This window comes from Manihot esculenta, chromosome 10 (genome assembly GCF_001659605.2).
Source record: "Manihot esculenta cultivar AM560-2 chromosome 10, M.esculenta_v8, whole genome shotgun sequence".
In the NCBI taxonomy this organism is placed as follows: Eukaryota; Viridiplantae; Streptophyta; class Magnoliopsida; order Malpighiales; family Euphorbiaceae; genus Manihot; species Manihot esculenta.
In genome coordinates this window covers 16,067,328-16,139,416 of record NC_035170.2, presented here as the reverse complement: position 1 = coordinate 16,139,416, position 72,089 = coordinate 16,067,328, and the positions used below count along the sequence as shown (strand labels likewise).

The following is a 72,089-nucleotide window of genomic DNA, read 5'->3' as shown; positions in this document are numbered from 1 at the left end:
TGATTTCAATATTGCTTTGTTCTTTAGATCTACGTTGATTCTTGATTGCAAAGTAATAATATGTTAGTTTGGATGATTTAAGTCCGTAATTGCTTGGATTATTCAAACATAAGAACACTTGGTGTAAAAAACTAAGGAAATTGTATAATCTAACGACATCTCATGCGTTTGAGTAGTTAGGATTGGATCTCTCTCTTTCTTCATGCAATTAACAATTATTTGATGCCTAAGGCCCAAGGACATTCCTTGGCAATTTGTTAATTAGTAATTAATTAGAGGACGTTGCCTAATTGATTTAATCATAAGGAGAGACATGGTGGTGAGAAGCGTCTTCCATCTCCATAACTAATCTATTGAATCAATCAAAAGAAACTAAGTGTCAATGATCAATCCCAACAACTGAAGTGGATCCAATTCTTCAACTAGAGCTTTCTTATTATTTATTTCTCTTTATTTTTATTATTTGCTTTATTTTTATTACTTTCAGTTTTAGATTAATTAAATCAATCTCAAACCCCCCCATTTTACTTTTACTGCAATTTATTTTTATTCCGCTTTCAGTTTATCTCGTTTTCAGTTTTATCTCGTTTCAGTTTATTTCGTTTTCAGTTTATTTTGCTTTCCGTTTATTTCTCTTTCAGTTTTATTTTTATTTCAGTTTTATCTCGTTTCAGTTTATTCCGCTTTCAGTTTTATCTCGTTTCAGTTTATTTTGCTTTCAGTTTATTTCTCTTTCATATTTATTTTTGTTTCAGTTTATTTTTGTTTCAGTTAATTTTATTGGTCTTGATATGGAAAATAGGTAAGTCCTCAATTCCCTGTGGATTCGATCATTTCACCACTATCTGCAGTTGTAAATTGTTGATAATCAGAGAGGTTATTTTTGACCGGCTTCGACAACCACGAGTCAAAAATTGGCGCCGTTGCCGGGGAGTTGATTTAACTTATTTGTTTTTCTTTCAGGACCAAATTCCATAAAAAAAAAAGAGCACTCTGTGCATAACTATCTTCTGAAACATCTCAATTGCACATCTGAATCATGGATGAGGTAAGTAGATCTGATTTTTCTTTACTGACATCTTTTATGAAAGAATTTGCCATAGGACTAGTTCAACAGGTTCAAGCATCTCAGCCACCAAGGCCATATGGGACCGATGCATATGTAGGATACCCAACTAATCAATGTCCTATGCTTTATGGGAATAGTCAGCCTAGACATACATTTGGAGGATTCAATGACCAACCAGTTCATGCATATAGAGGATTCTATGAACAACCTAGACATGATCCATACTCTCACACATATAATTCAGGTTGGAGAGACTGTAAGAACTTCGACTATGCTAGGGGTAACAATTACCAGAACTATTAGAGAGACGATCCCTACTCTGACACATACCATCCAGGTTGGGGAGACTATCCAGACTTCAATTATGCAGAGGCTAACCACTACGAAAACTATCAAGCCCAAGCAACACCTCAAAGTTCCAATCTTGATAAGATAATGAAGACTTTGCAAAATATCCAACAGCAAATGGAACAATTGACCACCTCAATGAGTACAACCATGATAAGAAGAGAGGACGAGTTTCAAGATGATGAGGAAGATGATAAAAGTTCGCAAGTTCAAGAACAAGCTGCTAAAGAGAAACAACCAGAAAACTGTTTGTCCAAACAAACTGGTCAAACAGAACCTGTTGTTGATTTAGATGTCATTGATTATTTCAGCAAAGATGTTTTTTATATGAATCAAGATGATATTCTGAACAATAATCTTTGCAGGGAAGAGAGCCAGAAAGAGCCAGAACTGAAAGAAACTGACTGTTGCATCCAACAGGTGGACTGCAAACATGCGCAGAACAAAGGAGAGCCAATCGCACCTCTTCAGATCAGCCTTGCGCAGACTGAAACCACCACCTTTCGGCCGCCGAACCTGCCGCCGAAAGTGCCCTGTTCAGCCTTCCTTTGCATGATTTCTATGATTATTTTATGATGTTTTAGGGGTTTTTGGGGAGTAGTTTAGAGTTATGTTAGTGTATGTTTGGTCCCTCAGTCCACCTATGTAGGTTCGGACCCGAGGAATCGAGGACCCCAGCAGTGAGATAGCTACTTCAGAGTCTCTTTAGAGTCAGCCTGAGGTGAGTAGAATGGAACTTTATGTTTTAAAGTAAATAAATTTTGAGCATGTTCATGCATCACGAATGCCATGATATATTAGGTTACTTGCATTAGAATCCACAAATATGTTGCATTGCATACTTTGATGTTGATGTGGATGGATGTTGGATGACCCATTAGCCCTAGATATGATATGATGACGATGATACGGTGTGGAAGTCCGGTTGACCCATTCTACGTCCCAGCACTTTGGAATGTAGAGGGCTATTGGTGACAAGTCCATCCTTGATGTGAATTGTTTGTGATGTGGTGCATTTCATAAAAGCATATGTTTTAAATATAATGTTTTACTATTCTGCTCACTGGGCTCTAGTAGCTCACCCCTTTCCCTTAACCCCCAGGTTTGCAGGTTCGGGATAGATCAGAAGGTCAGCAAGAGTAAAAGTATTGTGTATGAAATAGTTAGATGTGGACATGAGCAAATAACGAAAGATATTGTAATGGAATGTAATGTAAAGTAATGTGTAAGGATGTTATGAGGTTTAGTATTGTGCTTGGCCCTAATGTGATGTAAATCCCCTTTTGTACATGATCATTATGATAAATGTTTTAATGTTAAGAAATGTTAGACCAAGCTTGATGTATGGTATGATGTCCCACTAGAGCATTTGATGAGGGCTCTTGTGTAGGATTTATGTTATGTTTATGATGTATGCATGTCAAGCTTGGTGAATGAAAATGTTTGAAGAATTTTATGTATATGTTGATCATGTATGGGATTATCAGGTATGACAGATTATATGTTAGGCTTGCTACGGGTCCCGGCGACCTTAAGTCGATCTGGATCCTAGCGCCAGTAGCGGTCCGATTTCGGGTCGTTACAGACAATTCAGGCTGAGAAATGGTGAGATAAATAAGGCGACCCACCAAGCGCCTATAGGAAGTAGGAGCAGTGAATTCAGCACCCTTCGCAAGAGCCAGCTGATGGTTTTGTTCAAGAGGAGTGGCAGCGGGTTTGGAGCCCAGTAATCCATGTCAAAAACTACATCCAAGGCATACTTACACTGACAGAAAAAAAAAGACCTTCTACAGTGCGGGCTACCTCGATCCCTAAGAAATATTTCAGTTTGCCCAAGTCTTTCATGTGAAATCAGCTGTTAAGTTCTCCTTGAATTTCTGAATAGCGAAAAGATCATTGCCAGTGACAACTAGATCTTCAATATAAACAAGGACAATCAAATGAATCGATTCGACGTGAAGAATGATTGCTAAAAACCATAGGCTCGTAAAGAAGCAGCCAGCTTGACAAACCAATATTGAGGCGCTTGACACAAACCATAGAGTGACTCACGGAGGCGACAAATGAAGCCAGAGGAGGAAGAGCCAAAGCTAGGTGGCATCTTTATGTAGACTTCTTCCTGCAAATCACTGTGTAAGAATGCATTTGGACGTCCATTTGATGTAATTCCTAATTCTTGGCAACTGCAACTGCAAGAAGAGTACAACAGTACCCACTTTTGCTATGGGAGCAAAGATGTCCTAATAATCAATCCCTTCAACTTGTCTATTGTCCAGGATAACTAGTCATGCCTTGTATAGTTCAATACTCCCATCAATGTTATACTTGATTTTGTACAATTATTTTCTCCCAATGGCTCGCTTCCTAGGTGGCAAGGTTTTGACTGTCCATATACCATTGTCCTCTAAAGCCTGAATTTCCGCACGCATAGCCTCTCTCCACCGGCATCTTGAAAAGCTTCAGTGTAAGAGGTGGGTTCATGGCCTATAGTAATCACTCTAAAAAAATACCTATATTGTGCAGAAAATTTATCATAACTTATATAATGTGCTATAGGGTAAGGGATACCTGAAGAGGAAGCTAATAAAAAGGATGAGCACGCCGAGGGGCATACACTGATTGCATGAGTCATATAGTCTTTTAAATGAATCAAAACTTGTTTAGTTCATTGACCCCTTCCTAACAACTCAGAAGCTACATCACTTCTTCCAATCGTTTGATCACATTCCTGCCTATAATCTACATCACTCCTTCCAACCGCTTTATCGCATCCCTTGTCCGACTACTCGGAGTTATATTACTCCGTCTGACCTCTTCATGGCATACTATTCTTGACTGCTCGGAAGTGACAGTACATCTACCGACCTCTTTTCATTGGCCCTTTCCTAACAACCCGGAAGCTACATCACTCTTTTCTACTACTTTATCGCATCCCTACTTGGAAGCTACATCACTCCTTTTGAACACTTTATCGCATCCCTTGTCCGACTGCTCAGGAGCTATATTACTCCATCTGACCTCTTTATGGCATCCTGGTCCTGGTTGCTCGGAAGAGACAACACTTCTTCTGACCTCGTTATTGTATCTGAGAAGGTCGCTTACCGCATGAAGATCGGTAGATGAATTGCCTAGGTGACCTGGCAATTCCTCTCCTGCGGCACTCTGTAAGTCATCAACTGCATCTCCTAAGTCCACACCTCGGGCATCTACAATCACATTACCAGTGCTCTTAGCAAACGAAAAATTAGTTTCAGCAAACACAATATCTCATAAGACAAAGTATTCTTGAGTGTCTAAGTTATACAGCTTCCAACCTTTCCGACCAAAAGGATACCCAACAAAAAGACACCGATGACTTCTACTGGAAAATTTATCTTTATACCTTTGCAGGTTATGTGCATAACACAAGCAGTCAAAAACTCGAAAGTGAGTGTAAGAATGAGCTTGCTTGAAGAGAATTTCATATGGAGTTTTGTCATATAATAACTCAAATGGAGTTCTGTTAATTAAATATCTGGTTGTTAATACACATTCACCCCAAAATTCAAGGGGCAAATTTACTTGAAAATGCAAGACCCTTGCGACATTCAGAAAATGACGATGTTTTTGTTCCATTCTACCATTTTGTTGAGGCATTCCGACACAAGAGGTTTGATGCAATATTCTGAGGTCATCAAACCATTCCTTTAAACATATAAATTCGCTTCCACTGTCACTCCTAACGACTTTCACACTTTTATCAAATTGATGCTTGAACATGGCCATAAATTTCTTAAGAATACCTGCCACATCACTTTTGCGATTAAGGAAATAAATCTAGACAGAACACAAACAATCATCAACTATGGTCAAGAAATAACAAGCTCCACAAGAAGCAGGAATAGTATAGGGTCCCCACAAGTTACAGTGTATCAAATCAAAATATTATATCGCTTTATTATCACTAGAAATGAAAGCTTTTCTTTTTTGTTTTGCTCGAAGAAAAACTACACAAGTTTTATTAGATTCTCTATCCATTTTAGCAATTTCTATAATCAAGCCTGTCACCTTAAACAATGAATGTCCCAGTCTGTCATGCCAAAGCTCAAAAGTTCCTCCACTACTCAGCTTGCAAGCATGAACTAAAGTGACTCCTTTGAGGAAGTAAAGCCCTTGTCGTTGCTCAGCCACTCCAATCAGAATCTTTGAATTTGGATCCTGAATAGCACATATTTTGTTAGTGAGTTGAATAACCAAATTTGAATCATTAAGCAGCTAAGAGACAGAAATCAAGTTGCATTTCATATTGGGAACAAAAAGAACTCATCATACTTTTAAATTCCTACCAAGCAACACGGTTCCTTCTTTGACTGCCATGATCTTCTCCCCATTAGGCAATCCTACCGAGCATGGTGTGATGTCATGTAAGTCGCTTAGACACGCCTTAGTTCCTGTCATATGATGTGAAGCTTCTGTGTCAATAATCAAGGAAAATTTCTTTAGTTACCTGTTATCCTCTCATTAGTATTCTGGTTAGAGTTTATTATGCCTAGCAGAGCAGCCCATTGCTCATCATTGAGACCTTTCAGCCCCTTTCGATCTGCATCTGTTATTGCTTCTCATTCAGTATCAACTACAGCTACTTGTGTCGTGTGTGCTCGTACAGAACCTCTTTTGTTATGTCCTCCTCTAGTCCCACGCTTTTGAGTGCTACCTCGCACACTTAAGTTTCCATGAGGCCAAGCACCCCACCATTCTGGATAGCCTATTAATTGGAAACAACTTTCAGTTTCGTGACCCTTTCGATTGCAATGAGAGCAAATAAAAGTTTTATCTTTGTTCCCCCTGAATTCTAACCACTAGTCTGAATCGCGAAACTCATGGGGTTGCCCCATTCATCTTTACTTCTCGTCACGATTCTCACTCACTAGTGCTGAACTACCATAGCATAAGCACAGATAAATGGTCAATGCTCAAGATATAGGATTGAATGATACCATAACCTTCTTCATCCAAGCCCATTAGAAATTGATGAACTCTTTCTTCCTCACGTTTTTATTCCAATTCATCGGTCATATTGCATTTGCAACCTACACATGCACACACTGGTAGTTGATCATAGTTATTAATCTCATCCCATGATAGAACATATTTTAGTCCATTTTATCTTGATATTATTGATTATTATTTACATGATTTCTGCTTAATTTAGTGCTCTTGACATTATTTTGCAGAAAATGGTGAAAAATGACATTTTGGAGAAAATACCCTTAAAACTGCCTTAAATGGAGCAAAGGAGAGCAAGTCTGCCAAGTTGGAATCAAGTGAAGCTAAACAAGGAAAGTGGCAAAGAAGGAAAGAACATTCAGCCAAAGCAATTTGAAATTCAAATTTCAAATCTCCAAGTAGCATTTTCCTTATTCAAGAAGCCAAGTCTCAAGTTGCCATAAATGAAGAGCCAAATAAGGAAAGTATTTTGAATTTCAAAACCTCTAGATTCATATTCAAATTTTGAATTTCAAAATCCAGTTTATCAAGGAAGCCAAATCCAAAGATCACATGCTTGCCACCTCATGCCTTGCACATTCAAAATCCAAATTGCAAAAGGAGGCTCCACCTTCCTTATTAGTGCATGAGCAGCAAGGAGAGTGTGAAGGCAAGTCTTGGACAACTTGGGCAGCATCTTGAAGACACTTGGGCAGCAAGCAAAGACCAAAAGACCCACTCTTGCACAAGCCACACATGCCACACGCCAACTCCTTCACACATGTGCATGGGCGGCAAGGTAAAGTGCAAACAAAGACCAAGGGCATTTTGAGCAGCCTCTTAAAGACTCATGGACAGCCAACAAACCCTAGGCCAGCATCTTAAAACATATTTAAAGACTTCAAAGAGGCCATCCACGGAAGGAAGGACACCATCCCCATCCATCTCTCCCATTCGGCCAAGGCTAGGAGCAAGCTTCTCCATCATTTGGTTCCTCTTCTCTTGTTCTTCCCTTTTATTTTCTGTTTTGTTTCAGCCATGAGTGGCTGAAAGCTTTAATTCTAGTTGAAGATTGGTTGAAACTAAGGCTATTTTATGGATTGTGAGATCTGAACATAAACTATTTGTCTTTGATTTGTTCAATATTCATACAATTTGGTGCTTGAATCTATTATTACTTTGTTGTTTTGATCAAATTGGCCACTTGATTCTTGATTGCAAGGTAATTGATTGTTAGTTTGGATAATTTTTAGTCCGTAATTGCTGGAATTATTCAAACATAAGAACACTTGGTGTAATAACTAAGGAATTGTGTGATCTAGCAACATCTCATGCGTTTGAGTAGCTAGGGTTGGATCTCTCTATTTCTTCATGCAATTGACAATTATTTTGATGCCTAAGGCCCAAGGACGTTCCTTGACAATTTGTTAATTAGTAATTAATTAGAGGACGTTCCCTAATTGATTTAATCATAAGGAGAGACATGGTGGTGAGAAGCGTTTTCCATCTCCATAACTAATTTATTGAATCAATCAAGAGAACATAAGTTTTAATGATCAATTCAAACAATCAAAGTGGATCCATCTCTTCAACTAGACCTTTCTCATATTAGATCTCTCTTTTATTTTAATTACTTGCTCATTTAATTGCTTTCAGTAGTTTGCTAATCAAATCAATCTCAAAACCCCCCTTTTTACTTTTATTGCACTTTACTTTTGTTCCGCTTTCAGTTACTTGCTTTCAGTTTTTCATTCAGTTAATTCTCTTAGTCTTGTTGAGAAAAATAGATAAGTTTTCAATTCTCTGTGGATTCGATCTTTTACCACTATCTGCAGTAGTAATATTGTTGATAACCGAAAAGGTTATTTTTGACCGGCTTCGACAACCGCGAGTCATCCCACAAGGTTTTGAGTTTACCGAAATAGTTTATAATGGTTTGACCATTTTGCCTACAGTTAACTAGGTTTGATCTCAACTCCTGCATTTGTGGTCTATTTCTAATTGAGAACCTTTGCTTAATATCTCTCCGTAGATTATTCACCCTCCCGGCATGGGAGATAGTCGATCGAAGCATTAGTTCAATGGTATTGAATACCCAAGAAACCAACATAGTTTAACTGTCTACCAATCTTTAAGTTCCAGTGCATCATCCTCTAGTTGTTTGACGAATCCATTGACAAAGCCGTATTTCATTTTAGGTCTCAGCGCAGTTTGCATGGCTCTTGTCCATTCTTCGTAGTTCTCTCCTTTTAACTGCATTTGGATAATCAAATTACTTGGGTTGTCATTAGAGTTTAGTGTATGAGGATTGAAAGGGTTTTTCTTGGATTCTGAGTTCTCCCAGTGTTCTATTCCAGCCTCCATGGCTCTGATACCAAGTACAAACGAAGACACACACAATTTGAGAAAGAAAGTTATATTCTTCCATTGACAAGATTTCACAATATATACATCAGGTTCACCCCTCTTTAGGAAAACTTATGAATACAAAGTGTAACGACCCGAAAATCGGACTGCTACCGGTGCTAGGATCCGGATATGCTTAAGGCCACCAAGACCCGTAGCAAGCCTGACATACAACCTGAAAACCTGTTTAATCCCATACATGATCACAACATACATAAAAATTTAAAACTTTTCTTTCACTCATAAGCCAAGCTCAACCTGTGCATGCACTGAACATACTCATAATCATAATCATGACCCCTCTGTGGGATCTCATCAATGCCCCAAAGGGCGATACATCATAAGATGAGTTGGCTTACATAAACATCATACAAAGATTTAAGATCATGTATTAAAAGGGATACCTCATACATAAAGTCAAGCACAATCTCTAATCCTCAATATCATTACATGACTGAAACTGTACTTTTACATAACATTAATACATTTATCATGTCCACACTATCTATTACATATACCAGACTTCATTACTCTTGTAAACCTCCTGGTCTACCCTGTACCTGCAATCCTGGGGAAATTGGGAGAGGGGTGAGCTACTAGTGTAATACCCGGCTAGACTCCGGAATCGAAATTCCTACCGTCCGGTGGAATTTCGGATGTCGGAGACCTCTAGAAGGGTAAAACCATGTTTTCATGAAATATTTTAATGTTTTTGATGATTTTAAGTAAAGAGGAAATGAGTTTTTGAATAAAAACACCCTTGGAGGAAAACTTAGGTTCGGCCGCCGAAACTCAAAGTTCGGCCGCCGAACATGCATGCACTTCGGGAGTGCTTTAGGCCCCCGAAGGCATAAGTGAGGAAAGTCCAGGTTCGGCCGCCAAACATGGCATGCATGCGGAGGCACTTTCGGCCCCCGAACGTGGCCTGGCCAGCCACTATAAAAGGGTCCCTTAGCCGAAAACGGGCGAGCTTTTTTCCCATTTTCGGCCAAGGTGAGTCCTTCCGCCATTCCTCACCATCCTTGAGTTCTTCCCTTCAAATCTTTCAAGTTTGTAACAGCCCGGCCATCCTCCGTGACCGGCACTGTCTTAACATCCCCTCACCCTCACGGGATCCGGGCAGGATTTGTCCCTCGGGAGAGCACCTACGGCCCATCTTACCCCAAGTGGATTTGGCCCAAATTTCCCTTTGGAAATTAGGTCGCCTCCCCCACTGCTCGAACCCTTGACCTCCCACTTTAAGGGAATAGTCTGGTGAGAGTGAGTACCAATTGTTACTCACTCTCACTAGACTATTCCCTTAAAGTGGGAGGTCAAGGGTTCGAGCAGTGGGGGAGGCGACCTAATTTCCAAAGGGAAATTTGGGCCAAATCCACTTGCGGTAAGATGGGCCGTAGGTGCTCTCCCGAGGGACAAATCCTGCCCGGATCCCGTGAGGGTGAGGGGATGTTAAGACAGTGCCGGTCACGGAGGATGGCCGGGCTGTTACAAAGTTTTTCACTAGTTTTCATCTTGTTTTGAAGATTTTCGAGTTTTTAGCAAGTTTTGGAGCTTTGAGGTTCAAGAACTCAAAATCTCCCACCTTCGAGTTTAGGACGTCTCTCTCTCGATCTTCAAGAGGTAAGAGCTGATCTTAAGCTCATTTTATGTTTAAAGTAAGTTTTATGCAAGATCTATGGGGTAGAATGCATGTTTAGCTCATAGTTAGGTTTTTAAGTTAATGTTATGTTTTGAACAATGTATGTTGGTTTGTGTTGTTGTTGTGTGTTGTAGTTGGGGTTTAAGTTAGTTTGAAGCCCTAGGAGCCAATGTATGTATATTTGCATGATTTGAATGAGTTATATGCATGTTGGAAGAGTTGGGAGGCAAATGTGCATAGAGAAGCCAAGTTTGCAGAAACCAGGTTCGGCAGCCGAAGGCACTTTCGGCCGCCGAACATGGCTGGGGAGGTAGGCCTTTCGGCTGCCGAAGTTGCCCCCGAAAAGAGACTTTCGTCTCTGTCTGGGACTTTCGGCCGCCGAAGGTGCCGCCGAACCTGCCCTATTCTGCCTTCCTTTGCATGTTTTTGCATGATTGTTTTGAGGTATTTTAGGGGGTTTTTGGGGGACATTTTAGAGTTATGTTCGTGTATGTTTGGTCCCTCATTTGAGTCCACCTGTGTAGGTTCGGACCCGAGGAACCGAGGACCTCAGCAGTGAGTTAGTCACTTCAGAGTTAGTAGAGCTTCAGCCAGAGGTGAGTGGAATAACTCTTATGCTTTTAAATAAATAAATCAGATTTAGCATGATTCACGCATCATGAATGCCATGAGATAATAGGGTGTTGCATTAGACTCACGAATATGTTGCATTGCATATTATGTTTGATGATGTGGATGGATGTTGAATGATCCATTAGTCCCCCTATGCTATGATGATGATGATATGGTACGGAAGACCAGTGAGGCCCATTCTACGCCCCTGGCACTATGTAAGAGAAAGACCAGTGAGGCCCATTCTACGCCCCTGGCACAGTTGGACTATGTTATGTTATGTTATGTAAGAGAAAGACCAGTGAGGCCCATTCTACACCCCTGGCACAGTTGGACCATGTTATGTTATGTAATGTAAGAGAAAGACCAGTGAGGCCCATTCTACGCCCCTGGCACAGTTGGTCCATGTAGGGGACTATTGGTGACAAATTCATCCTTGATGTGATTAGCTGTGATGTGATGCATTCCATGTTATCATATATTTTAAATGTTTTACTATTCTGCTCACTGGGCTCTTGTAGCTCACCCCTCTCCCTTAACCCCAGGCTTGCAGGTACAGGGTAGTCCAGGAGGTCAGCAAGAGTAACGAAGTCCTTGTTTTGTAATAGATAGAAAGTGGACATGACAAATTATGTAATGATTTAATGTTATGTTTAGCCATGTTATGTAATGATGATATTAAGGTTTAGAAGTGTGCTTGACCACAGTCTGTTGTAATCCCTTTTTGTTATATACATGATCTTGATGTCTATTGATGTTTATGTTTGACAAACTCAACATATGATGTCTCGCCCATTGGGGCAAATGATGAGATCCCACAGAGGGATTAATGTTTAAGTTATGCTATGTATAGTGCATGCACAGGTTGTGTAACGACCCGGAAACCGGTACCCCTTTGTAACGGCCCGAACCATCACTGGCACTAGGATCCAGATCGGCTTAAGGCCGCCGGGACCCGTAGCAAGCCGACTATACTCTCTGTGTACCTGATAAATCCCATACATGATACAAAGATACTCAACAATCCTGTAAAACTCTGTAGGCTTAACTACTGCTACTCAGATATATCAATCTGAAATGGCCCTCAGGGCCTATACCAGGGACTACTATCTGCTGTGGATCAAGGGATTGAAACCCTTTTACTCTGTAACACAATCCACTGGTATCACATCAAAGCCATACATTAAGCCTAACTCACACATTTCTCATCAAGAAATGTAAAACAGGATTCATGTACAAGGGATTAATCATACATCACACTATAGCAATGATACTAGGAAAAGCACAAGTCTATCCAGTATACGACAGTACATATCTATACATTACATTACATTACAACTACTCTTTTAATTACATCATGTCCACTACGCTATTACAACATACATTCAAGCACAACTTTCCTCTGTACTCTTGCTGACTTTGACTTCCCATAGCTATCTCAGAACCTGCAAAACTGGGGTTAAGGGAGTGGGATGAGCTCTATAGCCCAGTGAGGAGGAACAGTAAAACAGTTCATTAATTACATGTTATCATGAAATGCGTCACATCACAAACAAATCATCAAACGGATGAACTTGTCACCTATAGCCCCCTACTATAAACAAATACCCTACTTGCTAGGGAGGCAGAGCCATCACCTAGACTTCTATACCCAACTGTGCTAGGGAGGTAGAACCATCACCCAGTCTTCTCTGTACTGTATCATATCACAACAAATCCAATAATGCTAGGGAGGCGGAGCCATCACCCAGTCTTCTCTTATGCTGTATGTCTATCTGTAACTGAGTACCAGGAGCGACCTGGACTATCCAGGAGCGACCTGGAATGGCTATCTCATGCCATATCTCTGTAGTAGTATCTTATCTCATGTCAAGGGCTAAGGATCATCCAACGTTCATCCACACCACAACAACAACTTATGCAATGCATCAAATTCGTGGATTCTAATGCAATACAACCTATTACATAACATGGCATTTTATGATGCATGGATCATGCTAGAATCGTGTCATTTCTCAAAATAAAATATTCAGTTTAGTTCCACTCACCTCTAGCCAATGCTGGCTAACTCTGGGCCAATTCTAACTCTGGAGCCTCCTCGGTTCCTCGGTCCAATCCTACACAGATGGACATAAATGAGGTACCAAACATACTCTAACATAACTAGGAACATCTCTCCAAAAACCCTCTAAAACATCACAAAACATGCATGCAAAACAAGCAAAGGAAGGCTGGACAGGGCACCTTCGGCAGCACCTTCGGCGGCCGAATGTCTCCTCCAGAGACGAAAGTCAGGCATGTTCGGCGGCCTAACTTGGACTTTCGGGGGCCGAACCTGAGTTTAGCCAGAACTCAGTTTCGTGCACAAGGACGCCTGCCAGTCCCTCCATCACCTGTTCAGACCTCAACACATGCATTTAACCCTTCTAAAACATGCATAAACACTTCAACAAGCCTAAGGGAGCTTCAAATAACTTTAAACTCCAACAAACAAGCTCACAAGACACACATCAAACATAAAGAATTCATAAACCCTATGATGCACATCTCATGCAAACTCATGCCTAGCTCCCTTTTCCTTTTACAAAACTCATAAAAACATCATAAGAACCATGGATCAACACTTACCTCTTGAAGAACAAAGGCTGAGATGATCCAAACTCAAAGATATGGAGAAACCAAGCTTCAAAAGTTTCAAACTCCAAAACCTTGTTTAAAGCTCACAACTCTTCAAAACAAGGGTAAAACTCATTCAAACCGTGAAAGATTTGAAGAAAAACCATGAAAATACTTTAAGGAGATCAAGACCTCACCTAGGTCAGAAGGAGAGAAGAAACCTCCTCCTTTTTCTGCCACTCGGTGCACTTATAGATGAGCAACCGCCTCAGGTTCGGCTGCCGAATCGCATGCAAAACTATGCAACTTTCGGGGGCCGAACATTGGGCACTTTAGGCGGCCGAACTTAACCTTAGGGGGCCGAACATGGCAAAATGCCTTCTTGGCCATATCTCTTCAAAACTCAATCCTTTTCTACGCTAAACCTTTAAAACACTTGCACTTATTTTAGAAAACTTTCTCTTACCCTTCCAGAGACCTCTGACATCCTCGAACTCCTCCGGACGGTAGGAATTCCGATGTCTGAATCTAGCCGGGTATTACATTCTTCCCTCCTTTAAAAACATTCGTCCTCGAATGTTAAAACAACAACAAGAAACATACAGGGAAACAAGAAGAAAGCCTACCATCGGTCTCTACGACGAGACACAGATACCCCTGGAGTAAAACTCCCGGGTTGGCTATACTGTCTGACTTTGCTGACCCTTCACTGCTTAAGCTATGTCTACACTGAGTGTTTACCACTCTTGCTTGTACACAAACGACCTGACTCTTTCATATGACTACTAACTTTTCTTTTCTTTGCCTTTTCTCAGCTTATTCGCACTCCTCTGGTTATACTAACCTGTACTTCTGACTACGGATCTTCCTTTCTCTTTGATGCTTCTCGGCTTTATAACTCTACGGAAATGCTAGATGACTTGGCTATCACGTTCTCTCTCTCTACTTACTTTCGATGTTATATTGTGACACATCACAATGAAACAGACATGCCCTGAAATTGCACTCAGCTTACAGAACTTGACCTCTATGCCATGTTCTCTGAAAATCTACAACATTTCGTAGATAACGGGTATGCTTCTCTGTTTCTCTAAACTATTCTACGATTTTGCTGCGCACTCTGATCCTTGCCCGTCTTTATTCTTCTTTACTATACTGGCTTCTTCTCTTTTGATCCCTTCTAACATGGCTAGACTATCTCTAGCTCTCTCGCTATCTGTTTCTATAGGAGAAACTGATAAGCGACATCTGACTGAGGGCAGCTAAGTCTTACCCAGTAAATCTTGTCTTGTATACTCAGAGTCGCTGAGCAGTTTTACCCCTTCCCTCTGGTTTAGACTCTTCACTAGCATAAAGATCTCACCTCTACGCAACTGCTAAAATGACTTTTCTCTAACTGACTTTGGCCATATAGTTCCCAACTCTTAGATCTATTATGGAAAACAACCAGCTTCTACTAGCTGGTCCTATAGATCATCCATTCTGCATGGGAACACCTGTCCTTGGTAGTGATTTTGTGCAACTAGTCACAGTTGTGACAAAATCTCAAGGTTTCATCCTTCGTTTCTCACAACGATACTGGAACACTCCAGGGTGTAGTACTAAGTCGGATAGAAGCCTTTACTACCAAGTGCACATTGTTCTACTATCGCTCTTCAGTCTGTAACTGCTTTTCTAGCTCTTATAGGTTTCAACTCTTACATGCTACAGGTATCATTCCAAAGGAAAAGGTGAAGATACATCTAGTCTCAACTCCACTGGGTTTACTAATGGTAAACCTGCTAACTCGTCTGGAATAACATCTAACACTCTTTCTCTTTTCCTATCTATGAATACTGAGGCTGGTTCCCTGACCTGGCTATGCGCTCAAACAAGAGCAAGAAAACTCCTGACTAACTTCCCTAACGAATTCACGAGCCTGTAGGGTTGATATCAAACTGCTGGGTATGCTAAACTGTCCCCCTCTAAGGACTAACTCTGACCCATCCGAGCCTCTGAACTCTGACCTGTCCTACCTTGTCTTTGCAGACGTAGGTAGTACCTCGAGTAGCTAGCCAATCCGCCCTAGGTTGACATCATCAGTCACCCCTAGAACCATAAGGTCAGCTGGACGGCATCTACTACTCTCACCAAACTCTGAACTGAACCGACAGACTGACTCTGCCATAGATGGATCACACTCTTGGGCCCTCTGACCCAAAGAGAACACTCTAAGCTAGAAGTTATCAACCCCTCCTCTATTTATGGCTCTCACAACAACAGGGAAAGAAACATCAGGGTCCACTATAACCTACACATCTGAACACCCTCAAGTGAACGTATTTGACGTCACCGTGTTCAATGTGTTAACCGCCTACTAAGTCAGGATGAAGATCCAAGCTAAAGCTAACGAATCTTCCTTCGGGAACCGACCAAAGAAAAGGAGAACTCTCTTCTCCTGCGTCAACCACTGTCCTGAAACATGGCTAGAGCAACAGGCTGAGTTACACTACTCGAAGTCATCTGCTGGGACTGTGCCAATCTGGGCCGCAGTAGGACGCTCACAAAATATGAGTCCTTTCTGCTCGCATCTATACATGCCGTAGTCCCATACCATCAGACTACTTTTGTGTAACCTCCACGCCTCACGGATCCAGAACTATCTGAACTAAAGCTCACTCGCCATCTAATCCCAGACTAAACTGAAATCTCTTTCTAACCTTTCTTACTTTACATTTAGTCTATTCTGTTCTTTCTCTGCTCTATCTTCTCTCATTTACTCTTTTCTTTCCTTACTTTTCTCTTACTTACTTTTATTCTTTTTCTTACTCTTCACTTTCTTCCGCTATTCTCTGCCTTCTTTCTTTACTTAAGGTCTACACTCAGAGATGAGAGATCACTCTCTCTCTACCTGGACTTCAAAGCCATACGGCTATAGCTCTCGAGCTTTTTCCTGGCTCACTAACATGTAGCGACTCACTCGTCTCTAAACCTTTATCTCTGACCTTTTGGCTCTGAACATCTAACTCTAGTACACTTTACTATTTTCACATCAACTGATATTCTATACACATTAGAACACTCAAAAGTGAGTTTACCTGGCACCACTGTGTTCCGTGTGTCTGTCTCTGGCTGATCCTGGGTGAAAATCCGAGCCGGAACTAACGGATGTCCACTGAAGGAACCTCCTGAAGAAGGGACTACCCCTCTTTCTCTAGCTCTGCCCTGTACCGAGGCTGGAGCTTCTGGTGGCATTATAATGTCTGCGGATGTCTGTGGGAACTGTGCTGACATGACCGTAATGGGACACTCTCGTGCCATGTGCCCCTCCTGTCCGCACCTGAAACATGCTGTTGTCCCAGCTCGACATACACCTTTGTGCCTCCTACCGCACTTCACACATCTAGAACTATCCCAACCAGAACTCGAACCCTCGCGACAACCTATGCCAAACTTTACCCTATTCCAAAACTCTCTTTTCTTTGACCCTTTCAGGCCTCTCACTTTCTTTTTATTCTTTGCAGCAGCTTCACCCAAAGGAAAACGATCACTAGTCTCTGGGTCATTTTCTATACTCATGTTTTCTGTCTGCCCTAGCTGCTCACAGTCACTCTCTTTATGCTCCCTTGAGCTATCTGAACAAGCCCATCCTGCAAACTCTATAGCAAACTGTTCCCAGGATAAGCTTTCTACCCTCGGGTCCACATACTGGTTGAACCATTCCCTTGCCTTCTCACATTTCAATGTAACCCCTGCCATCTGTATGGCTCTACTCTTATTAGCTCCCAACTCATCGGTTATCAGCTTAACCATTCTAAGATACTCAACAGGGTCATCACCAGTCTCAAATTTGGGAACATCCAACTTCAAATAAGCTGTCATCTGCACCATACTTTCCCCAGGTGAACTAGGCTTGGGTGTTTGGACAATTGGGGCTACTGGTTCTCCTGGTGGTGGAGGAGGTGCAACATTCCCTGAGGTAGGGTTTGCTAAACTTGGATAACCAAAGAAGGGTGGAAACATGGTATACTGTGGATGTGGCGGTGGATATGGCGGATAAAAGGAAGGATAAGGCATAAAGGTGGGATATGGGTTATATCTAGGAAACTCTGATGTACCTCTTATCGGGTACTCTGCCCCCCACTGGTAGGGTGGATACTGAGGTGGAACAAATCTCGAGGCCTGAGTGCCTCCTTGGGACTCACCCAAATCTCCCCCCAACCTACTCCTGCCAAAGCTACCATCTCTACTCTGCTCATTCTCCTCTATTTCTCTCATAAACCCTGACATACCACTCTGGACAACTCCCCTTCTACTCTCATCAACAGACCTTCTAGGGTCCCTTGATGTACCTTCTCTGCTTATACTATCTGATGTTGCCCTTTGCAGAACGGGGAGATGAGCATCCATGTCCTCATCCTCCGGCGGAGCTCCTGTCAATCTAGCAGATTGACGAGTTCCTCTCATCCTGCCTCTGAAAAGCACAACATCACACACAAAATCATCAAATGATCCATGTGAAAACACATGAATCCTCAGCTCATATTAAATATATCAATAATGCACATGCAACTCATCATGGCATTTCACATCAGCATGCAAAACAGGACTCCACATCCTATCCTAGTGGACATGATTTTACCTATTGTGCTTCCCCTCCTATACAAGACAACACCTCTTTCCGATGTGGGATATCTCTAATCCTTGAGCAAAGATGCTCAACACACCGTACTCTTGAGGCCCTATGCTCTGATACCAATCTGTAACGACCCGGAAACCGGTACCCCTTTGTAACGGCCCGAACCATCACTGGCACTAGGATCCAGATCGGCTTAAGGCCGCCGGGACCCGTAGCAAGCCGACTATACTCTCTGTGTACCTGATAAATCCCATACATGATACAAAGATACTCAACAATCCTGTAAAACTCTGTAGGCTTAACTACTGCTACTCAGATATATCAATCTGAAATGGCCCTCAGGGCCTATACCAGGGACTACTATCTGCTGTGGATCAAGGGATTGAAACCCTTTTACTCTGTAACACAATCCACTGGTATCACATCAAAGCCATACATTAAGCCTAACTCACACATTTCTCATCAAGAAATGTAAAACAGGATTCATGTACAAGGGATTAATCATACATCACACTATAGCAATGATACTAGGAAAAGCACAAGTCTATCCAGTATACGACAGTACATATCTATACATTACATTACATTACAACTACTCTTTTAATTACATCATGTCCACTACGCTATTACAACATACATTCAAGCACAACTTTCCTCTGTACTCTTGCTGACTTTGACTTCCCATAGCTATCTCAGAACCTGCAAAACTGGGGTTAAGGGAGTGGGATGAGCTCTATAGCCCAGTGAGGAGGAACAGTAAAACAGTTCATTAATTACATGTTATCATGAAATGCGTCACATCACAAACAAATCATCAAACGGATGAACTTGTCACCTATAGCCCCCTACTATAAACAAATACCCTACTTGCTAGGGAGGCAGAGCCATCACCTAGACTTCTATACCCAACTGTGCTAGGGAGGTAGAACCATCACCCAGTCTTCTCTGTACTGTATCATATCACAACAAATCCAATAATGCTAGGGAGGCGGAGCCATCACCCAGTCTTCTCTTATGCTGTATGTCTATCTGTAACTGAGTACCAGGAGCGACCTGGACTATCCAGGAGCGACCTGGAATGGCTATCTCATGCCATATCTCTGTAGTAGTATCTTATCTCATGTCAAGGGCTAAGGATCATCCAACGTTCATCCACACCACAACAACAACTTATGCAATGCATCAAATTCGTGGATTCTAATGCAATACAACCTATTACATAACATGGCATTTTATGATGCATGGATCATGCTAGAATCGTGTCATTTCTCAAAATAAAATATTCAGTTTAGTTCCACTCACCTCTAGCCAATGCTGGCTAACTCTGGGCCAATTCTAACTCTGGAGCCTCCTCGGTTCCTTGGTCCAATCCTACACAGATGGACATAAATGAGGTACCAAACATACTCTAACATAACTAGGAACATCTCTCCAAAAACCCTCTAAAACATCACAAAACATGCATGCAAAACAAGCAAAGGAAGGCTGGACAGGGCACCTTCGGCAGCACCTTCGGCGGCCGAATGTCTCCTCCAGAGACGAAAGTCAGGCATGTTCGGCGGCCTAACTTGGACTTTCGGGGGCCGAACCTGAGTTTAGCCAGAACTCAGTTTCGTGCACAAGGACGCCTGCCAGTCCCTCCATCACCTGTTCAGACCTCAACACATGCATTTAACCCTTCTAAAACATGCATAAACACTTCAACAAGCCTAAGGGAGCTTCAAATAACTTTAAACTCCAACAAACAAGCTCACAAGACACACATCAAACATAAAGAATTCATAAACCCTATGATGCACATCTCATGCAAACTCATGCCTAGCTCCCTTTTCCTTTTACAAAACTCATAAAAACATCATAAGAACCATGGATCAACACTTACCTCTTGAAGAACAAAGGCTGAGATGATCCAAACTCAAAGATATGGAGAAACCAAGCTTCAAAAGTTTCAAACTCCAAAACCTTGTTTAAAGCTCACAACTCTTCAAAACAAGGGTAAAACTCATTCAAACCGTGAAAGATTTGAAGAAAAACCATGAAAATACTTTAAGGAGATCAAGACCTCACGTAGGTCAGAAGGAGAGAAGAAACCTCCTCCTTTTTCTGCCACTCGGTGCACTTATAGATGAGCAACCGCCTCAGGTTCGGCTGCCGAATCGCATGCAAAACTATGCAACTTTCGGGGGCCGAACATAACCTTCGGGGGCCGAACATTGGGCACTTTAGGCGGCCGAACTTAACCTTGGGGGGCCGAACATGGCAAAATGCCTCCTTGGCCATATCTCTTCAAAACTCAATCCTTTTCTACGCTAAACCTTTAAAACACTTGCACTTATTTTAGAAAACTTTCTCTTACCCTTCCAGAGACCTCTGACATCCTCGAACTCCTCCGGACGGTAGGAATTCCGATGTCTGAATCTAGCCGGGTATTACAGGTTGAGTTTGGTGTATGAAGAAAGAAAGGTTTTAATTTTTATGTATGATTGTAGATCATGTATGGGATTGAACAGGTTTACAGGTTTCATGTCAGGCTTGCTACAGGTCCCGGCGGCCTTATGTCGACCCAGATCCTAGCGCCGGTAGCGGTCCAATTTTCGGGTCATTACAGAATGGTATCAGAGCCCTAGGTTCATATGGTCGGACCTAGAGTGTCGGGCTCATAGATGTTATAGAAGGTCAAGCACAATAGGAAGATCATGTCCACTAGGATAGGATGTGGAGTCCTGTCTTACATGATGATGTGAAATGCTATGATATGAATGATATGCTATGATGTGTGATGCGGGTTCATGTGTGCCCACATGAACCATATGATGCTAATGTTTATGTGATGTGCACTGTTTTTCAGAAAACAGGATGAGAGGAACTCGTCGATCAGCAAGATTGACTGGAGTGCCACCTGAGGATGAGGGCACGAGCGCCCGTCCTCCAGCATTGCCTAGGGCAATGTCTAGTAGGTCTAACAGAGAAAGAGCAGTAAGAGACCCTAGAAGGTCTTTGGATCTGGGTAGAACCAGATCAGTCAGAGGAACAGTTCAGGGTGGAATGTCAGAAAGTATGGGGGATGATATGGATGTAGAGCAGAGAAGGGATGGCAGTTTGGGAGTTAGCATGTCAGAAGAGGGAATGGGAGAGTCCCAAGGAGGCACTCAGGCCTCGGGATTTGTTCAGCCACCCCACTACCCTCACTTCTCACAAAATCCCGGGTATTTGATGGGAGGTACGTCGGATTACCCTAGCTTCACCCCTTATCCCACACAGATGCCATACCCACCTTACTACCCACCATACTCACAGTACCCAATGTATCCACCCCCACCTTACTATCCAAATCCAGAAAACCCTATCACAAAAAATGTTGCCCCACCTCCACCACCTACAGAACCAGCAGCCCCAGTTACTCAACCTCCCAGATCTAGCTCAGCCAGTGGGAGCAAGGTCAAAATGACCGACTACATGAAGTTGGGTGCTCCTCAGTATGAAAAAGGAGATGACCCCTTTGTGTACCTTGAGAGGGTGAAAGTGATCACAGATGAGATTGGGGCAGATGATAGTAGAGCCATTCAGATGGCCGGGTTCACACTCAAATGCAAGAAGGCCCGTGAGTGGTTTAAGAATTATGTGAACCCTAGAGTAGACAGCATGTCTTGGGAAGAGTTTGCAAACGAGTTTGCAGGATGGGCTTTTCCCGATAGTTCAAGGGAGATGAAAATGATAGAGTTTGAACAGTTGAGGCAGACTGATGAGATGAGTGTAGAGGAGTTCACAGACAGATTCTTGGAGCTGTTGCCATTTGCAGGGCAAAACCTTGACACAGACCAGAAAAAGTCAAGGAGGTATATCATGAAACTCCACTCCAGATATTCCTCCTTGATCCAGTCAGCAGATAGGGAGAGCTTCCATGCCATAGTGGATATGGCCCGGAAAATGGAGGCCAGTGCCATCGTTCAGGGAACAGTTAAACAGTCAGTGGCACAGCCTTCTGGTTCTAAGACCCCAGGCTCTTCTTCTTTTAGTGCAGCAGCCTCAGGCAGCAAGAGGTGGAGCAGTACCACCATGAAGCAGAAGAAGAACAAGTTTTGGAACAAGGTTAAGTCCAGTCTGGGATTAGGGGCCGGCTCAAGCTCTGGTGCTGATAATGCAGTTTGTGCAAAGTGTGGTAGGCTACATAGGGGAGTTTGTCGGGCTGGGACAGCAGCCTGCATCAGATGCGGGCAAGAGGGACACATGGCTCGGGAGTGTCCTAGGGCAGCTTTTGGAGTACAGTCTCAGCAGACAGCTTCTGGTAGTGTGGCTCAGCTAGTAGCTCCAGCCATGACTCAGGCCAGTGGCAGAGGCAGAGGGAGAGGGGCAGCCTCTTCTTCAGTGGGTTTCAGAGGTGAAGGTCCATCAGCTCCAGCACGGATCTTCACGATGACTCAGCAGGAGGCAGATGCATCTAACACCGTGGTGGCAGGTAATTTAGTCATTGGTTGTTCAGATGTGTATGCCTTGATGGACCCTGGTGCATCTCATTCTTTTATTGCTCTGAGAGCCGTACAGAGGTTGGGATTGATGATCTCTGAGTTAGAGTGTCCTCTCTGGGTCAGTGGACCCAAGTGTGATCCATCAGTGGCAGAGTCAGTCTGCCAGTGCAGTCCAGTCTTTGTTGAGGGAAGATGCCTTTCCGCCGACCTTGTGGTTCTAGATTTGACAGATTTTGACGTCATTCTAGGGATGGACTGGTTATCTACCCATGGTGCTACCTTGGACTGCAGAGACAAGGTAGTCAGGTTCAGAGGTCAGGATGGGTCAGAGGTTGTCTTCAGAGGAGACAGGAGGGGTACACCTAGAGGTCTGATATCAGCTCTTCAGGCTCGTAGGTTGCTTAGGAAGGGATGTCAGGGGTATTTGGCTCATGTGAGAGAGCTTAGCAGTCAGGTTAGAGAGCCCGCCTCGGTGCCAGTGGTTAGAGAGTTTCTAGATGTTTTCCCAGACGAGCTACCAGGTTTACCACCTGCTAGGGAGATAGAGTTCGAGATAGAATTGATGCCTGGAACCCGACCGATCTCTATCCCTCCCTACAGGATGGCGCCAGCAGAATTGAAAGAGTTGAAGGAGCAATTACAGGAACTGGTAGACAAGGGCTTCATCCGATCGAGTACCTCACCCTGGGGTGCTCCAGTTTTGTTTGTGAGAAAGAAGGATGGATCCCTTAGACTTTGTATCGACTACAGACAGTTGAACAAAGTCACTACCAAGAACAAGTACCCATTGCCAAGGATCGATGATCTATTCGACCAGCTAGCTGGAGCAGGTTGTTTTTCCAAAATAGATCTGAGATCGGGGTGCCATCAGCTAAGGATAAGGGAAGAAGATGTGCCAAAGACAGCTTTCAGGACCAGATATGGGAATTTTGAGTTCCTTGTAATGCCGTTCGGGTTAACCAACGCCCCTGCAGCATTCATGGATCTCATGAACAGAGTGTTTAGCCAATACCTGGATCACTTTGTTATTGTCTTCATAGATGATATCTTAGTGTATTCCAGGAATGCAGAGGAGCATGCCCATCATCTGAGGTTGGTTCTACAGACCTTGAGGGAACATGGCTTGTATGCCAAGTTCTCTAAATGTGAGTTCTGGCTGAGGAGCATTTCGTTCTTGGGGCATGTAGTGTCAGAGAATGGGATTGAGGTGGACCCCAAGAAGACAGAAACTGTGGCTAACTGGCCTAGACCCACTTCAGTGATGGAGATCAGGAGTTTCTTGGGTTTGGCAGGTTACTACAGGAGGTTCGTTCAGGACTTCTCGAAAATAGCAGCTCCTCTGACCAGACTAACCAGGAAGAATCAGAAGTTTCTGTGGACCGACCAATGCGAAGAGAGTTTTGAAGAGCTTAAGAAGAGGTTGACTTCTGCACCAGTTTTAGCTCTGCCATCTAGTGATGAGGACTTTACAGTCTTTTGTGATGCGTCCCGTGTGGGACTGGGTTGTGTACTAATGCAGAACGAGAAGGTGATTGCTTATGCTTCTAGACAGCTAAAGAAGCATGAGTTGAATTACCCCACGCATGACCTTGAGATGGCAGCAGTAATCTTTGCAGTCAAGATGTGAAGGCACTACCTCTATGGGGTAAAATGTGAGATCTTCACAGATCATAAGAGCCTGCAGTACATCCTGAGTCAAAGAGATCTGAATTTGAGATAGAGGAGATGGGTAGAGCTGCTGAGTGACTATGATTGCAAGATTCAGTATCATCCGGGTAAGGCGAATGTCGTGGCAGACGCCCTAAGCCGGAAGTCACTAGGCAGTCTATCCCACATCACGGCAGAGAGGAGACCAGTGGTGAAGGAGTTTTACAAGCTCATTGATGAAGGTCTACAGTTCGAGTTGTCTGGTACCGGTGCTTTAGTGGCCCAGATGAAAGTGACACCTGTGTTTCTGGAGCAAGTGGCTCAGAAACAGCATAAGGATCTAGAGTTAGTGAAGATTGCCAGGACTGTTCAGTCAGGCAAAGACAGTGAGTTCAGATTTGACAGTAAGGGGATCCTTCGTTATGGGAGTCGATTGTGTGTACCAGATGACATAGAGCTAAAAAGTGACATTATGAGGGAGGCTCATAATGCAAGATACAGCGTTCACCCCGGAGCCACCAAGATGTATCAAGATTTGAAGAAAGTTTATTGGTGGCCAGCCATGAAGAAAGAAGTGGCACAGTTTGTGTCAGCCTGCGAAGTGTGTCAGAGGGTGAAGCTGGAACATCAAAAGCCGGCTGGAATGCTTAACCCGCTACCTATTCCAGAATGGAAATGGGAGAATATAGCTATGGACTTCGTAGTGGGGTTGCCGGCGGCGTCCAACAGAGTGGACTCCATATGGGTGATTGTGGACAGACTCACCAAATCTGCTCACTTCATCCCTGTCAGGAGTGGCTACTCTGTGGACAAATTGGCGCAGGTATATGTGGATGAAATCGTCAGGCTGCATGGGGTTCCTGTTTCAATAGTGTCGGATAGAGGGCCCCAGTTCACCTCCAGGTTTTGGCGGAGTCTGCAGAATGCCATGGGTACTAGGTTGGATTTCAGTACTGCCTTCCACCCCTAGACGGACGGACAGTCCGAAAGGACCATCCAGACTATCGAAGATATGCTTAGAATGTGTGTGCTGGACTTTGGCGGTTCTTGGAGGCAGCATCTACCTTTGGTGGAGTTTGCCTACAATAACAGCCATCATGCTAGCATCGGGATGGCTCCATATGAAGCTTTGTATGGAAGGAAGTGCAGGTCACTTGTTTGCTGGGAGGAAGTTGGAGAGAAGGCCTTGGCAGGGCCTGAGTTAGTAGAGATCACCAGCAGGGTGGTACCCATAATCAGAGAAAGAATCAAGACTGCTGCAAGCAGACAGAAGAGTTATGCAGACATCCGCAGAAGACAGGTAGAGTTTCAGGAGGGGGATCTGGTATTGCTCAAGGTGTCTCCAATGAAAGGAGTGGTTCGCTTTGGGAAGAAAGGTAAACTAGCCCCACGATACACCGGACCCTTTGAAGTCTTGCAAAAGATTGGGAATGTATCGTACAAGCTGGATTTACCTGCTTCAATGGCAAGAATCCATCCGGTTTTCCATGTTTCAATGTTGAGGATGTTTGTGTCAGATCCGGGCAAGGTTCTTAGTGAGCCTGATGTGGAGATCCAAGAGGATCTCACCTATGTTGAACAGCCAGTGCGGATCATAGACACTCAGATCAAAAAGCTGAGAAACAAGGAAATCCCGATGGTGAAGGTCCTTTGGAACCACCACAATTTGGAAGAGTGCACTTAGGAGACACGGGAGTCCATGCTCCATCAATACCCTTATCTTTTCTAAGGTTAGTTCTTGGTGAGTTCTATGTGTTTTGTATGTATGTTATGTGTATGCCATGCTATGTGCTAGTTGAGGAACATTCGGGGATGAATGTTCTTAAGGGGGGGAGAATGTAATACCCGGCTAGACTCCGGTATCGGAATTCCTATCGTCCGGTGGAATTTCGGATGTCGGAGACCTCTAGAAGGGTAAAACCATGTTTTCATGAAATATTTTAATGTTTTTGATGATTTTAAGTAAAGAGGAAATGAGTTTTTGAATAAAAACACCCTTGGAGGAAAACTCAGGTTCGGCCGCCGAAACTCAAAGTTCGGCCGCCGAACATGCATGCACTTCGGGAGTGCTTTAGGCCCCCGAAGGCATAAGTGAGGAAAGTTCAGGTTCGGCCGCCGAACCTCAAGTTCGGCCGCCGAACATGGCATGCATGCGGAGGCACTTTCGGCCCCCGAACGTGGCCTGGCCAGCCACTATAAAAGGGTCCCTTAGCCGAAAACGGGCGAGCTTTTTCTCCATTTTCGGCCAAGGTGAGTCCTTCCGCCATTCCTCACCATCCTTGAGTTCTTCCCTTCAAATCTTTCAAGTTTTTCACTAGTTTTCATCTTGTTTTGAAGATTTTCGAGTTTTTAGCAAGTTTTGGAGCTTTGAGGTTCAAGAACTCAAAATCTCCCACCTTCGAGTTTAGGACGTCTCTCTCTCGATCTTCAAGAGGTAAGTGCCGATCTTAAGCTCATTTTATATTTAAAGTAAGTTTTATGCAAGATCTATGGGGTAGAATGCATGTTTAGCTCATAGTTAGGTTTTAAGTTAATGTTATGTTTTGAACAATGTATGTTGGTTTGTGTTGTTGTTGTGTGTTGTAGTTGGGGTTTAAGTTAGTTTGAAGCCCTAGGAGCCAATGTATGTATATTTGCATGATTTGAATGAGTTATATGCATGTTGGAAGAGTTGGGAGGCAAATGTGCATAGAGGAGCCAAGTTTCTGCCCTTTGGCAGAAACCAGGTTCGGCAGCCGAAGGCACTTTCGGCCGCCGAACATGGCTGGGGAGGCAGGCCTTTTGGCTGCCGAAGTTGCCCCCGAAAAGAGACTTTCGTCTCTGTCTGGGACTTTCGGCCGCCGAAGGTGCCGCCGAACCTGCCCTGTTCTGCCTTCCTTTGCATGTTTTTGCATGATTGTTTTGAGGTATTTTAGGGGGTTTTTGGGGGATGTTTTAGAGTTATGTTCGTGTATGTTTGGTCCCTCATTTGAGTCCACCTATGTAGGTTCGGACCCGAGGAACCGAGGACCCCAGCAGTGAGTCAGTCACTTCAGAGTCAGTAGAGCTTCAGCCAGAGGTGAGTGGAATAACTCTTATGCTTTTAAATAAATAAATCAGATTTAGCATGATTCACGCATCATGAATGCCATGAGATAATAGGGTGTTGCATTAGACTCACGAATATGTTGCATTGCATATTATGTTTGATGATGTGGATGGATGTTGAATGATCCATTAGTCCCCCTATGCTATGATGATGATGATACGGTACGGAAGACCAGTGAGGCATATTCTACGCCCCTGGCACTATGTAAGAGAAAGACCAGTGAGGCCCATTCTACGCCCCTGGCACAGTTGGACCATGTTATGTTATGTTATGTAAGAGAAAGACCAGTGAGGCCCATTCTACGCCCCTGGGACAGTTGGACCATGTTATGTTATGTAATGTAAGAGAAAGACCAGTGAGGCCCATTCTACGCCCCTGGCACAGTTGGTCCATGTAGGGGACTATTGGTGACAAATTCATCCTTGATGTGATTAGCTGTGATGTGATGCATTCCATGTTATCATATATTTTAAATGTTTTACTATTCTGCTCACTGGGCTCTTGTAGCTCACCCCTCTCCCTTAACCCCAGGCTTGCAGGTACAGGGTAGTCCAGGAGGTCAGCAAGAGTAACGAAGTCCTTGTTTTGTAATAGATAGAAAGTGGACATGACAAATTATGTAATGATTTAATGTTATGTTTAGCCATGTTATGTAATGATGATATTAAGGTTTAGAAGTGTGCTTGACCACAGTCTGTTGTAATCCCTTTTTGTTATATACATGATCTTGATGTCTATTGATGTTTATGTTTGACCAACTCAACATATGATGTCTCGCCTATTGGGGCAAATGATGAGATCCCACAGAGGGATTAATGTTTAAGTTATGCTATGTATAGTGCATGCACAGGTTGAGTTTGGTGTATGAAGAAAGAAAGGTTTTAATTTTTATGTATGATTGTAGATCATGTATGGGATTGAACAGGTTTACAGGTTTCATGTCAGGCTTGCTACGGGTCCCGGCGGCCTTATGTCGACCCGGATCCTAGCGCTGGTAGCGGTCCGATTTTCGGGTCGTTACAACTAGAGCCCAGTGAGCAGAATAATAAAACATTTAAAATCATATGATAACATGGAATGCATCACATCACAGCTAATCACACCAAGGATGAACCTGTCACCAATAGCCTTTTACATGGTCCAACTGTGCCAGAACGTAGAATGGGTCCTGGTCTTTCCCTTACATCTCATAACATAACAGTGTCCAACTGTGCCAGAACGTAGAATGGGTCCTGGTCTTTCCCTTACATAGTGCCAGCGAACGTAGAATGGGTCCCACTGGTCTTACATTACGTACCGTACATATCACATCGTCATATCATAGATCGAGGGCTATGGATCATCCAGCATTCATCCACATCAATATTTAAAATGTGCAATGCAACATATTCGTGAATTCTAATGCAAGCAACCTAATTCATCACATGGCATTCATGATGAACATGCTCAAAACTATACGATTAATTTGCTTAAAAACATAAAGGTTTATTCCACTCACCTCTGGATAGCTCTGACCAGACACTGGGGCAACAGACTCACTGCTGGGGTCCTCGGTTCCTCGGGTCCAAACCTACACAGGTGGACTCGTAATACCCGGCTCGAGTCCGGCATCGGCATTCTACTTTCCGATGGAGTTTCTGATGTTGGGGGTCTCTAGCAGGGTTTGATTTCTGTTTTTCTCACATGTTTTGGTATGTTCATTAAGTTTTATGCATACAGAAATGAGTTTTTGAGGGAAATGAATCAAGGCAGAAAAGCCAGGTTCGGCCGCCGAAGTTGAGGTTCGGCCGCCGAACATGCATGGCTTTCGGTTTCACGTGTGGCCGCCGAAGGTGGTCTGGCCAGCCACCTATAAATGGCCCTCTCAGTCGGTTGAAGTGGTCAGAGCATCGTTTCTTTCACTTGCTAAGGTGAAACTCTGTCCTTTGTGAGTATTCTTTCCTGTTTTCATTAAATCATGCAACGATTTAATTAGTTTTCATGATCTTTTGAAGGTTTTAAGCTAAAAACTCAAAGTTGTGAAGGTTGGAGAGTTGGAAGGCAAGTTGCTCCAAAACTCCACGTTAGGATCCTTCATCTACTTGTTTTCAAGAGGTAAGTGAAGATCCTGAGCTTGTTTTTATGTTTTCTGAAGGTTTTATGGGGTTTGATGGAGAGAGTTGCATGAATAGGGTTCTTTGAGAGTTTTTGATGATTTTGTGCCTAGAGCTTGTTTCTGTGTTGTTTGAGTTGTGTTTTTGGGGTTTTCAGGTAGTTTTTGACCCCTTTGAGCATATACATAAGTGTGTGCAAGTTGAGGAAGTGTGGTGTGAAGTTGGAGAGGAGTTTGGTGCATTTGGCGAGAGGCAGGGCAAGTTTCTGCCCTGCTGATGAACTCAGGTTCGGCAGCCGAAGGTACATTCGGCCGCCGAACCCCTGAGGAGGTGTGAGGAGGTGGCTTCGGCTGCCCAAGCTTGCCCCGAGCTTTTGGATTTTCGGCTCTGGAGGGAAGTTCGGCCGCCAAAGGTTAGAGACTTTCGTCTCTGGAGTGCCTTTTAGCCTCCGAAACTTGCCCCCGAAAGGGTTCGGCTGTCGAAAGTGGAAGTTCGGCCGCCGAAGGTGCTTGAGTTTCGTCTCTGGAGAGGACTTTCGGCCGCCGAACCTGCCGCCGAAAGTGTTCTGTCCAGCTTTCCTTTGCATGCTTTGCATGGATGTTAGAGTGAGTTTAAGGGGATTTTTGGGGAGTTTAATAGAGTTGGTCATAAGCTAGTTTGGTCCCTCATTTCAGTCTATCTGTATAGGTACAGACCAGAGGAACCAGAGAGAGCAGCAGTGAGTTCTGCTCCAGAGCCTGCAGAGTCAGTCCAGTTAGCCCGAGGTGAGTGGAACTAAATTTAACTCTTTTACTTGCACGCACAATGGAATGTTTTAGCATATCTCATGCATCATGATTATGCCATAAGGTGATTGCATTAGTATCCACGAATATGTTGCATTGCATTGTTATTTGGTGATGTGGGTAAATGCTGAATGATCCAATAGTCTCAGACAGGAAGTCCAGGAGCCTTTGACTACGCCCTGGCAGGTATATAATAGTAAAGTCCAAGAGCCTTTGACTACGCCCTGGCAATGGTAAGTATAGAGGTGTTATATACACATATACATATATGACAGGAAGACCAGGTGCTCGATTCTACGCCCTGGCACAGAGTTACTGGGACTATGTGGTGACAGGTTTACTCTTGATGTGGCTTGTCTGTGATATGGTGCATTCCATGAGATCATATTTTACTGAGATGTTTTATTGTTCTACTCACTGGGCTATAGAGCTCATCCCACTCCCTTAACCCCAGTTTTGCAGGTTCAGTGTACAGTGTACAGGGACAGTCCAGCAGAGTACAGGAAGAGTAAAGAGATTTGTAATAGCTTAGAGTGGACATGTAATAGTAAAGAGATGTATTAGTTGTGTATACAGTTAGAAATGTGCTTGACTTAGTGATGTATGTTTTATACATGATCTGTGTATGTATATGTTTTCCTGTATGTGAAAACCAGGCTTAACAGGTATGAGTGAACCCATCTAGAGTAAGCTCTAGTCAGAGGTACAGAGTACAGAGTACAAAGATAGTGCATGCACAGGTTAAGCCTTGGTTCGGAAAAGAATTTTTATTTTCACAGAAAATGTATGATCATGTATGAGTTGTACAGGTACATCATGTATGAGTTGTACAGGTACACAGAGAGTATAGCAGGCTTGCTACGGGTTCTGGCGGCCTTAAGCCGACCTGAATCCTAGCGCCGGTGACGGTCCATTTTGGGGTCGTTACACAAATGAGGGACCAAACATACATGAACATAACTCTAAACTATTCCCCAAAAACCCCCTAAAACATCATGGAATAATCATAGAAAAACATGCAAGAAAGGGCTGGACAGGGCACTTTCGGCGGCAGGTTAGGCGGCTGAAAGTCCCTCTAGAGCCGAAAGTCAGGCAGGTTCGGCGGCACCTTCGGCGGCCGAAACTCCCAGACAGAGACGAAAGTCTCCTTTCGGGGGCAAGCTTCGGCAGCCGAAGGCTGCCTCCACAAGCATGTTCGGCGGCCGAAAGTTCCTTCGGCTGCCGAACCTGGTTTCTCCCAGAATGGCAGAAACTCAGCTCCCTTATGCATTTATGCCTACAATCTCAACCAAACATGCATAAACCTATTCTACAACACTCATACACAAGCATACAAGTTCCTAGGGGCATCAAACCAGCAAAAACCCCATCTATAACACATCCAACATACATTTGCAAGCCACATTGTTCAAAATCACATCAAAAACCCATAAGCTCATCATAAGCTACACATGCATTTTCTAACCCATGAACTTGCATAAAACTTGTTTAAAACATAAAGTAAGCTAGAGATCGACCCTTACCTCTTGAAGATCGAGGGTGGAGGCGATCTAACTTGGAGTTGGAAGAGATTTGAGTTCTTGAACCTCAAAACTCCAAAACTTGCTCAAAACTCGGAAATCTTCAAAACAAGATGAAAACTAGTGAAGGACTCGAAAGATCTGAAGGAAAAGACTCAAGATCGGTGAGGGGCGGCGGAGAGCTCACCTTGGCCAGAAATAGGGAAAAAACTCGCCCGTTTTCGGCTAAGGGACCCTTTTATAGTGGCTGGCCAGGCCACGTTCGGGGGCCGAACGTGCCTCCGCATGCATGCCATGTTCGGCGGCCGAACTTGAGGTTCGGCGGCCGAACCTGGACTTCCCTCACTTATGCTTTCGGGGGCCTAAAGGTGCTCCCGAAGGCATGCATGTTCGGCGGCCGAACCTGAGTTTTCCTCCAAGATTATTTTTATGAAAAAAAAAAAAAAAAAAAAAAAAAAAAAAAAAAACTCATTTCCATTTTACTTAAAACCATGAAATACCTTAAAACATTTTATGAAAACATGTTTCTACCCTACTAGAAACTTCCGACATCCGAGATTCCACCGGACGGTAGGAATTCCGATACCGGAGTCTAGCCGGGTATTACACAAAGCTTCCTATACAGTCCCAGAGCAAACTTCCTACGCTATACAAGTTAAACTTCCTATACTGTACAAGATAAAGAATGGAAGAAAATATATTCACATGAAGTACGCCACCACATTGGAAGTGACAGGTCGTCAAACGCGAGACATATTGAACAGGTCGACAGGTCGTCAAGACTGGAGATAGGTCGAATAAATCGACAGGTTATCAAGATGCCAGACAAGATACAAGACAGGTCGAATAGATCGGATCTAGGATAAGTCGTCAGATCTCAAAGAGATTGAATACAAATCGTTACGTTGTCTGGTTGATAGGTCGCTCCCAACAAGATATTATTTTATTTTTTAAAAATTAATTACATATAATTAAAGAGTAAATACAAATTTCATAATACTTATTACTTTTTTTCTTTTTAATATAATTATAAGTGTTTTATTTAGAACATTTAACTTTATTTAAATGATAAGATTATCGAATTATTTATTTCATAATTATGAGTATTACCTTCTTTCTTTTTTTTTCTAATAATCATAAAATTAACATTGACCCTACATCTTATCACAAAACGACGAATCAGAGCATGTGGAACTTTTTCTTTATCCTTATACAATTATTATTCGCACAACATTTTATGGAGTTGCATCTGAGCATCTTCGACCACTAATCTCGTGAACAAACAGTTGAATATTCCGATCCGACAAGCCACCGCAGGCCACCGCTTCCCTCGCTGCCCGTTTCAGCTCCTTTGCATTGGCTTTGAGCTCCTCAGCTTTTGGTCCATCCATAATCTCCATTATGCATCTTTCAATTTCACCGTCGCTAATACTCCCATCTTGGTTCGCCCTAAGCCTTAGACCTATACGGAAAACATCAACAATAAGCTTTGCATTTGTTGGCTGGTCGGTCCACTGAGGGTATGCGATCACCGGCACGCCGGAAGCTATAGTTTCAAGGAGAGAATTCCAGCCACAGTGTGTTACAAAGCAAGCAATTGCTGGTTTTGTCAGAACCTTGGTTTGTGGAGACCATGAAACAACAAGCCCTTGATCTTTTGTCTCCTCCAAGAATCCTAATGGAAGCTGTCCCTCCCCAGCTGGAATGTCTGGTTGCTTAACCACCCATAAAAATGGATGCTTAGAGTTTTTTAAGGCTTTTGCTATGCTCCCCATTTGTTTGGCAGATAAAACAATGACACTTCCAAAAGATACGTATATAACTGAAGAAGGTTCTTGCTTATTTAACCATTCAAGGCACGTATCTTCTGCTTTCCACATCTCAACACCCATGTCCTGGTCGTCGTCTTCGCCGAGTAGTGATGGAGGGACAAGAGGACCGACGGGACGAATCGGGAAGTGCTCAGCCATGGACTCAATAACATCGTTTTCTAGCTCAAAGAAAGAGTTCCCAAAAACCATTTTGTACTTCTTCAAGTTGACGAACATTTCAGCCAATAATTTAGGGAAGCTACCAAATGGATTTGAAGGAAGAACAAAAGAAGGCAAGTCTTCTGTGCGCAACAATGGCAGGCCTGGCAACTCAACACTCATTTCAGGGTTTGTCAAGGTAGGGAACGAGTTAAGGTTATTGTAGAAGCGATAATAAATGGCGTAAAGTGCACATGGTTGTATCCAGAGCATGGCACAAGGGATTCCAAGATCGGCGGCGACATTGATTGCCCACGGGACAAAGGGATTGTTTATGATACAAGCCAGCTTCTTGTGACCATTCTCGGAGTAATAATCTTTGATAAGATTGGTGAGATTAACGGGTCCAAAGTTTGCTAAGGACTCCATATAGTTGTCTATGTTGGACTTGCGGTCGTAGTCCAGGCTTAGGCCATCGGAGAAGAAGAGAATTTGGACTCCAGAGATTGTGATCGAGGTTGTGGTGGAGGAGTTGAGTGTTGATGACTTGAGCATGCGGTGGCGGGCAAATTCAGTGGTGGCAAGTGTGACATGAAGACCTTTAGAGATCAAGCGTTTGGCTAGACTAAGCATGGGATTTATGTGACCTTGAGCAGAGAAAGCAACCATTAGCACATGAATTTCTTCTTTGTTTTCCTCCATTGTCATGGGCTTGCACCTGAAGAAAGATAGATATGGGAAGTCAGAGATATAAAACTGTTATTAATCGTAGCCTGTATTTAAAATATGAAAAATTCTTAAATGCAAGAGATAATGAAATTGCATCTCATTAAAAATTTAAATTTTGAACAAAATATCAAATTTAAACCTTATAGATAAAAGCACTCCTAGGCTTAGTCTGATGGTAAATGCATCCGGTAGCATCAGCTCGACTCAAAATTAATGTTTTAATATAACATTCGAATGTTCAGGAGTTTAACTTAAAGAAAAAAGAAAAAAAAAACTTTACACCGGAGCGAAGACAACTAAATTCAATTTGAACTTTTTACTGGAACCTCAATCTATTAAATCCAAATAAGTAATTATCTAATAAAATATTATACTTTATAATTTTTAATTACTAAATTTGTTTTATTCTTAAGGATAAAATTTAAAATTTTATTGACAAAATATTAAATTAAGCTTATTTAAATATAAAAACTTAGAAATTTTTTAACTTTTTCCTCATTTATGCATGTCTCTCATCTCATGTATAAATATATAGACAATATTGCATTAATTGGGTTAATAAGACAAAGATTTGTAAGTTGGAAACAAGCTCCGTAGGCAATGACGCAATCCCCGGTGCCACGTCTTTTGTTTTGTTTTGTTTTGTTGTCTTTTACAGTCCACATAGAAAAATCCAATAGGATGTCCACTTGAAGCTTCTATAAAATTGTACAGAAATAATCGCTTTTTTTATATAGTTCAATTAAGAATATAAAATATTTCCTTTAAATGTTAAAAATGTTTTATATTTAGATATTTAAATTTAAATTTTTAATTAAGTAAAAAAATTATACCATTTTATCTTACTTTTAAAATTAAAGAATAATCGATTTGCTCTAGCAAAATATTTATTTGTAATTCTCTATTCCATTGACACAACAAGCCCGCAATATTTATATTTAATGGTGAACAAAATATATATATTTTTTTTATTTGATATGCCAAATTTAAAAAAAAATTAAAGAAATAAAATTTTTTTTAAAATTTTTTTAACAAAATTAATAATATAAGAATTTAAGTCTTTTAAATTTTTGTGGGAATTGATTTTGAATTAAAAATAAATCTGATCAAAATTATTAGAATTTTGTAAAAAATGATTTTACTTAAAGTTATTTACATTAAAATTATTTAATTAGTTATTAAAAAATTATTTTCTTTTTTTACCTTTAATTTTATTTTTATTTTTTATTTTTAATTAATAATTACTTTTTACAAAAATTATTTTAATTTCGTACTAATTATTAATATTTAATACATTTATAATTAATATTAAAAAATTTTATTATATTATTTTAATAATTAAAAAATAATTTTTATGTTTTTAATAATAAAAAATTATGTAAAATTCAGACTTTAAATTTAAAAATATTAATAATAATTTTTCAATGAATGTGGTAAAAATATTTATTATTTATAAGAATAAATATTTATATTTTATCTAAAAATATTAAAAATGATGAATAAATTAAATTAATTTAAATTTTATTATTAATTTGTCTAATATAAAAGAGTTGAATTAAATTCTATTACATTTAGATTAATTTTAAATAAATTAATTTTTTTTATGAATAGAGATGAATTGTATTTTATTTTGATAGAATTCAATTTTTTTCTTAAAAAAATGGCATACCAAATAAAAGTATAAAAAAAATTAAACTATTAATCACTATCTAGTATTTACACTTACTAAAAATAAAATATACATTTAACAAATTTAAATTTAATATAATTACTTAGTAAAAATAAAATTTTAAATTTTTATTTAGCTAAATCAATAAAAAAATCAACTTTAAATTTTTAAAAAAGTTAATTTTCCTGTCTAACATCAGATGTAAGAAGAAGTAGAAACCATGAAAACTGGGCTGGGAAGAAGACCGAAAGCTAGAAGGCCTCTTCTTCTTTTAGCGGAATGATATGGACACATCCACTAACAATTGTCAATTCCTTTGGCAATTGGCACTCGTCGAACTTTTTTACGTCGGCTTACGAGTTGTCTAGCCCATAATTCCAAACCCATGTAAGCATTTGTTGGTTAAGCCCAAATGCTTTACTCAATTCTTCCAGTGGAAATGAACTTGGTATTAACCATTAATTTTACTTTGTTTATTTTCTATTTACAATTTTTTTTTTTTTCAAATAAACGGAGCACTAATTGCAAAATATTGTAAGTTTCATAGTTAAATTCAAACCTAATCAATCAATTGAACTGGTATACAGTAAACTGACTCCAAACCAATATAGATTTGTATTTTTTTTTTTCCTCAAAGAATCTAGATTTATAAATGAATCAAACTAAAATCTATTGGGTCAAATATATAGTTTAATAAAACTAATAAAATTTAATTTAATTGAATAATTATGTTATCAAATAAAATAATATTAAAAATTAATTTATATTTATAATAATTTTAGTTTAATATAATTTAATTAAAAAATATAAAAAAATTAATATTTTTTAAAAAAATTACCATTTAATCCCTCTAATATACAGAAACTCACTAATTAATTTTTCAATTTTAAAAAATACATTAAAACTTCCATTACATTTTAAAAAATATACTAACTAGGCTCTCTGTTTAGTCATTTAAGTATTAAAAGAAAATTTTAAAATATTTCTATGTGAATGAACTAATTATTAAACTTTTTAAAAATTTAAAAAAATTAACTAATAAATTTTTTAAAATTATATAATTCATATCAAGGGTATTTTAGATTTTTTTTATAATACTTAATTATTAAAATTAATGAAAATACTAACTAGTAGAATTTTTAAAATGTCAAAAACATTTTAATGAATTTTTAAAATGGCGATCTACAGCTAGCAACATCACAAAAACAATTTCTATTGAGTTTTAACTTTTTATTTTAATAATTTAAATTTATATATTTTGATTTTTCTTATTTTTCTGAATTTGAATATTAAATTTATTAAAAATTTTATTTATTTATGGAGATTGAGTTTGAGATTTTTTTTTAAAAATTTTAACAAAATTAAACTTTAAAGACTAAAGTGTTCGAATTTGAAAAATAGAGAGACAAATCTATTAATCATGTAATATTTTAGGGACGAAAATGTATTTTTTTCTTTCTATTATTTGAGAGAGAGACCTATAAATTTGTAGAAATTAAATTTTAGAGGCTAAAGTATTAGGTTCTAGAAAGAGCAGTTCAGTCATTTTTCTGCCACTAACGGCATTTTTTACGGAAGAATCTATAATTTTAACGAAATTAAATCTCAAAAATGAAAGTGTTAGATTCTAAAAATAGAGAGATGAATCTGTTAATTATATTTTTTCTGATAAAAAAATAATTTTTTTTTAAAAAGTATTGTATAAAAATTCACCAAAAAATTTAAAATGTATTGATAATCCGTTAGATATTAAAATGAGCTAATAATTTATAAATTTATATAATAATTGATATTGAAATTTGCTAAAATATTTTAAATTCATTAATAAATTTATTAATAATTTACTAATAAATTTTAATCTGTTAATAAATTTAAAATAATATTTAAATTATTAACCCACCCTAAATCTGTTAATAATTTATCCAAAAAATTAATAATAGATTAAAAAATTACTAAACTTCACATAAAATTAGGAATAGATTTGAAAGTTCATTACTAAACTTTACATTATATTTATAAATAAAAAAATATTAAATTTATTAACGAATGTTATTTATTAATAAATTTAAAATAAAATTTTACATAAAATTTTATATTTTTTTTAACTCACATTTTTTTCACCTACGTATTTAGTAATTAATTTCAAATCCATTTGTAATTATTGAAAAAAAAATATATATATTTTTTTTAAATTTAATAACAAAATATATTATTAAATTAATTAATAATTCACATTTATAAATATAATACCTCCTCTCTCCTTTTACCATTTTCTTTTCTTCTCTCATTTTCCTTTTTTTTACCTACTTTCTTTCGTTTCACTTTATTATATTATATTTTTTCTTCCAATTTTTCTATTATTTTCCTTTCATTCCTTATTCTTTTTTCTCTCATTCACTTCCCTCTTTTATTATTTTTTTTATTTTTCTCCATAATTTTTCTTTCACTTCTTCAATTTTCTTCCATTTCCTCTCATTTTATTTATTTTCTCTATAATTTTCATACATATTAGTTTCTCTTACATTATTTTCTTTTAACATTTTCTTTCTATCTATATTTTTTTCTATTATTTTTCTTACATTTATTTTCTTTTCTAATAATTTGTTCCTTTTTACTCTTGTTATTTCTTTTTTTCATAATTTTTATTTTTTCTATCATTTTCTTTCTTTTTCTCTTTTTTTTTTCTTTTTTTAATCATTTTTCCTCATTTTATATCAATTACTTTTCTTTTATTTCCATTTTCTATATATTTCTAATAAATATTGGATATAAATTATAAATTTAGTAATAATAATAATATAATTTTAAATCTTATTAAATTAATAAAAATAATATTAATAATAAAATTTATTATTTAACCAAAAATAATAATTAATTTTTAAATTATTTAAATTCCCAATAGATTTACTAATGGATTGCAATCCATTGATAATTTACTAATGATTTTATCAACAAATTTCATATCTGTTAATAAATTATTTTTCTCTTAATTTAAAATTCATCAGTAATAATAACGAAAATTCCGTTGATAATTCCATCAGTATTAATAATGTTTCCGTTAGTATTAATAATGGACTTAAAAATCATTGGTAAAAATTTACTAATAAATTTTTTAACAACGGATTGTAATCCGTTTGTAATCCATTGGTAGTTCGTTTACCAATAAATCCGTTTACCAATAAATCGTTACTGGATTACCAATGTAAAAATTTATTGATAATTTAGAAATTTCTTACAGTGAGCTTAGCTTATTGGTAATATAAATAAATTGAAATCGAGTGGAGTAGAAAACTTACTTGAGTTTAATATATCTGTAATGAGCTAAATTTGAGTTTTAATACACTTGAGTCCAGCTCAAACTTAAAAAATTATGTAATATGAGCTTATGTAATTTAAAGTACTATAAGAAAAGAGCCTCAAACTTGAAAATCCAGCGCCAAAAATCAAATGGTAATCACAATTATCTCGTTACATATCGTTACAATAGGTTTTGCCATTAAAAATTTAAAGAGATTTAAAAAAGTGTCCGGATCCAAATGTATTTTTGGGGAAAATATATAATATTAGTATTGCATTTGTAAATTATGAATTTTCATCGTTATCAAGGGCTATATATATAAAAAACTTAAAATTTTTTTGTTATTTTGTAATTTAATTCAAAAATTTAAATTTTGGTAATATTGTCCAAATTTGCAAACTTTATTATAATTATATCTAAACTTATAATTTGAAATGAGGAGAGTATATCTTACTTACGTGGTAATATAACGTAGATTATTTTATTATATATACTTATACGTCACGTAAATAAATGTTATTGACAAAAAAAATCTAAAATTTTTTACTGTTTTGTAATTTAATTCAAAACTTTCAAAATTAATATAATTCAACTTAAAATATCTAAATTTATCTTTTTTAATCACTAAATTTTTAAAACCCTATTATTAGATTTCATTTCCATTTGTTTGGTGCTATAAACCATAACAAAAAATTTTTCTATTTTTTAGTTATGATTTTCATAATTCTTTTGGGTTTTAATTATATTTGCTCTTAATGCAATATTTGTACTTGTGTCTGCACTAATTTATACTATTGAGCAGTAACAAAAGATTAAATAACATCATAAATAATACGACTACAATTTCTCTTTTTCTATTATATTAACATGGTTTCTTATAACGAATATAGTGAAATTTATAGTGATGAATACTTAACAAAATATTTAAAAGTAAGAAATTAATATATTCTGCTGGAACTAGTGGCAAGTAAAAAGAAGTTAAAGTTGTGGTTTTTTGTACCAAGTCAAATGGGAATAAAGAAAAAAAAATTTAGAGATTTTGCCGAATTATATTAATTTTTAAAAATTCGGATTAAATTACAAAATGATAGAAAGTTTCCGATTTTTTTTATCAATAACTTTATCTAAATGACATTGAGTATAATAAAATAATCAACGTCCTATTGTCACGTCAGTAAAACACACTTTATTCGATCTAAATTTTAAGTTTAGATATAATTGCAACAAAATTTATAATTTTTAACGATTTTATTAACTTTTAAAATTTTAAATTAAATTATAAAATAGTAAAAAAATTTAATTTTTCATTACCTAGGCCATTATCAATGATAGTTTATTGAGGATAAACGTGACTAAAAATATTTTCATAATTAAAATTATAAAATTAAATTCTAACCAATTTTGATAAAAAAAAATAGTTACTATAAACTAATATTACATGCATTTTTATTTGATTACACTTATTTTCATTTTTTTTTGGCTTGACCTTATTTACATTTAAAAAAGAAATCATACAGCATATCCTTTTTCACTATCAAAAAACAAACTATCAGCAAAGAATTTAGCGATGGACTTTACTTGCATTTAAAAAAAAAAAATAACTATATCATCAACTAATTTGCGACGATATTATAATTACATATTTTCGATAGACTAGCAATAAATTTTTAAAAATTTCGAGACGAAATTTAATCCATGGCTAATTCGTAAAAAATGTTAAAAGAAGACTTCAAACAAAAAAAAAACTATCATCTCTTTCATTTTAAAAGACCTGGCTACACCTCTCTTCTACACGATTTCTACTGTCTTCTCCTCTCCAAGTTGTTGCCATCGACGTCGTTGAAGATTTCGACAACTCCTGGGACGACGCTGATGCCAATGTTGCACCCCTTATGACACGATGCTGCCACCACTCGCGACGCGATGCTGCCACCCCTCGCGACGCGATGCTCCGCAACGGGACACCGACACCACGTTCTTCTCAGCGACACTCCTCCCCTCTCCGACACTCACTGCCTGTTTATGGGCCATCTGTTCCAACGATGATGAAAATCAGCAAAAAGCCAGATGTTTAATTGATTAAAATAATAATCATTTATTGATTATGCGTTGCAAAGCTTGCATATGTATCAAATAGATCACACGATGAATAATAAAACAATAAAATATAATGCCACATAATAAAGAATATATTCCCTGATTTTAAATTTGAATAAAATTTGTGCAAATCTTTTAATTTTAGAACAAATTATTAAAATTAAATGGTTTGAATAAAATTTTCAAAATATGTAAAAGGTTTGACTTTTTAATATAAATTATCTTTTATATATATGTCAAAAGGATCCTCATGTAATAATAAAAAAATGCCAAGTCACATCACTAAAATGACATTCTTTTTAACCTATTTTCGAATTAGGATAAAATTTATTAGAAACTATCTCGATTTTAAACTAAATTATCAAAATTGAAATATTTAGATAAAATCATAAAAAACATAAATTTTTATCTTTTTAAAGTCAATTAGCTATTTTAAAATAATAGTATTCTTTATCCTAATATTTATAATAGAGAGAATATAAGCTTATATAGGACCACAATTTTTGCTCAGATTGAGTTATTACTATGCAACTGCAAACATGTGATATGTTGGTTGCATTTTTCGGAGATGGGGTTTAGGGACGAGTTCGTTTATAGGACCTTTAAATTGGATATCCTGATAATGATGATTTGCGAGTAAGGCTTGATGCTTATTTTATTTTTATCATATTTGTTTGCTCTTTATCAACAATTTTCTTTTTCTTGGAAAAGAAATAGGCCTTCCAAATAAAGAGATTTGGCTGACAGGGGATATCCAAATGTGTATATGTAAATCTAATTTTACAAATTATTTTTTAGACTATTAATTGTGAAGATAATAATAAAATTGAAAAAAATTAAGACAATAAAATTAAATAGCTTAACAAAGCAAAATATACAAAAACAATTACTATTAAAAATTATATTACATCGATTTCATTTGGATCTTATTCAATTCATTCATACAGTTAACTATTCAACTTAATTACCAAAACTATAACAAATAATCCTAATCAATTAATTCATTAATAAGTCAACTTTAATTACCAAGAGTAGAGTAAATAATCCTAAAATAATTAATCGTCTCTCTCGAATAATATCAAATTAATTTACTAAAAATTATTAACCGTCTTTTTATAATTTGATAATCATTTAATTAATTTTTCAAATGGATTATTTTATCTAATACTTTAAAAGTCAAATTTTTATTCCCAATCCAATTAATATTACTATGATATTTAATTATTTATGGGATACTTAAACATTTTCTTTCAATATTAATCTCAAGATAAAGTCATTAAGTATCTATAAAAGTATTAAAAAAGTATTAATCTAAAAAATTGAATAATAGTTTAAGTAAAGCTAAGTCAGCTCAGATAAATTAAAAAAAACCCACCATCCAAGCTACATCAATTAACCTAGCAAATGAATTTAGTTGCTTATAATAAAAAATTCAAGAACAAGTTCACTTGATAAATTATCCAAAATCATAATCAAATAATTTTAAAAAATAAATCAAAAGAATAAAAGCAAAAAAAGAAAAAAAATATAAATGTGTGCTTCCTCCTTATAGATATCCAAATCTTCCTCCTTAAGTTTTCCATCATCTATACTGCGTGAAACTCTTTAAAAGTGACTCAAAGATCCTCTAATCTCTCCAATACCATGTATTTATACTACTTACACTTTTATTATGTAACTTAGGGGTAAACTTTGAAAACAACTGTTTTAATAAAAATAAGAGTTTTATCGTGCATTTAGTGCCCGAAACATGAGGTAGAGGGTGAAAACACATGTCTACCCGTGTTTTTTACCGTTTTCTATAATTCTTTCTTTTCATATAAAAACATGGGACGGAAGGCAAAAATACAGATTAACTAAAGATAATACATGACTGTCCCATGTTTTGTTTATTTCTACAAAAATGCTCATAACTTTTTCAAGATTCTTTTAGTGTGGCTCCTTTATTCCTTGATTTATTTTAACCTAAAAAAATAATAAAGATAAATAAAAAAATAGAATAGTAAAATAAAACATAAACAATTAATAAAAATAAGGAAAATCAGTGAAATTAAATGATCCTGCTTCTAAAAATATATGACTAATTATGCAAATTATCACTACATCAAATAATTTGCAGGATTATTCATATATCTTTAGAACCACATCTATTTAATTTCATTAATTTTTCTTATTTTTATTAGGTATTTATTTTTAATTTTAGTATTGTTTATTTTATTTATAACATTTTTAGCTCCCTCTTACTTATTTAAAAGTTTTTTATTATTATTGATATATCAAATACTTAGTCTTTGCTTAATTGATAGGCTGGAACACACTATCAAAGTAGGTTACTAGGCTAGATGTAGGTCCGCTTACTATATTAAAGCAAGTAAACCATCATCTATAAAACTTTCAAGTCAAAAGTTGGATAGATTGTTGAAAAGATGTAAAACATTAATAATGAAATCTTAATTTGTCTAATGAAATTTTCTAAGACATTCTTGAGGATTAACATATTTTCACTCTTTGGAATCTTCTATATACACCTAGTTAAGAGGCTTCATTAGCTCTTATAATGTTCTTACTTCAGAGATATATATGTTATGTAATCTAACTTTATTATGAAAAATTCTATATTTATTGATTTTAAAATACTAGTATTCTTTATGCTATTACTTATAACAGATAGGAACATATACTTACATGACACCAGAAATTTTGTTTGGCTCAACTTGTTACTCTGTTGTAGCTGCAAACATGTGGTCTGTTGGTCACATTTTTGCAGAGATGGTGCTTAGAGATGAGTTTGTTTATGGGACCTCTAAATTGGATATCATGATCATGATTTGCGAATAAGACTTAGATGCTTATTTATTTTGTTTTTATCATATTTTTTTTCTTCTTATAAACAATTTTCTTTTTCTTGAAAAAAAAAAGTGCCTTCCAAACAAAGAGATTTGGCTGATAAGGCCATACGCAGAAGTGTATAAAATTGAGTAATAAAGTAGTGAGTAGAATATCATATCCATAGGAACTGAAAATTAAATACCAAAATATATGTAAATCTAATTATTATTTATACTACTAATTATAAATATAATAATAATAAAATATGCAGTAATATTAATATTAAGAACTAGAGTACCTTGATTTCAATTGGACTTGATTCAATTAGTTCATCGAGTTAATAATCCAACTCTGATTAAGAGCAAATAATCCTAAAGTAATTGATCCTTTCTCCCCGGTAAGACCAAATTAATCAAGTAAAAATTATTACTATATTTTTCAAGCACCATGCTTATTTTGTCTAAGGCTCCACATGTCAACTCTTTATTCTTAATTCAATTAATATTCTTGTGATATTTAATTCCCTCTTTAGTGCTTAAACATACTTCAATTGGGTCTACCCGTGTTCTTTCTTGTTTTCTTCAATTCTCTTCCTTTCACATGAAAACATGAGGCAGAAGTTAAAAATACGGGGCAACCTAAGATAATACATCATGTTTTTGTCTGTTTGACATAGCATGCGTTCAAAAGTAAACCTAAATAGGTTTAGAAAAAAGTATATAATTTTGAAGAGAAAATAAGCTTTCTCACAAAATATAACGTTTGCCTTAAATAGGTGTACAAAAAATTTAAAAAACCCTAAAACATTCATAAAAAAACTTTAGAGGCCATTTTGAGGCCCTAAATATTGTTTTTGGGCCTCGTGACGAGCCATTATATAGTTAAAAGTAAATAACAAATGTAGCTCTCAGCTTTTCAAATTGGGGACTTAATAGCGATTCTAACACACCTAGTAAAAATTATGACTAAAATGCTTTTTGCCGCTAAGTGGATGCGTTTGGATCGATCCACCCATTCTAAATATTTTGGCCTATCTCGTCCTCATTACTGTTCCTACCAAAAATCCTCCTAACTTTTTCAAGTTTTGTTTAGTGTGCCTCATTCTTTTCTTTGATTTATTTTAGCCTATAAAAATAAGTAGAAAGCACCAAACAGTAAAATAAAATATAAATACTTAATAAAAATAAGGAAAATCAATAAAATTGAATAGATGTGATTCTAAAAATATATGAATAATTATGCAAATTATCACTATATCATATGATTTTTATAATTATTCATATATTTTTGAAACAACATCTATTTAATTTCATTGATTTTTCTTATTTTATTAGGTGTTTATGTTTAATTTTAGAATTTTTATTTTTATTTTTTTGCTGTTTTTACTTGTTTTTATTATTTTTATAAGTTAAAATAAATCAATGAATGAATGAGACATACTTTAAAAAAACTTAGTTTGGAATAATTTTCGTAGAAACAAAAAAGACATAGAGAATCTGATGTTTTTATCTGAAATGAAGAGAATCAAAGAAAACACCAATGAATATGGGTATACCCGTGTTTTCACTCCCTACCCTGTGTTTCAGACACTAAATGCCAGACCAAAACCGTATTTTTGTAAAACAACTTGGTTTTTTAAGTTTACCCCAAGGCTATGGGATAAGAATCTCAATCCTTATAAATACATCATATCACATGTTTGCAACTACAGAGTAAGTCAAGCCAAGCAAAATTTCTGGTTCTATGTAATCCTATGTTCATAAAGAATATTATTATTTAAAATAAAAAATATAGATTTTTTTAAAAATAAATTTGAAGTTAGATAATATTTATACTTTTGAAATAACACCATGATAGCCGATGAAGGCTCTAGTGAGCTCAAAATTAATTTTTAACACTTTTCCTTTTAAACTTTATTTCCTTTTAAACTTTATTTCCTTATAAAGAATCTCCAAGAGTGGTAATATGTCATCCCTCAAGAATTTGTCTTAAAAAATCCTATAAAACAAATTAAATGTCATTATTAATGTTCTATGCTTTTTCTACAAGCTATTCAACTTTTAACATAAAAGTTTTATAGGTGATGGTTACTAGCTTTGATATTAAACAGACCTCTATCCAGCCTAGTGACATACTCTGATAGAGTTTGACTTAAAAACTTCTCATGAAGCAAATATGTTCATTTTGGATGAAAGAGTATTCTAACCTATCAATTAAGCAAAGACTAAATATTTGATATATCAATAAAAAAAATTATAAACCCCAATAAATGGGAGCTAAGAATGTTAGAAATAAAATTAAAAAAATTCTAAAATTAAAAATAAACACTTAATGAAAATAAAGAAAATCAATAAAATTAAATAGATATGTTTCTAAAAATATATGAATAACCATGCAAATTATTTGATATGGTCATAATTTGCATAATTATTCATATATTTTTGGGACCACCTTCATTTAATTTTATTGAATTTTCTTTTTTATTAAGTGTTTATATTTTATTTTACTATTTGGTGTTTTTAGTTATTTTTATTATTTTATAGGTTAAAATAAATCAATGAGTGAAGAGGCACACTCAAACAAAATTTGAAAAAGTTTAGTGTATTTTTTATAGTAACATACAAACACATGGGGCAGTCTTGTATTATCTTAGATTTTCCCATATTTTTACCTTTTGCCGGATGTTTTCATTTGAAACAAAAGAGAATGGAGGAAAATCGCAAAAACAAGGAAGACCGTGTTTTCACTCTTTACCCCTTGTTTTAGACACTAAATGCATGATCAAACTCCTATTTTTGCAAAGAAACATGATTTTTCAAGTTTATCCCTAAGGTTATGAGATAAAAGTTTCAATGTGGTACAAATACATCATATCACATGTTTGCAACTGCAAAGTAAAGAGTTGAGCCAAGCAAAATTTCTGATTCCATGTAAGCCTATATTCTTAACTGTTAAATAATAGGAGAAAGAATATGCCAATTGATCAAGAAGACCCAACGTTTGTACATATTTGTATTTTAATTTAATTCTTTTAATTTTAGTTTAATTGATCCAACTTTGCATTTTAGTACAATTTTAATCCGTCTGCAAACTCTTAAATTTGATAGTCTATGTGTCAATTTAATAGTCTAGTTGGCATGCTATATTATTATTATTATTATTATTATTATTATTATTATTATTATTTATATAAACTAATGAACAAATGATCGAAAAAGTCCCAATATTTATATTATTTATAGATTTTTTAACAACTGTAAAACAAAATTTATAACAGTTGAAGATGTGAACTACATATTTAATAATTAAATTGCTTATCTTGAATTTTGATTTTGAAAATTAGCTAAACATTGAGTCAATTTATTTAAAATTTAAACATTTGAATTAAAATATAAAATGACACAAACTTTAGGCCTTTTTCAGCCAATTGGCCAATTAAAAATAATAGTAATAATTAACATAGCATGCTTGACTACTAAATTGCCGCATATACTGTCAAAACACAAAGGTTGGGCCAATTAAACTAAAATTAAAATAATTAAATTAAAATACAAATATGATTAAACTTAGGTCTTTTTGGATCAATTGACCTAAAGAATATCACTATTTTAAAATAAGAAATATAGATTTTTAAAATAAATTTGAGATTTTATAACATCTATACCTTTGAAGTAAGAGCACCATCATAGTTTATGAAGCCTCTAGTGAGCCCAAAATCAATAATTTTTAACTCTTTCCCTTTTAACATCAAATTGCTCAACTTTAGATCCCATGAAGAATCCCAAAAAGTGGCAATATACTACCTCTCAAGAATTTTTGTTAAAATACCCTATAAGAAAAATTAAGATGTAATTATTAATATTCTACGCCTTTTTTATAATCTATCCAACTTTTGACATGAAAGTTTATAGGTATTGGTTTACTCACTTTGATATTAAATGCATCTTTGTCTAGCATAGTGATATACTCTTGGTAGAGTTTGATCTAAAAACTCCATTACGAAATATATGTGTTCATTTTGAATGGAAGAGTATAGAACCTATCAATTTAAACCCCATTAAATAAGTAAGGAGGGAGTTGAGAATATTATAAATAAAACCAAAGATTCTAAAATTAAACATAAACACTTAATAAAAATAAGGAAAATCAATGAAATTATATGGATTTGGTTCTAAAAATATATGTATAGTTATGCAAATTATTTGATGTGGTGATAACATGATTATTCATATATTTTTGAAACCACACCCATTTAATTTCATTGATTTTTTTTTATTAAGCATTTATATTTTATTTTACTTATTTTTATTTTTTATAAGTTAAAATAAAGCAAAGGGAAAAAAGTTAAAAAAACTTAGAGAAACATGCAAAAACATGGGGCAAACCTCTATTATCTTAGATTACTTTGTGTTTTTACCCTCTGCCCGTGCTTTCATATGAAAGGAAGAGAATAGAAGAAAACAAAAAAAAAAATATGGGGTAGACTCGTGTTTTCACTCTTTATCCTGTATTTTAGGCACTAGATGTGTGATAAATTCGTATTTTTATAAAGAAACTTGGTTTTTCAAGTTTACTCCTAAGGCTATCGAGTAAGAGTCTTAGTGGTGTATAAATACATCATGCTTGAGAGTTTAGAGGATGTTTGACTCATTTTTTAAGACCTTTATATGGTAGAGATTGCAGAAAACTCAAAGAGGAAGATTTGGAGACTTAGCAGAGAAATACGCACATCTATAGTTTTTTCTTTTCTTCCTTTATTTTTTTGATTTATTTTTTAGAATTATTTTAGGATGATTTTAGATAATTTGTCAAATGAATTTGTTCTTGAATTATTATGAGCAACTAAATTCTTTTGCTACTTGACTTTATTGCTTGGATTCTGGATTTTTTTTAAAATTTATTTGAGTTGATTTCTCTTACTTAAACTATTATTCTATTCTTTAGATTAATGTTTCTGAGTATTTTTTTGGATGTTTGAATGATTTTATTTTTAAATTAATAGAGGAAATATTTAAGCACCAAATAGAGAATTTAATATCACAGAACTATTAATTAGATTACGAAGGAAGATTTGACTTGTGAAGTCTTAGAAAAAATAATCACGATATTTGAAAAACAGATTATTGAAAGATATGTAATATTTTTAATTAATTAATTTGGTCCTACTTGGGAGAGAGAGTCAATTATGAGAGGATTATTTGCAATTAAAGCTGGATTATTAACCATATGAATTAATTGAATAGATTATAAGTGAAATCAAAGTAATATAGTTCTTAATATTAATTATTTTTCTGTATTATCTTGTCGAGTTATTTAATTTCATTGTCTTATTTTATTTCAATTTTACTATTATCTTCATAATTAGTAGTCTAAATAATAATTAAATTTACATGTATTTTTGTACTTAATCAGTCCTGTGATATGATACTCTACTTACACTTTATTACTTGAGATATTTTATACATGTGTGGATATAGCCCTTTCAGCTAAATCTCTCATTTGGATGGCCCATTATGGTTTTTCAAGGAAAAGAAAATGGTTGATAAGAAGCAAAAAAAAAATGATAAAAATAGAATAAATAAACATCAGACTTACTCGCAAATAAAAATAGAATAAATAAACATAAGACTTACTCGCAAATCATGATCATAATATCCAATTTAGAGGTCATAGCATGATGGTAGTCGAATCCGTTAATTAAAACCTATTTTTCTTTTCTAATTTAATAATTTTTTTAGACAGAATGAATGAATGTCGATCCCATAGTCATGATAAGTGAGGAAAAGAAGAATTGTTTAAAAAGAAAAAAAAAAGAATGGAATTTCAATTAGAAAATTTGATTTTAAGATAGAGAAGAAATAAAATAATGTGATTGCATGATGAAATAAATAAATAATTTAAAAGCTCAGCTAAAATTAATTTAGAGGTTTTCAGTTAATTGTTGATTCAAAAGATAGTTCATTTAATTTTCCCACCAATTCTTAATCTTAAATTAATTTACAAAGCGCTAAATTAATTTTTAATTAATTTATAAAGCCTAAATTAATTTCTAGTTAATTAACAACTCCAACAAGTGTATAGATTTAATTAATTAATTGCTTTAAGAAAAGAAGAATCCAACTTGATTAACAATTGCAAGCAAATTATTTAAATCAAATCATTCAATTTTTTAACATAAATTCTATGTTAATGGTTACTTGTATTAATCCAATTAAATAATTAATTACATATTTGAGTTAATTAGCATTATTTTGTCTATTTAGGATATTCAATAGGCCTCTTGAATCTCTAAAAATATGGAGGTTAAATAGAAAAAGAATGAAAATATAATTTAAGATAAAGAAAAATTAAAACCAGACCTCACAACTAATATAAAACCTAAACTTGATTTCATAATAAAATTGTAGAAAAATATAAAATCTAAACTTGATTTCATAATAAAATTGTAGAAAAATAAAAAGAAAAAGAAAAGAAGAGTCCAAGAGAAAGGGGTGAATTGAGAGAGGAGATATGATAAACAGAAAAAGAACGAAAATATAATTTAAGGTAAAGAAAAATTAAGACCAGATCTCGCAACTTTAATAAAAGTTAAACTTGATTTCATAATAAAATTGTAGCAAAATAAGAAGAAAAGAAGAGTTCTGAGGAACCAAGAGAAAGAGGTGAATTGGGAGATATGTGCCTAATTCTAGGAGGCATACCACCTAACTTTTTTTTTTTTAATTGAGATGAATCACCTGCCAAAAAAAATAAAGCCTAAGTTAAAATTTAACTATATGTTATTTAGGAATTTTATAAACCCTAGATCTATCTTCTATATTGGATTATTATGCCCATACGATACGTTCTCTAGATTGGGCAACTGCCCCCTACCACTATCATTCCTAATCAAATTTGTCTCTTTAAGGCCACCATAGCGAAAACCAACTCAGAGGACGGTTTCACTACAAGCTTCAAAACCAAAGGGAAGTTATGCGAACTCACTATCAATGAGCATCTCAATTACAATATGGCTGGGATCAGGAAGAATAGACTGGGGAGGTTAGGATTGGTGTGGTCCTCAGAATCCCTGTCGAGATGGTGGTGGTAGTTATTGTTGTCTATGGCATTGTCTTCATATTTATCATTAGGGTCTTGGTGTGGCATTTGGAGTGTTATTTTGGTGTGATTTGAGGCTCTTGCTTTCACCCCTTTCATTTGCCTCTGTCATTTGGTGTTGACGGAACTTGAAAAGCTCACATTGAAAAAAAAAAGTTAAAGCAAAATTTGGAAAAATGAAGAGGTATTGGATAAGAGAGAGAAGAAGGTTATAAAGGAAAGAAGGAGAAGCTAGCATTGTTGGCGAAGAAAATGGTATTAGGAGTGTTATTTTGGAGTGATTTGGGGCTCTTGGTTTGACCCCTTTCATTTGCCTCTGCCATTTGGTATTGATGGAACTTTGATAAAATTTTTTAAAATTTTAAAAAAAATTTGTTCAAATATGCCAAAATAGAAACTAGTGGATTAAATTATAAAAAGTAGAAGTGGTTTGGATTTCTTATGCTATTATGTAGTACTATCAAAACGGGCTTGATATCACGGACATCTCGGATCGCTCGTATTTTTTTTCAGATCAGATCTGAACAAGAGACTTGAAGTCCATTCGTGGTTTGGACTTGAAGTGGTTTGTGAACTACCCATTTTAAAAATACAGGAACAACATCATTTTATTCATTAATTTTATTTTTTATACACAAAGATCAATTTGTAAATGGTAACAAAAGAGTAGATATAGAAGATGTATCAATTTTCAAACAAGATGTTGTTAATTTAGAGAAAGATTATGTTAATTGATATTTTTCTTACTTATTTTGTTATTTAGATGATTTTAATGGGTTATACTTAGATTGTAGTTTAATTATATCTTTAAGTCATTTTTTTTTCATTTGAGGATTTTAAATTGTGAAACTTGTTAAAATTAAGATTTTTTATTGTTTTTATATTAATTTGTGTCCATATATGATGCTGGTAGGTAATTATAGTGTTTGGTTGGATTGGTAGAATGAAAAATAAAACAAACAAAAATTATGGAGTTTGAAATTTTATTTGTTGATTATAATGTCTTTTTTCATTTATTGATCATATGTAACTTTAGTTAATAGTGTTAATTTAATTTTTTTAATTTCAATTTAAATATTTAAAAAGAAAAAGGGATGTTCATGCCTTCTACATGCTTGCTGCGGGTCGAGCCGAGCCTATATATTAAAAGCCTATTTTAATGGGCTTTTTTAGGTCAGTTCATTTTGGAATTGAGTATGCACGAGTCGGACTGGACCAGAAATTTTGATAGTGCTACCATTAGGCCTCTCTACCATTTATCCAACTTTTGATATGAAAGTTTTATAGTTGATGATTTACTCACTTTTATATTAAGCGAACCCCTAGTGACAAACCCCGATAGAGTTTGATATAAAAACTCCATTATGAAGTAGATGTATTGATTTTGGATAACAAAGTGTTCCAACCTATCAATTAAGTAAAGACTATGTATTTGATATATCAACAAAAAACACCCATTAAATAACGAGAGAGCTGAAAATATTATGTTATTTTTATATCATTATAAAGAGCTTGGTTGTGGCCTTCTATTAGCTAGCTTGAGAATTATTTTTGGTCCTTTTTTTTTGTTTGGAAACTTTCAAATATATTGGTTGTAAGGGCTTCTGCCATTCTGAATAAAATTTTCAATTTCCAGTTTGCTTTTGCTTTTAATATTACAATTCTTATTCCTTACTCTGTAAGAATTGGTAGGAGTTAGTATTAATTAAGTGTTAAAGAGAGTCTTAAAAAAGAGTTGAATAAAAGTGATAGAGTAAAGGAAAAGTAAAGGAATACAAAGAGAAGCATTCTAGAAGGTAGTTGCATAGGTTGTATGTATTGGCAATTGTGGAAGATGTGCCACTTGGAAATTCTAACAATGAACGGATACTAAAAGCATAAATTGGAGCTAACATTGCAAGAGATACAATTTTGAGAATTATCTTGTTGTGCTAACAGTAGTTGAGGCAGTTTTTGCCAGATTAGGAGAATTTTCTCCTAGTTATCTTATTCTTAATTTTTTTAGTTGTTTTCTATTTGGTTCAGTGATTGAAAAGACTGAATAGGAAGTATTGGACCCATTGAACAGATTTTATCATTAGGCATTTATGTTTAATTTTAGAATTTTTATTTTTATTTTATTTTTTGGTGTTTTTACTTAGTTTTTTTTTTTGTTTTTTTATAGGTTAAAATAAATTAAGGAATAAAGATGCATCCTGAATAGAAACCTAAAAAGTTTGGAGCATTTTTTGGTAGAAATAAACAAAAAAGTTTGGAGCATTTATTCTTCAATCCTTGACTGTGAGCAACTAAATTCCTTTACTAGGAGACTTATGTGTTGTGGATTGTACATCATTTTGTTTAATTTGTTGAGGTTAATGCTTTTGAGTATCTTTGTGTTTGTTTATGTTTGAATTATTTGATCCTATGATTAATATTAGGAATGAATATTTAAAAATCGAATAGTTTTAATTTATTTGAGTTGATTTTTTTACTTAAACTATTATTTAATTTTTGAGATTAATATTTTTGAGCACTTTGTGATGCTTTGGATGATTTTATTCTAAGATTAATATTGGGAAGAAATATTTAAGAACTGAAATAGAGAATTGAATATAACTTAAATATTAATTAGATTGGAATGAAGATTTTACGCATGAGACTTATACAAAATAATTCATATTTGAAAATTTAATTAAAGCATTATCAAAGACATGTGATAACCTTTTATTAATTAATTTGGTATTATAAGAGAAATAGTCTATTACTTTAGTATTGTTTACTCTACTTTTAATCATTTAAGTTAGATCGTTAATCAGATGAATTAATTGAATTAAATTCAAGTGAGAATAAGGTATTTTAATTCTTAATATATATTTATTATAATTAATTTTTTCATTTTCTTCTCATCTCTTATTCTTTTTTCCTTCTTCTCTTCTTGATCTTTCACTCCTTGAAGACTATTTGCCCATCCTGTTTCCTGCTTCTTGAAGTGATTTACTCTGTTTTTTATGGTCCTTGGCTTTTTACCATTGATGCGCTTTTTATTGCTTTTTTCAGTTAAGTTCTACAGTAACTTTACATGCAAAGGAGCCACCTATAATATAAAACATGCAGTGCCTAACCTTGCTGCTAATTACTAAGAAAATTTCAATTTTCATGTATTTTTAATTTTCTATAAATTAAATATTAAAATTATTTTTATTTTAAATATATAGTTCATAAAAAATTTATAAAATTCATATAAAATAATTTGAAAATTAAATATACAATAAATATATAATCACGAATGCTATGCTGAAATTACAGAATATATATATTTATATTTCACGGTGAATATATTTCAGATGGAGCTCTAATTATATATATCACAAAATATATTTCATTATCAATATATATATTTTCAATCATATATATACTTTCAATCACATAGATAAATATAAATAAAAACTATTTCATAATAAACCACACATAGTAAATATGGGAATAAACTGTGATAATCTGATACAACGAAACATGCAGCAACTGATATGACAACAACGTATTTAACATATATAAAAAATACAGAGCGTAACATCTATTTTTTGATATATTTTAAAATTTAAGTAATTTATATTTTTATTTAATTCTTTAATTGAATATTTTAATCTCCGAATACATTACTCATGATCTTTACACAAATGATCAATTGTTATCTTGGCATTTTTATGGCTAACTTTTCATTTAACTTTTCTACTCTAAATTTTATAAAATATAACAAACTGACTTATGAGTTGTAAATTCTTTTTCTCTGCCCTGGGATGTCAGTATTCTCTTAGCCTCCTTGTCGATGACTATTTTCTAATCATTTGATTTGTTTGTCTTTTTCTAAGATTATTCTCTTCTCTCTTCTCTCTTTTCTTATCCTCTTTCTTCTTTCTTTTGCCTTTTATTTGTTCATTAATATGAATGGATCTAAGGTACTACCACCTGCTCAACCTATTGAAACCCTATATGCTGATTTATCACTTGAAGAGGAACAAGGTCGGGTAGAGTTGTTTGATGAAGCTGAGGTGGAGGTGCCTTCATAGGTGGATGGCGCACAATAGTGTATTGTTGGACGTGTTAATAATATGAACAATCATATAGCTTTAATATTCTAAAATACTTAAATATTGAGTTTGATTTCGTTTAAAACATGTTAATTCATTTAAATTTTATTATATTGGTAGGATTGGAGAATAATAAGAGAAAATCCAATTTGGACTCTGCATTCTAAGATCAAACGTGATCACAACCAAATTTATAGAAAGATAAAGAATAGAGTCATACTTGAACTCTAATTTCTAAACGTACTGTGTTATGGATTACGTTATGGGTATAACATACTTGACGAATAGAGTCCAGTCTTAAATCCGAGAAACAAACAGATAACTCTCAGTTGACAAGATGTAATCGACTTTAATTTTAGCTACTTGTATTTAGGTTAAGTTAGGATCTTAGCACTATAAAAAGAGGACATTCTGATGTATCTAAGGATCTGATCCCATCTTTCATCTCCCATGCTTAGCCATGAACATGTGTGGCTAAATTTCTTCTTTTCTGTTAAACAATAATTAAAATTTCAGTTCAATTAATATTGTGAAATTTATGTGATTCTATTGTTTCCTTAATTATTCTTGGTATTTATAATATTGTGAAAGTATCTTCGATATCTATAACTGGTTTATCAATAATTAAATTGAGATTATTTTATATCTATGATCAACCAACAAAGATTGAAACTAAAATTATTCCTTTAACTAAATGTTTCTCATCTGGATTCTTTCTCTTCAATTTAATTGCTTCTTTATTTGAATTGATTTTATTTATTTTTCTATATTCCAAACCTCCCCCATTTTATTTTATTTTATTTTTTGTTCATTTAATAGAATTAATTTACTTACTAGTCTCTGTGGGATCGACCCTGCTCACCATTATCACAAGTTTTGTTTTTAAGAAGGAAATTATTTTTGATGGTTTCGATGCCCATCAAATTTTGGTGCCGTTGCTGGGGACTAGTTCTAAATTATTTTATTAATTCTTTTTAAATGACACATTCTAATCTTGCAGGCAAACTCCAGTTCAATCTAGAAATTGAGAAAACTGCAAGAAAACTGAGAAAAGAGGCCAAACAGCGGAACAAAGACTTCTCATCATCCAGCGATTAGGTGCAAATCGCTGTTGAGGAACAAGTCGCAATTGAAGCAGAGGTTGCTGCCATTGAAGAGAAGATCATGGTTGAAGAACAGGTTGCTATCGACGAACATGTCGTGGGCATAGAGGAAACAACATCTGACACGGATGATACTTTTAGTGAATCTGATGTGGAAGAGAAAATAGCTGAAGAATAAGCAATACAGGATGTTGACAATGTGGATGACTCTAAACCTCTTTACATCGTCTATCCCGCACTAAATGCACCACTTGAGCTAAAGTCAGGATTAATTCATGTCCTCCCCACTTTTAGGGGAATTGAAAGGGGAGATTCTCATAGACATTTGAAAGAATTCCATGTGGTATGCTCTGGCATGAGACCGCAAGGAATTATAAAAGAACAAATCAAGCTAAAGGCGTTTCCTTTTTCTCTAGCTAATAATGCAAAAGATTGGTTATACTACCTACCTCCAGGTTCAGTCACTACATGGGGGAGAAATGGTAAAATTATTTTTGGATCAATTCTTTTCCACTTCTAAAGCACATGCAATTAGAAAGGAAATATCAGGAATCAAGCAAAAGGAAACAGAAACTCTCCATGACCGTTCAGAGAGATTTAAACGCATAAGTGCAAGCTGTCCTAGGCATGACATTTCAGATAAACAACTCATGCTCCATTTTTATGAGGGACTCACAACCATGAAAAAACGTATGATAGATGCTGCAAGTGGAGGTTCGATACGCAAAAGAACACCCTGAGAGGCTAGGGAATTGATGTAACGACCCCAAAATGGACCGTCACCAGCGCTAGGATTCAGATCGGCTTAAGGTCGCTAGAACCCGTAGCAAGCCTGCTATACTCTGAGTACCTGTAAAATCTCATACATGGTCATACATTTTCTGTGAAAATAAAAACTTTTCTCTGGACCAAGACTTAACCTATGCATGCACTATCTGTGTACTCTGTACCCCTGACTAGAGCTTGCTCTAGATGGGTTAATTCATACCTGTTAAGCCTGGTTGTTTTCACATACTCTGTATAACAGTTATATAAATAGACCATGTAAATAAAAGATTTACAACATAAAAATAACTAAGTCAAGCACAATTCTAACTTTATACACAACTGTTATATCTCTTTAATATTACATGTCCACAATAGTCTATTACAAAACTCTTCTCTCTTCCTGTACTCTGCTGGACTTCCCCTGTACACTGTACACTGAACCTGCAAGACTGGGGTTAAAGGAGTGGGATGAGCTCTATAGCCCAGTGAGTAGAACAGTAAAATAAGTCATTAAAACATGATCTTATGGAATGCATCATATCACAGACAATTCACATTAAGGGTAAATCTGTCACCACATAGTCCCAGTACCTGTGCCGTGCCAGGCCGTAGAATGGGGTCCTGGTCTTCCTGTACTGTATATGTATACGTGTATATAACACTTGTACTTACCATTTGCCAGGGCGTAGACTGGGCACCTGGTCTTTACTATACCTGCCAGGGCGTAGACTGGGCACCTAGACTTTCCTATACCTGCTAGGCCGTAGAATGGGGTCCTGGACTTCCTGTCTGGAACTATTGGATCATTCAGCATTCACCCACATCAACAAATAAGTATGCAATGCAACATCTTTGTGGATTCTAATGCAATCAATCTATTGCATATCATGGTGCATGAAATATGCTAAAAGCATTCAATGTCTCAATTAAAACAAGTATTAAGTTTAGTTCCACTCACCTCTGGCTATCTGGACTGACTCTGCAGGCTCTGTAAACTCTGGAGCAGTACTCACTGCTGCTCTCTCTGGTTCCTCTGGTCTGTGCCTACACAGATGGACTCAAATGAGGGACCAAACTAGCTTATGAACAACTCTATTCAACTCCCCAAGAATCCCCTTACACTCACTCAAACATCCATGCAAAGCATGTAAAGGAAGGCTGGACAGGACACTTTCGGCGGCAGGTTCGGCGGCCGAAAGTCCTCTCCAGAGCCGAAACTCATGCACCTTCGACGGCCGAATCTCTACTTTCGGCAGCCGAACCCTTTCGGGGGCAACGTTCGGGGGCTGAAAGGCACTCCAAAGACGAAAGTCTCTAACCTTCGGCGGCTGAAACTCCCCTCCAGAGCCGAAAGTCCAAAGGCTCAGGGGCAAGCTTAGGCAACCGAAGCCACCTCTTCAGCACATTCGGCGGCCGAAGCTGGGTTCATCAGCAAGGCAGAACCTTGCTCTGCCTCACGCCAAAATGCACCAATCTTCCTCCAACTCAAACACCTCAACTCCTTAACATGCATACACCCAAGTATATGCTCAAAGGGGTCAGAAACTACCTTAAAACCCCAACAACACAAAACATACAACACATATACAAGCTGTTCTCACAAAAATCTCAAAAACACTCTCTTTACCCTAATCATGCAACTCTCCCCCAAAACCTCAAAAATCTTCCATAAATCATGAAAATAAGCTCAGGATCTTCACTTACCTCTTGGAACCAAGAAGCTGAATGATCCTAACGTGGAGTTTTGGAGCAACTCTCCTTCAAACTCTCCAAACTTCAAAATCTCAAGTGTTTAGTTCAAAACCTTCAAAATAACATAAAAATCAATCAAATCTTTGCAAGATTAATGAAAACATGAAGCAAACTTAAGGAAAGTGAAAGAAAGAGGCAATCCTTATCCTTTCAACCGACTGAGGGCCTTTTATAGGTGGCTGGTCAGACCACCTTCGGCGGCCTATCGTGAAACCGAAAGCCATGCATGTTCGGCGGCCGAATGTCACCTTCGGCGGCCGAACCTGGCTTTTCTGCCTTGGTTCTTTTCTTTCAAAAACTCATTGCATTTTAACTTTAACACATTAAAACATACTACATTCCTTTAGAAAAACATAAATCCTACCCGTCTAGAGAATTTCGACATCCTGGATTTCACCGGACGATAGGAATTCCAATGTCGGACTCTTGCCGGGTATTACAATCGATATCGACGATGGCAGCAAATTCACAATAATTTGTACCTATACAAGACTCTTATAGGAGAGTTTATGAGGTAAGTTGTAACAGCCCGCTTACCGGACCATCACCGGCACTAGGATCCAGATCGGCTTAAGGCCGCCGGGACCCGTAGTAAGCCTACTGTCAACTCTGAGTACCTGATAAATCCCATACATGATCAAACTTAAGCTTAAAACTGTTACTTACTCTTCTTTTTTTTTCTTTGCTTGACTATCTTTTCTTTTCTTGAAACTTTTCTCATCCACTAAGCCTGGACTATGCATGCTCTGTCTGTATGCACTCGAAGAGTGATACCTGCCATGGTACCATACAGTAACTACAGAGATAGAAAGACTACCATGCACCAAGCCTAGCGCATCATAACAACATTATCTCAATCATAACATAACATAAAAAGATCATGTGCAAAGGGATAACTAGCACTAGGGCCAAGCACAATACTATAACTCAATACATAACTTGCTATTACATCATTTCTATACATGACATAAACTCTGTACTGTACATCATTATCATGTCCACTATTCTATACTATTACATATGCCTTTACCCTTGCTTTCTCTTTCTCTTTCTCTTCTCTGAGGCCCTGAAAAATGGGGTTAGGGAGAGGGATGAGCTGCTAAAGCCCAGTGAGCGGAATCTATAAAAAATCACATTTAAAACATGCTATCATATGATGCATCACTGCACAAACATTTCACATCTCGGATTAGACATGATCCCAAAACTCCCTCTGTCAGTGCCCGGCCCCCAAAGGAGCTCACACAGGTCTTTCACTAACTACTCATGGTGCCCGACCCTATAAGGGCTCTCACAGGACTCATCCAAGGTAAATGCCCGGCCCCCAAAGGAGCTCACACAGGTCATACAATAATGACAGACTTATGGGCTATTGAGATCGCCTCGGTCCAATCCACATATACAAGGAATAATGCAATGCATCAACTTGGTGAATACTAATGCAAAGCATCCTACATAAACATGGCATTAATGATGCATGAATCATGCTAAAACAGTTCTTAACTTTTAAAATAAAGTTCTGTTCCACTCACCTCTGTCAACTGCTGGGCAGTCTCTGTAACTCTAACTCTGTGGGCCTCCTTGGTCTCTCGGGTCCGTACCTACACAGGTGGACTCAAATGAGGACCAAACTTACTTAAACATACCTCTTAATATCTCCCCAAAACCCCTCTAAAACATCATAGGCATGCATGGAAAAATGGGCAAAAGAAGGCTGGACTGGGCACTTTCGGCGGCTGGTTCGGCGGCCGAAACCTCCCTCCAGAGACGAAACTCATGCATGTTCGGCGGCACCTTCGGCGGCCGAAAGTCTCGTCCAGAGACGAAACTCATGCATTTTCGGCGGCCGAACTCCCTCTTTCGGCGGCCGAAAGTCTCTTTCTCACCCAAAAGCCTAGCTTTCAGGGGCAAGGTTTGGCAGCCGAAACTGCCTCCACAAGGGGTTCGGCGGCCGAACCTTGCTTCGGCGGCCGAACCTGGATTCTCCAGAAAGGCAGAATCCGAGCACAACTCATGCTCTCAGCCTCCAAAATCCTATCAAACACCCATAACATGCATACCAACACTTCTCAACTCACAAAGAACATAACTCATGCATATAGAGGCCTAAAAACTAGCTCAAGCCTCAAAAACAACAACAAAACTCATAGAAACTCATATGATCAACATATGCTCAAACTCATGTTTATACCCCCAAAACATGCCATAAACCTCTCTAAACCTCTTAAAACTTGCTTGAAACATAAGGGGAGGTGAGGATCCATGCTTACCTCTTGAAGAACTAGAGGATTGATGATCCAAGCTTGGAGATGGGGGAAAACTCAATCAAAATCTCCAAGTGCTCAACTTTGCTTCCTTTTGCTCAAAACTCTAAAACAAAACTCAAATCAAGTTAAAACATGCAAGCTTTGAGGAAAACATGAGAAATCACACCAAGGAGAGCTTGAACCTACCTTTGACCCAAAAACAGAGTGTTTAACACTCAAGTCTCGGGCAAAGGGGCTTTTGTAGTGACCAACCGACTCTTCTTTCGGCGGCCTAACGTGCATGCGAAACCATGCAACTTTCGGCGGCCGAACTTCACCTTCGGCGGCCGAACCTGGCTTTTGTCCCCTTGGCCTTTTCATTTCAAAACTCAATTTTCTTAACTCAAAACATGCAAACATGATAAAAAACACTTAAAAAAACATCTTAAAAACCTTTCTTATACCCTTAGGGCAAGCTCCGACATCCTCGAATCCCGACTTCCAACGGAAAATCCGCCGGAACGTAGGAATTCCGATACCGGGGTCTAGCCGGGTATTACATTCTCCCCCCCTTAAGAACATTCGTCCCCGAATGTTCCTCTCTAACTCAAAACAGAGTATAAACAGAACAGAACATAAAGCACATAAAGAACAAAAGAAGCTAACACTCACCTCAAAAGAGATGGGGGTACTGTTGGAGCATAGACTCCCGTGTCTCCCAGGTGCACTCTTCGATGTTATGGTGGTTCCAGAGGACTTTCACCATCGGGATCTCCTTGTTCCTTAGCTTTCTGATTTGGGTGTCAATGATCCGTACTGGCTGCTCTACATAGGTGAGATCTCCTAGGATCTCCACATCTGGTTCACTGAGAACCTTACTCGGATCTGACACAAACTTTCGTAGCATAGAAACATGGAAGACTGGATGGATCCTTTCCATAGACATAGGCAAATCAAGCTTATACGACACATTTCCGACCTTCTGCAAAATCTCAAAAGGTCCAATGTACCGCGGAGCCAGCTTACCTTTCCTCCCAAAACGAACCACCCCTTTCATTGGAGACACCTTCAACAAGACCAGATCCCCCTCCTCAAACTCTATGTGCTTTCTGCGAACGTCTGCATAGCTCTTCTGCCGACTAACAGTAGTCTTGAGTCTCTCTCTGATGATGGGCACCACCCTGTTCGTGATCTCTACTAACTCAGGCCCTGCTAGGGACCTTTCTCCAACCTCTTCCCAACAAACTGGTGACCTGCACTTCCTCCCATACAGAGCTTCATATGGGGCCATCCCTATGCTAGCATGATGACTATTGTTGTAGGCAAACTCCACTAAGGGTAGATGCTGCCTCCAAGATCCGCCAAAATCTAGCATGCACATTCGAAGCATATCTTCTATGGTCTGGATGGTCCTCTCTGACTGTCCGTCAGTCTGTGGATGGAAAGCAGTGCTGAAGTCTAATCTTGTGCCCATAGCCTCTTGCAGACTTCGCCAAAACCTAGAGGTAAACTGGGGTCCTCTGTCAGACACTATAGAAACAGGAGCCCCATGCAACCTCACAACTTCCTCAAGATACACCTGCGCTAGCTTGTCCACAGAGTAGCCACTCCTGACAGGAATGAAGTGAGCAGATTTAGTCAGTCTATCCACACTCACCCATATGGAGTCTAGTCTGTTGGACGTCGCCGATAACCCCACTACAAAATCCATCGCTATGTTCTCCCATTTCCATTCTGGAATCGGCAGTGGGTTAAGCATTCCAGCCGGCTTCTGGTGCTCTAGCTTCACCCTTTGCCATATCTCGCAGGCTGACACAAACTGTGCCACTTCGCTCTTCATTGCTGGCCACCAATACACTCTCTTCAGATCTTGATACATCTTGGTGGCTCCAGGGTGAATGCTATATCTCGCATTATGAGCTTCCCTCATAATGTCTCCTTTCAAACTGATGTCGTCTGGTACACATAATCTATGCCCGTAGCGGAGAATCCCTTGGTCGTCGAATCTGAACTCTTCGCTCTTGCCTGACTGAACAGTCCTGGCAATCTTGACCAACACTGGATCCTCATGTTGTTTCTGAGCCACCTGCTCCAGAAACACGGGTGTAACTCTCATCTGTGCAATCAAAGCACCTGTACCAGTTAACTCTAACTGTAGCCCTTCCTCAACTAACCTGTAGAAGTCCTTCACCACCGGCCTCCTCTCTGCTGTAATGTGAGATAAACTGCCTAGTGATTTCCGGCTCAGGGCATCGGCTACAACATTTGCCTTTCCCGGATGATACTGGATCCTGCAATCATAATCACTAAGCAATTCCACCCACCGTCTCTGCCTCAAGTTTAACTCTCTCTGACTCAGGATGTGCTGTAGGCTCTTATGATCTGTAAAGATCTCACATTTCACCCCATAGAGGTAATGCCTCCACATCTTAAGTGCAAAGATAACAGCTGCCATCTCAAGATCGTGTGTTGGATAGTTCAGCTCGTGCTTCTTCAGCTGTCTAGAAGCATAAGCTATTACTCTGTCATTCTGCATTAACACACAACCTAATCCCACTCGGGACGCATCACAGAACACTGTGAAGTCTTCATCACTAGTAGGCAGAGCTAACACCGGTGCTGAAGTTAATCTTCTCTTTAACTCTTCGAAACTCTCTTCACATTGGTCCGACCATGTGAATCTCTGGTTCTTTCTGGTTAATCTGGTCATAGGAGCCGCTATCTTGGAGAAGTCCTGAACGAACCTCCTGTAGTAGCCTGCCAAACCCAAGAAACTCTTGACCTCTGTCACTGTGGTGGGTCTAGGCCAATTGGCTACAGCTTCTATCTTCTTGGGGTCCACTGCTATACCTTGATCTGACACTACATGCCCCAAGAATGAAATGCTCCTTAGCCAGAACTCACACTTGGAGAACTTGGCATATAAACCATGCTCTCTCAAGGTCTGCAGGACTATCCTCAGATGATGGGCATGCTCCTCTGCATTCCTGGAATACACCAAGATATCATCTATGAAGACAATAACAAAGTGATCCAGGTACTCTCTGAAAACTCGGTTCATGAGATCCATGAATGCTGCAGGGGCGTTAGTCAACCCGAACGGCATCACTAAGAACTCATAATGCCCATATCTGGTCCTGAAAGCTGTCTTAGGTACATCCTCTTCCCTGATTCTCAGCTGATGATAGCCCGATCTCAGATCTATCTTAGAAAAACAACCTGCTCCTGCTAGTTGGTCGAATAGATCATCGATCCTGGGTAGAGGATACTTATTCTTGGTAGTGACTTTGTTCAACTGCCTGTAGTCGATACAAAGTCTAAGGGATCCATCCTTCTTCTTGACAAACAACACTGGAGCACCCCAGGGTGAGGTACTCGGACGGATGAAACCCTTGTCTACCAACTCTTGTAGCTGCTCTTTCAACTCCTTAAGCTCTGCTGGTGCCATCCTGTAGGGAGGAATAGAGATCGGTCTGGTACCAGGCACTAACTCAATCTCGAACTCTATTTCCCTATCCGGTGGTAGTCCTGGAAGCTCATCTGGAAACACATCTGGGAACTCTCTGACTACGGGCACTGAACTGGGGTCCCTAACCTGACTGTCTAGCTCTCTCACATGAGCTAGATACCCCTGACATCCCCTCCGGAGCAACCTACGAGCCTGTAGGGCTGATATCAGACCTCTAGGCGTGCCCCTCCTGTCTCCTCTGAAGACAAACTCAGATCCATCCTCATCTCTGAACTTAACTACCTTGTCTCTGCAGTCCAAGGTAGCACCATATGCAGATAGCCAATCCATCCCTAGAATGACGTCAAAATCTGTCAACTCTAGAACCACAAGGTCAGCTGGAAGGCATCTACCATCTAGAAACACTGGACTATGTCGACAGACTGTCTCTGCCAACGATGGATCACACTTAGGGCCACTGACCCATAGGGGACACTCTAACCCAGACGTCATCAAACCCACTCTCTCTATGGCTCTGGGAGCAACAAAGGAATGCGAAGCACCAGGGTCTAACAAAGCATACACCTCAGAACACCCAATGAGGAGATTACCTGACACCACGGTGTTAGAAGTGTTTGCCTCCTGCTGTGTCATCGTGAAAATCCGCGCCGGAGCTGACGGACCTCCACCTCTGGGACCTGCAGATGAAGAGGCTGACCCTCTCCCTCTGCCTCTGCCCTGCGTCATAACTGAAACTGGTGGCTGTGGCATGCTAGCTGGAGCTGTCTGCTGGGATGGTGCCGTGAAAACTGCCTGAGGGCACTCACGAGCCATGTGTCCCTCCTGGCCACACCTGTAACATCCTGTAATCCCAAAGCGACAAACTCCTCTGTGCGCTTTACCGCACCTACTACACACTGGCACCTCTGAACCTGAACTCATGCCACTGCCCAATCCCAGACCTGCTTTAATCTTGTTCCAGAACTTATTCTTCCTCGACTTCTGAGTGGAACCACTCCACTTCTTACCACTGGAAGTTGCTGCACCCTGTGAAGAGGGATCTGACTTACCCCTACCTGGGGTCTTCGCACCTGAAGACTGTGCCGGCTGCTGTTTCACTGTACCCTGTATAATGGCACTAGCCTCCATCCTCCGTGCTAAATCCACCACGGTGTGGAAACTCTCCCTCTCGGCTGCATGGATCAAAGAGGAATACCTGGAATGCAGTTTCATAGCATACCTCCTAGCCTTTTTCTGTTCCGTGTCATAGGCCTGTCCTGCATACCGCAGCAACTCCAGAAACCTGTCAGTAAACTCATCAATACTCATATCCTCTGTTTGCTTAAGCTGCTCAAACTCTATCAGCTTTAGTTCTTTCGAACTATCTGGAAATGCCCATCCGGCAACTCATTAGCAAACTCCTCCCAAGACATGTTATCCAACCTCGGGTCCACATAGACGCCAAACCATTCCTTCGCCTTCTTACATTTTAAAGTGAACCCTGCCATCTGAATGGCTCTGATATCATCTGCCCCTAGCTCATCTGCTATCATCTTGACTGCTTTAATGTACTCAAACGGATCATCTCCTGATTGATACTTAGGAGCATCTAACTTTAGGTAATCAGTCATCTTTACCTTGCTCCTCACAGATGGGCCAGGTTGAGGTGTTTGGATAACTGGGGCTTCTGGTTGTACCACTGGTGGTGGTGGTGGAGGAGGTGCAGAACTCTCTGGTGTAGAGTATGCTGGACTGGGGTAAAAAGGTGAGGGTGGATACATGGGATATGGTGGATATGGGGGGTAATACGGTGGATACGGCATATATGTGGGATATGGGTGAAAACTAGGATGATCCGATGTTCCTCCCATCGAATATCCTGGGCCCTGTGGGTAGGGCTGATAGTGGGGTGGATAACCATACCCCGAGGCCTGACCGCCTCCCTGTGATGATCCCACATCCTCCTCTATAGTGCCAACACCTAACCCTCCATCCCTTCTTGGATCCACATCCATCTCTTCCCTTGTATCACTCGATCTTCTTCTCTGTTCTGTCTCCCTCCTACTTTCATCAAACGACCTTCTAGGGTCCCTTGATGATCTTTCTCTGCCTGCCCTTTGGGACATAGCTCTTGGCAAAGCAGGGGGACGCCCTTCCATACCCTTATTCTCGGGCGGAGCTCCAGTCAATCTAGCTGATCGACGGGTTCCTCTCATCTTAGCTTCTGAAAACATAACATGAACTTTAGCATCATAGGATCCATGTAACAACATGAACACTCAACTCATAGCATAACATATCATAGCATACCATTAAATGCACATGCATAAAATCATGGCATTACACATCAAGACAGGACTCAACATCCTATCCTAGTGGACATGATCTTCCTATTGTGCTTGCCCTCTAAAACAACCTCTTTCCGATGTGAGATATCTCTAATCCCTGAGCATCTTAGCTCAGCACACCGTACTCTAGAGGCCCTATGCTCTGATACCAATCTGTAACAGCCCGCTTACCGGACCATCACCGGCACTAGGATCCAGATCGGCTTAAGGCCGCCGGGACCCGTAGTAAGCCTACTGTCAACTCTGAGTACCTGATAAATCCCATACATGATCAAACTTAAGCTTAAAACTGTTACTTACTCTTCTTTTTTTTTCTTTGCTTGACTATCTTTTCTTTTCTTGAAACTTTTCTCATCCACTAAGCCTGGACTATGCATGCTCTGTCTGTATGCACTCGAAGAGTGATACCTGCCATGGTACCATATAGTAACTACAGAGATAGAAAGACTACCATGCACCAAGCCTAGCGCATCATAACAACATTATCTCAATCATAACATAACATAAAAAGATCATGTGCAAAGGGATAACTAGCACTAGGGCCAAGCACAATACTATAACTCAATACATAACTTGCTATTACATCATTTCTATACATGACATAAACTCTGTACTGTACATCATTATCATGTCCACTATTCTATACTATTACATATGCCTTTACCCTTGCTTTCTCTTTCTCTTTCTCTTCTCTGAGGCCCTGAAAAATGGGGTTAGGGAGAGGGATGAGCTGCTAAAGCCCAGTGAGCGGAATCTATAAAAAATCACATTTAAAACATGCTATCATATGATGCATCACTGCACAAACATTTCACATCTCGGATTAGACATGATCCCAAAACTCCCTCTGTCAGTGCCCGGCCCCCAAAGGAGCTCACACAGGTCTTTCACTAACTACTCATGGTGCCCGACCCTATAAGGGCTCTCACAGGACTCATCCAAGGTAAATGCCCGGCCCCCAAAGGAGCTCACACAGGTCATACAATAATGACAGACTTATGGGCTATTGAGATCGCCTCGGTCCAATCCACATATACAAGGAATAATGCAATGCATCAACTTGGTGAATACTAATGCAAAGCATCCTACATAAACATGGCATTAATGATGCATGAATCATGCTAAAACAGTTCTTAACTTTTAAAATAAAGTTCTGTTCCACTCACCTCTGTCAACTGCTGGGCAGTCTCTGTAACTCTAACTCTGTGGGCCTCCTTGGTCTCTCGGGTCCGTACCTACACAGGTGGACTCAAATGAGGACCAAACTTACTTAAACATACCTCTTAATATCTCCCCAAAACCCCTCTAAAACATCATAGGCATGCATGGAAAAATGGGCAAAAGAAGGCTGGACTGGGCACTTTCGGCGGCTGGTTCGGCGGCCGAAACCTCCCTCCAGAGACGAAACTCATGCATGTTCGGCGGCACCTTCGGCGGCCGAAAGTCTCGTCCAGAGACGAAACTCATGCATTTTCGGCGGCCGAACTCCCTCTTTCGGCGGCCGAAAGTCTCTTTCTCACCCAAAAGCCTAGCTTTCAGGGGCAAGGTTTGGCAGCCGAAACTGCCTCCACAAGGGGTTCGGCGGCCGAACCTTGCTTCGGCGGCCGAACCTGGATTCTCCAGAAAGGCAGAATCCGAGCACAACTCATGCTCTCAGCCTCCAAAATCCTATCAAACACCCATAACATGCATACCAACACTTCTCAACTCACAAAGAACATAACTCATGCATATAGAGGCCTAAAAACTAGCTCAAGCCTCAAAAACAACAACAAAACTCATAGAAACTCATATGATCAACATATGCTCAAACTCATGTTTATACCCCCAAAACATGCCATAAACCTCTCTAAACCTCTTAAAACTTGCTTGAAACATAAGGGGAGGTGAGGATCCATGCTTACCTCTTGAAGAACTAGAGGATTGATGATCCAAGCTTGGAGATGGGGGAAAACTCAATCAAAATCTCCAAGTGCTCAACTTTGCTTCCTTTTGCTCAAAACTCTAAAACAAAACTCAAATCAAGTTAAAACATGCAAGCTTTGAGGAAAACATGAGAAATCACACCAAGGAGAGCTTGAACCTACCTTTGACCCAAAAACAGAGTGTTTAACACTCAAGTCTCGGGCAAAGGGGCTTTTGTAGTGACCAACCGACTCTTCTTTCGGCGGCCTAACGTGCATGCGAAACCATGCAACTTTCGGCGGCCGAACTTCACCTTCGGCGGCCGAACCTGGCTTTTGTCCCCTTGGCCTTTTCATTTCAAAACTCAATTTTCTTAACTCAAAACATGCAAACATGATAAAAACACTTAAAAAAACATCTTAAAAACCTTTCTTATACCCTTAGGGCAAGCTCCGACATCCTCGAATCCCGACTTCCAACGGAAAATCCGCCGGAACGTAGGAATTCCGATACCGGGGTCTAGCCGGGTATTACATAAGTAATTCTTTTGTTGAATATAGACTTTCTCACCTAACCATTTTAGTTGAAAATCTTGTTGCAGAGAAGGCACAACAAGCCAAAGCTTGTGGAATTTGCGCTAATACGACTCATCCCACTGATATGTGCCCATCACTTCAAGATGATGACCAGCATGTGGATGCTGTCAACGGGTTCCCAAGTCCTCCACAAAGAAAGTACGATCCCTTCTCAAATAGGTATAACCCAGGATGGTGAAACCACCCGAATTTTAGCTATAAACAGTAAAATTTTCAAAGCTATCAGCCTAAACAATTTCAGCAGCAAGCACCTTCATCCAATTCAGGTATGTTCTTTGAAGATATTGTTAAAAGTTTGTCAACTAACACTCAGTAATTTCAATAAGAGACTCAACAGTTTCAATAAGAGACCCAGACGAGTATTCAAAATCTAAAAACACAAATAAGTCAATTGGCAGTATCAATGAACAAACTGAAAAATCAAGGTAAACTACTTTCTTAGACCATAGTGAACCCTAGGAAGAATGTAAGTGCTGTTACATTGAGAAGTAAAAAAGGGTTGCTGCAAAATCCTTATGAGGTAAGTCGTGGGCACGACGAAAGTGCAGGCTTGGAGACTAAAAGTACAGTACCTAAATCAAATTGTAAATCAACTCCAACACCTGCACCTGCTAAACTTGATACTTGGATAATTAAACCTCATTTTTCAGAAAGGCTAGCCAAATCAAAGAAAGAGAAAGGAAAGAAGGAGATCCTTGAGAGATTTCACAAAGTAAAGGTAAATATACCATTGCTTGATAGAATTAAATAGGTACCTCGCTGTGTAAAATTCTTAAAGGAATTATGCACCAAAAAGAAGAAGCTGGTAGGTTATCAACAGTGATAAAGGATTCTTTAGACTCCGTCAGGAGTTTTAACCAATATCTTTTGGTTAAGACGAAATAAGAGAAAAGATAGGCTAGAAGACTAAAAGTCTTATTGAAATTCCTAAAAGATTGAAAAAGTGAGTTTCTAATAGCCAAGGGAGGCTATTTATAATAGAAACAAAACCCTAATAAGCAAAATTATGAAAATACCCAAAATATCTAAAAAAATAATTAAAATGCAAAATTGACCCCCTAAACGATGGAATTTCCATATCGAACTTTGTGACCAGGCCTGCGGCCCTCGTCACACTTTTGAAAGTCGTGCGTCTCAAAATTCCCTTTCCGAAAAGCTATCATGGTCTCTATCAGACGTCGACAGCAAAAGTTAGGCCCGGTTCAAGTCTGCCGTATAGTCCAAGGCTAGTTGCTCCATGTCATTCCCTTCCACTTGTAAAGAACTCGACCTCGAGTTGTTATCAGCAGGGTAGTACTGAAATAGATCTGCCACATTAAACGTCTTGGAAATTTTCATCTCATGTGGGAGGTCAAGAACATAGGCATTGTCATTGATCTTCTGAATGATCCGAAATGGACCAATCTTCTTGACGTCAAGCTTTTTCTATCCTCCACCACGCTCCTTGCGTAAATACACCATAACTTGGTCACCGACATTGAAGGACTTGAAACGCCTATGTTTATCAGCTGTAGCTTTATATTTGTCATTGGCTTCTGTAAGGAATTGTTATACCTATTTGAAAACATCCACGTGCTGCTTGCCAAGTTGCTTGCTACAACACTGTTGTGAGAACCTGTGGGAAGGGCAATAAGATCAACTGTATGCGCTGGAATTTTTCTGTACACAACAACAAATGGTGACATCTTTGTGGAGCTGTGGACAACACTGTTGTAAGCAAATTCTGCTTGGGCAAGAGCAAGATCCCAAGTAGTTTTCTTGTTATAGCAGATGCAGCGCAGAAGATTGCCAAGCATGCTGTAACGACCCGAAAATCGGACCGCTACCGGCGCTAGGATCCAGATCGGCTTAAGGCCGCCAGGACCCGTAGCAAGCCTGACATACATCCTGTATACCTGTTTAATCCCATACATGATCAACATATACATAAAAATTTTTGAACTTTCTCATTCATTTACCAAACTTAACCTGTGCATGCATAACTCATAAGCATAAACATCAAACCCCACACTGGAGTCCTCATCAAATACTCCAATGGGGTAACATAATATATGTTAAGCTTGGTTTATATAAACAGTGATAAATCATTTTATAGACCATGTACAAGGGGATTAACCAACATACTAGGGTCAAGCACAACTCTAAACTTCAATAAACATCATTACATTACATTACTGTACTGTACTTAACATTACATCATTCTCATGTCCACATCTAGCTATTACATAAGACAAGACTTCTTATTCTTGCTCACCTCCTGATTCTATCCCGTACCTGCAACCTGGGGGATT

At 37.8% G+C, this 72,089-nt stretch overlaps 1 protein-coding gene across 1 annotated transcript; it reads right to left on the bottom strand.

Annotated features, from left to right (window-relative positions):
- Window positions 1–32,938: 32,938 nt before the first annotated feature.
- On the bottom strand, window positions 32,939–42,141 carry LOC110607277 (UDP-glycosyltransferase 84B1). Its single transcript, XM_021746364.2, has 3 exons — window positions 42,134–42,141; window positions 34,711–34,726; window positions 32,939–34,560 (listed from the first exon to the last, which is right to left on the bottom strand). Exon 3 carries the CDS (start codon window positions 34,548–34,550, stop codon window positions 33,108–33,110), a length of 1,443 nt encoding a protein of 480 aa, XP_021602056.1. The 5' UTR covers window positions 34,551–34,560; window positions 34,711–34,726; window positions 42,134–42,141; the 3' UTR covers window positions 32,939–33,107.
- Between the last annotated feature and the right edge of the window lie 29,948 nt (window positions 42,142–72,089).

Coding starts and splice junctions, on each gene's coding strand:
- LOC110607277 (XM_021746364.2), bottom strand. CDS start 34,550: ATGACAATGGAGGAAAACAAAGAAGAAATTCATGTGCTAATGGTTGCT.